The sequence below is a fragment of the Xyrauchen texanus genome, chromosome 6 (genome assembly GCF_025860055.1).
Source record: "Xyrauchen texanus isolate HMW12.3.18 chromosome 6, RBS_HiC_50CHRs, whole genome shotgun sequence".
Classification (NCBI taxonomy): domain Eukaryota; kingdom Metazoa; phylum Chordata; class Actinopteri; order Cypriniformes; family Catostomidae; genus Xyrauchen; species Xyrauchen texanus.
The window spans coordinates 8,348,763-8,420,851 of record NC_068281.1 but is presented as its reverse complement, the minus strand read 5'-3'; the positions used below and the strand labels follow the sequence as shown (position 1 = coordinate 8,420,851).

The window sequence follows — 72,089 nt, the reverse complement described above, 5'->3', positions numbered from 1 at the left end:
ATGTCTTGAGGCTATACTTGTAGAAACAGTGAGTATTTAAACATTTACAGATTTTGCCCTATTCACTTCCATACATCCATTACAATTGCCTCACTGTAACACACATTTTTGCTTTTTTTAAAAACCAGGAAGGAAAAGTTGGAATAAATTTTTTTGTGGTAATCAACATTATGCAACAAATGCTGTCAGATTGAGCTTAACTTGTATTGAACACAGAATATTCCTTTAATTCTGTTGTTTTCAGGTTGCTCTTCTATCAACAGTTTTTCATTAATCATTATCTTTGATCTTCATTACTAATATTTCTGGATTTATTCAATTTTTGTCTGGAATTTTTGTAAAAAGTGACTTCTGAATCTTAAAAATATATCATGAATATGAATTATTTAAAGTATTGACTAAAGTAAGTTCTTGATCAGCTGATCAATGTAATTTAGTAAAAAGAATTGAAAAGTAAAGAAAACATTACTCCGCAATCTGCTTCACTAATGCAATGAAGAACTGCGTCAATGGCATATTTTAAGTTGTTTTTCCTCTTGCCATTTATGGCAAGGCCAGCCAAATCAAAGGTCATCACAGGCCAACTTTGGATTCAGAGGGCTCTCATTTATATTAAGCAACAAATGTGTGTTAGTGTTTGTTTAGGAAACATAGTGTGGAATTTTCTTTTTTGTGCCAGCCCCACAATGCTGCTTACAGTTTAGGTTATGCTTCATGAGGAAATAACGAAATATAATATTCTACACTAAGAGAACAAAATACGTCAATGACCAGAAGCTCGACAGACACACACACATACTTGCACAAGAAATGTTGACAGAAACCTGATCCGTAGTGGTTTTGTCTGGGATTGCCAGTGAATGATTGGGAATGCTGTTAAAGTGTCAAATAATACATTCCACTGAGAACAAAAAAGACTGAAAGAAACTGAGGGGGTTTTGGGAACTTAACACTAAAATCGGCCATACTTTTAATAAAAAAGCTGCCTTCTCCTTAAATATAGTATGATGATATTTGCTAAATGGACCATAGCAGCCAAATCCAGGAAGGAAAAATATATTTAACGAAATGCTACACTGCAGATAATTCAGATAATAAAGCAATTCTTCCTTTCCTTGTAATTGACCCTTCGCTATGCTCCGTCCCCTTGGCTATGGTTGCTTGCTCTGACAAGCTCTGCAGAACTCCCCATTGGAATGAATGGGAGATTGTCGTGAACGACACAGTTTTTGGCAAAATATTCTCATAAACAGAATGCATAACTTTTTTTTTACGTGGGCCGTGATAAAGAGGGACATTGTAATGCATATTTATCTGAAGTATTTTGTCAAAGAAATGGTTAAATTACACAGTAATTCGATTTAAAACTGTGGAGACTATGAATAAGAATCAAGGCAAATGATTATTACAGTCACTAGAAAAGAGAAAAACGTAACTTAATAGCAATTACACGTCTAAGAACATTAGCATAAGTGAACAGAGCTATTTATAACATCTCATAACACACTAATTTGACTTGAATCAATACTTAAATTAATTAAAGGGGTAGTCCACCCAAACATATCAAAGATGATATAGATGCCTCCTGTGAGTCCTTCATTGGTACAATAAATAGACTTAAAGAAAAATATACAAAACCTTTTAAAAATGGACAGAGTAAGAGCAACCTACCATGGTTTAATGACCATTTGTGGGACCTGATGAAAAAACGTGACTTTGCCTTGAAAGTAGCACTGAAGTCTAAATTAATTACTGACAGACACATTTTTACAAATCTTCGTAATAAAGTAGTCAGTGAACTAAGGAAAGCAAAGGCAAAGTTATTTATGGATATTATTAAAGACGGAAAAGGAAATAGTAAATTGATATGGAGCAGCAACAAAGAAAGACAACAAGCGAAATCAGGGAAATGGATATGAGCTGAAAATTTATGGAATTTTAAAGAATGATTCTAGTGAAATAGCTTCTGTATTTAATACTTATTTTACCACATCAGTGCAGAATTTATCTGACACTTTTGGTGCAAGAATTAAAAATATAGCAACACCAGATTATAATAAGACCATTTTTAAGATAACTGAAGTTTCTGAAAATAAAATCTGTAAGACATTAAGTACGTTAAAGTTATCAAAGGCAAAAGACACATTTAAGTGGGATTCAACATTTCTAAAGAACAATATTCACTCCCTCAGCACCCCCATTACACACCTAATTAATTTATCGATAAAGCAATACATTTTTCCATCTGCTTGGAAAAATGCAGTGTTAGTTCCGATTTTCAAGGCAGGGGAACCTACTGATGTAGCTAACTATAGACTCATCAGCATTTTGCCGGTGACATCAAAGATTGCAGAAAAATTGGTAACTGAGCAGTTAACCGACTTTCTAAATTCTGGACAAACACTTCATCCAATGCAATTTGGTTTTAGAAAAAATTATTCGACCGAAATGGCTACCTGCTATTTTGTTGAAAAAATCAAATCAAAACTAGACAGTGGGAGTGCTGTAGGAGTAGTTTTTCTGGATTTAAAAAAAGCCTTTGATACAGTAAATCATAATGTTCTTCTCTCTAAGTTGTCAAATTTACATTTTTCTGATGCTGCTATGAACTGGATGGAGTCCTATCTTACCATGAGAAGACAAAGTACTAGAGTTGGGAATAAAATGTCATCATTCAGTAACTGTTCTGTTGGTGTTCCGCAAGGCTCAGTCTTAGGCCCTTTTTTATTCAGTTTATATGTTAACGACTTACCGCTAGCATGTCCTCAAGTTCACACCCAAATGTATGCAGATGACACGGTCATTCTGGCACATGGAAGAGACAGATACGAAGTGGCAACCAAATTAACAGCAGCAATGGCAAAAATTGCCACATGGCTCTCTGAGTGTTGCATGACACTAAACGTCAGTAAAACTGTGTGTATGTATTTTTATATAAGGAAAAATGAAAATCAGCCAGATGTCGTTGTAAATGGGGAAAAAATCCAGATTGTGTCACACTTTAAATACCTGGAAGTTATTCTTGATTCAAAGTTGTCTTTTAAGAAACATATAAAGCAGGTTTGTAATACTGTTAAATTTAATTTAAGAAATTTTAGACACATTCGTAATCAGTTACCTTTAGATGCTGCCAAATTGTATATGCATTCAATGATTGTCTCACATTTTACATACTGCATCACAAGTTGGTCACAAAACGGAAAAACAATACTTGCTCCACTACAAACGCTATATAAACAAACTCTCAAAGTACTAGATAAAAAGCCATCAGGATATCACTATTGCAATATCATTCAAAAGCATAAACTCTTGACTTTTGAAAATTGTATGTGCTTTGCCAATGTTTGTTTAGTGTACAAAGTAATTAATAATCTGGCTGCGTCCCCATTACAGGAGTTCATAATATTGCTCTCAGATAGTCGGAGAACAACCAGGGCGACCAATAGAGGTCACTGTGCCGTACAGCGCAGACGTACTGAGTTTGGCAGATCAGCCTTCTCTATCAGAGCCTCTAAGTACTGGAATTTAGTCCCAAATGAGATTAGAGACATTTGTACATTTACTAGTTTTAAATATAAAGTAAAATTATGGCTAAAATCTATACAATCATGTACCCATTAATCATAAATTCAAAAAACTCATTTTTTTGTCGTATCCTAATAGTTTTTATTAATATTGCACTTTATTTTGTTCTGTTTTTCTGTTTTATTGTGCTTTTTTAAGAATGTGAAATTTTGTTGTCTGAGAGGCTACTTGCGTGATGACGTTTTATGGTATATTTATATGGTTTGTTGGATTGTTAATTGTATATTACGTTTTCCTGCCCAGGGACTACAGATGAAATTTAGCTTGTAGCTAATTCTGGTATGGCTGAGTGCCATACACTGTCCCTGTTAAATAAATAAAAATAAAAAAAAATAAATAAAAAAAACATGAAAATTCTCTCATTATTTACTCAGTAGGTCCTTAAAATGCAAGTGAATGGAGATTTCTCTTTTGAAGCTCCACAAATCACTGTCAGTCAGTACAAAATTCATCCATACAACACCAGCTGTTAAATTAATGTTTTCTAAAGCAACATGATCGCTTTTGGTGTGAAAAAGACCAAAAAAAACTCGAAATCAGTGGCACTCAACCTTTTTTGATGAACGCCCCTCTACTTCATTCCCTTACCCAAGCCACTTAAGTAGTGATATGATCAAATGTACTACCATTCTATTTCTGCCTAATGTACAGTTAGTGTTACTATAGTAAATTCAAGGGTGGTGATGTAGAATTGTGCCCCGACTTCAAATGGTTTCTGCATCTCACTGATTCTCACATAGTTTAAGAGCTCAATCTTTAAGAGCTTTGCACTCGCGCTGCTCTGTCCATTGAGACGTATCCATCTACAGATCCATACAGGTGTATTAGCCAAGATTGTGCCTCCAGCTGTGTATATGACACTGCTAAACCAGATACATCAGATGCGTTGCTAGATTTCAAAATCAGATGAACCGCGTTACATATGCATATTAACCCGTATAATTGAGAACCAACTGATATACTCTAAGCCTAGATAAACATTTTAATGCAAAGAGGAACCTGACAATAGATTTTATTATTATGACTGATTAATGACATGCCCCCCATTTGTAATCTAACACCCCCCTCTCTAATAATTTGCTCTCAGAACCCCCAAGCATCCTTTGCCCACCTCCTGGGAGGGGGGTGTAACTGGATGAATTTTATGCTGACTATCTGTGATTTTTGGAGCTTTAAAAGAGACATCTCCATTCACTTGCATTTTATTGAGATTATTTTTTTTTCATATATGTGTTCAGGTGAAGAAAGAAAGTCATACACTATGAGAAGTATGAGTAAATAATGTGAGTAAATAATGAGAGAACTTTCATTTTTGGGGAAACTATCCTTTTAATGTTCAGTTATTAGCTTTAAATTACTTTGGAGCAAATCAAATCCCTTTATTGTCACTCAACCATATACAAGTCTTGGGTGAAGTTCCAAGCAACATAACAGTAATGATAATCTACAATAAAAATCTAATTTACTCATAACACAATTTACACATCTTGTTTACACAATACAATATATAATATGCACCTAATAATATACATTATACAGTATCCAATATACACAAAATAAGATACAATGTAAACAATAAGTATACAAATTGAATCATGTAATCGGTTGGGAATAAATATGCAAGTGCTGTGTTGACATTCGGGATGTCGGTTGAAAGTCAGTTGCCAGTGTGTTATTAAGAGAAAATATAAAATGTGAGAGTCCAGTCTGAGACTTATAAAGTGCAGTACTAATATGTATTTATTGTGATCGATCAAGAGTTCAAAAGTCTGATCGCTTGGGGGAAGAAGCTGTCATGTAGTCGGCTGGTGCGGGTCCTGATGCTGCGATACCGCCTGTCTGATGGTAGCAGTGAGAGCAGCCCATGACTCGGGTGGCTGGAGTCTCTTATGATTATTCGAGCTTTTCTCACACACTAGACTTTTCTAGATGTCCTGGAGGGAGGGAAGTTCACCTCCGATGATGTGTCTGGCTGTTCGCACCACCCTTCGCATGGCTTTGCGGTTGAGGGCAGTGCTGTTGCCATACCAGGCAGTGATGCAGCCAGTCAGGATGTTCTCTACAGTGCTGGTGTAGAACCATGTGAGGATGTTGTGGTTCATTCCAAACTTCCTCAGCCGTCTCAGGAAGAAGAGGCGCTGGTGAGCCTTCTTCACAACCGCCTCAGTGTGGACGGACCATGTGAGTTCCTCAGTGATGTGGACACAGAGGAACTTGAAGCTCCACTGCTGCTCCACTGATGGTGACAGGGCTGTGTCCTCTGTCTTTTCTCCTGAAGTCCACCACCAGCTCCTTGGTCTTGCTGACGTTGAGGGAGAGGTTATGCTCTCCCTCCTCTCTGTAGGCTGTTTCATCATTGTCATTGTAGGTGTAGGTGTCGTAGCAGATGTTATATGTTCATTTGGGAATGAGGGCTGACAAAGTTGAATCAATAACATACTCTTCTCCAGATTTATTTAAGGATTATTTAAAAAAAAGAAAGAAAGAAAAACACTGCAGATATCCTCTCTGGATAGCTCATGTCACTCACACTCATGTCAAAACGTGTATTTTGATAAAATCCCACTTAAAAGTACTCAAACACACATTACTTCCATAGGCTGTCATTGGAAAATAGCAAAACCTTGTCAGAGTAATGGCGGCAGGGCAACAACTGCTAAGATTCGATTGATCAGAAGTGCTTTTAAGGCGGGGCTTAGCGAAGGGTCAATTATAGTTGCATCACACTACCTTGAAATGTTGTATATAGAGTTCTTTATTTATGCGCTAATAAAACATAAACAAAATTTAATTATATACAAAGGTGTATGCGCAGTTGATACTTTAAAGAATATTTGTACTTTAAAAAAAATGTGGGGGGGGGACTGTTTCTTAAGACAGCGTCATGACGTTTGGTCACGAGACGCGCAAGAACAGAAGAGGTTTAATGCTATCAACATAGCAGCTATAGATTACATTTCACCACTTTTTATATATTTTATCAATGATTTGAGAGTGAATAATTACTTACATTACAATCTGTTCATCATTCAAATGTGCCATTCAAAGACTTTGTATATGATACATGAGTCGCATGGACTACTTCTATGACAATTTTGGGTGATTTATTAAGCATTAAAGTAAGTCACTGTGTACTGCCACTGTACAGATTTCAGCCAACGAGACATTCATTAAGTGATTTTCTCATATGTTCTGCAGAAGAAAGAAAACATTGAAACAACCTGAGGTTGAGTGCTATAAATGATGACAGAATTTTCATTTTTGGGTGAACTATTCCTCTAAGAATTGCAGGCGCCTGGAGAAAGTCAGAATGGTTAGTTGCCCGTCCTGCTGCTCAGAGGATGTAGGCCATGCAACTTCCTCTGCAGCTCAGTTTTGGCCAGGTCAGCAGAAAGAGCATCTGCCATCCTGTCTGTGGTCTGCTTCATTAAAAGAGCTGCCTGCAAGGCCTTGTCCAATGTCTTATGTATCGATTCCTCCTAATAATCATGGAACACAAGAGGATATCAAACTATATTCAAAAGATTTATAATATTAGAACTGTTATGTATTTGGTCATATCCTTCTTTCTCACAATTTGTTCCTCTTTTGGAAAGTCATTAAAACTTAATAGTGGATTTTTTCTTTTGCTGTTGGAACATATGGGACCGCAAAGGAAATATTTGCTGTCATCTACCAATCACAGCTATTTACTGTAAGTTTAACCCACAATACTTTACTTTCACATTCCAAACACAGAAATTCTTAAAGGTTTCACCTGGATGTTAGTTGTACGATAGTCAATACTGACCCTGCTACTGCGTTGTTTCCTTCGACTTGTCCGCGGTGATGCACGTTGAAAGAAGACGTTACTGGGAAGCAGTGCCGAGTCAGACTGGGTAGATCGTCTTCTACTAGACACAGAGGGTTCTGACTCCAGATCCCGCACTTTGAACCTGAGAAAATATCCATCAAAAGAGAAACCTCAATGCCATAAATAATGCCAAACAATCTGAGTGTGCGTGAATGGAAATCAGTGGTCAGTTTATTGATGTGTTACAATATCTTCCTCTTGACAGATCAAAGGGGTATTTGAGGTATACTTGAAATAATAAGTGACCTGTTCCATCATTTTCAGTCACTCTGACACATTTTGAGTTTTATGCTAAAGATTATTTTCTATATAATTACATTTCTACTCCATACCCCAAACTATTGTCAAGATATAATCATTTAAATTCTTAAATCTAAATTATCTAAATTAAAAAGCATGCTTCACATGTAATGATTAAATAATGGGTGTGTATTTAGCGGCGTATTCCTTGCTTACCCAGCAGGTAGACTAGAAGAAGATCCATAGTTGACCTGGAGGAGAGGTTTATGGTAAGGTTGAGCAGCAAGTGAAAGGGGTTGCTTTGTGCTTTTGAAGAAGACATTCCCCAAGACTCCCACTGGAGCAACAAAAGACATCATTTCTCAAGTGGGCTTTTCCTCACCACAAGCATAAAATGCTTTTTTAACCACATTAGCATGACAAAAAAAAATATTGACCAACATAACAACACATTATTGGGCCATTTCTGGGTATCAGAGCTGATTCCTTACTTTCTGGGCTTGAGCTGGCACTTTTGTAGCTTGCTCCTGTGTTGGTGTTGCCACTGTGGATGGCTGGCCCAACACTGGCTCTCCGATGGCTGTCGGATTGACTGATCTGAGATGTTTCCAGAGGGAAGTTACCTACCAAGCCTGTGATCAAAAAGGGAAGAACTTTTGAAGACTTTATCTAGCTACATGATGGACTAGGGCAAATGTACTGTTTAGCTTAAAAGTGTTGATCATCCTACCCTTGGATGAGGATCTGGAGTCACGTGACCTTTTGCCAGAGAGACTTCTGAAGTGGATGTGTGTTTGTTGGCGAGGTGGACTGAAAGCCCTCTGGAAACTCATTGTTCGATCTGAATCTTCACCACCTGTGTCTGATGGTACACAAATATATTTAAATTTAATTCAGTTCCCATTAATTCACTTCTTTTTTCATAACTTTATTTAACTTCACTTCACTGCCCTTTACTTTAGTGTTCTGCACTTTAGTTCACTTCATTACAATTGACTTCCCTTTACTTAACCTAATGCTGTTATACTTCATTTGCAAAACTTCACTTTACTTCATTGTTCACTGAGCTTTACATCAATTCACTTCACTCTGCTGCAAAAACTTTAAATCACTTTATTTTACTTTTCCGCATTTCACATTAATTCACTTTACCTTATTTTACTCCTTTAGTTCATTTCGCTGCACTTCACGTCACTATAATTCACTTCAGTTTGCTTCACTTCAATTCACTTGACTTTAAAGGAATATTCCAGGTTCAATACAAGTTAAGCTTAATCGACAGTATTTATGAATAGTCCCTCATTTTCTTAAAAAAAAAGCAAAAATCGATATTACAGTGAGACACTTTCAATGGAAGCAATTTTTAAAAAGGGGTTAAAGACAGAAATGTGAAGCTTATAATCTTGTAAAAGCATTTACTTTAATTATTTTGTTAAAACTCTATTATTTGTATTATTATATTGTATTAATATGTATTATTTGAGCTGTAAATTTATTTAAATTGTAATTTTTTACAGTCGTTTCATATGGAGGCCCAAACCTGCAAAAATAATAAATAAATAAATAAATGTAATAATAAAAAAAAAAAAAAATAAAGGAATAAATGTCTTGATAAAACAAATATAATTAGTTTTTAATTAAATGTATTCCTGAATGAATTATTGTATGACTTTATTCCTTTATTATTTTCTATATTTATTTTTAACTTTATTTTTATTCATTAATTTATTTTGCATTGTTTTTCATTTTTTATTTATGTTTTCATTTATTTTTTATATTTATTTATTCCCACATATATTTATTTATATATTCCCATATATATTTATTTATTTATACATGTATTTATTTTTACTTTTCTGTGAGCAACATGGAAATGAGGGAGGCAGTCCTTAGTAGCTCCAGTGCATCATTGGTTGAGAGCTCAATAATACTTATCGGAAGCAAATAAATGGACGTCCCACCTTAGCACTCTCTGACTCAAACAGATTTAGAATATGCAGGGAAACGTTTTGCAGAGAGTTTAACAATCCAGGATGTGCTTCGACATTCATACCGGCCTACAGCTCTCCTAAAACATCAATAAGCACCTCTACTCTAAATGAAACATAGTCATTTGATGCGTGTTTATCGACTTCATTCGCAAGTTGCGCAACTCTCTAGATACATGTGAAGCACCAGCTATAGATTTTTTTTTATTGCAGAACTATATACATACTTATAAATGAAGCATGGTTGTATCTTTTATAATGATCAATCACAACAATAGAAAACATTATTATGGATTTGCGGACATCAAAATATGAAGTTATATACACAGAAAAAAAAAAAGAAAAGCATAAGGTTAAATCATATAATTTATGAAACTTGCTCATTTTGTGGTTTTGTTGAAGAAACAGCTCCCCATTTATTTTGTGATTGTAATATAACCAATAAATGTTGGATTGACTTAAGCTCTTATGTTTTTAGCCCCACAAATAGCTATAGTTTACACGATATGGCCATGACCTAACATCACATCAAAACAAGTCAAGAGTAATCGAGCACACGCTTCAATCTACGATAAACCAATGGTAAGCAGGACCCGCCCACATCATTATCATACAAGAGACAGAAATGTAAGAATAAATATAAAAATAAATATATAAGTGGAAATATATAAATATGGAAATAAATTAATATAGTAAGGAATAAATAAAGGTGGGAATAAATAAATATAAAACAAAAATGTATGCATAAATAAATAAATAATAATAATAATAATAAAAAAATGAAAGAATAAAAAAAGTTTCCTTAACTTTCATTAAAAACTAATTATATTTGTTTTATCAAGACATTTATTCCTTTATTTATTTTCTTATTATAACATTTATTTATTTATTATTTTTGCAGGTTTTGTCCTCCATAGTTTCAGGGCTATATCTTTACCAAAAAGGTTATCAAGTGATTTTATCACACTAAAATCATGTTAACGCACATATACTTTGCATCTTGTGTCTATACTTTTGATTATTTTATTGTTAAATATTAATTTCTGTCTTTTTTTCTAACTTTCCTGCACTTCACTTTAATTCACTTCCCTTTATTTTACTACTTTATTTCACAGCGTTTGACATTAGTTTATGTTTTATTGACTTCAATTAACTTCACTTCACTGTGCTTCGCTTAACCTTAATTCACTTTATTCTCATTCTAATCACTTTATTTTACTTCACTTTGCATTTTACATGAATGCTCTTCGCTTTATTTTACTTTACTTCATTTTGTTGCACATCACTTCACTTTAACTTCAAATGAGTTTTCTGCACTTCGGTGCACTTCACTTTAAATCACTTTATTTACTTCACTTTATTTTTCTTCTTTACTAAGAGTTTTTGCACTTCGTTTTAACTGACTTAACTTTTTTTTATTTTACTTCACTACACTCTTTCCTTCATTATACTTCATTTTACACTCCTTTACTTCAGTTAACTTCACTAAAATTGTACATTGTAAATCAAATTTTAACAACACCAGTACCAGTAATTTAAACAATAGTTATCACAGCCATCGCTGAAGTGTGAACCAGGTTGTGAAGCTGTCACCTTTGCTCTTACTTTGCTCCATATCAGAAGAGATCCAGTCCTCAATCCTCTGAAGGCGTGCATCTGTTTTCACACATCTGATGGTAAAGTGAGATTATACATTAGCTTTGCATGTGCATTCTCAGAAAATATAGTTTCTATAGTACATAGCAAAGATTCTATAGAAGTTTCTATAGACGTTATAGGATAGGGCCAATTTTTTGACCTCTTAAGACCCTGATGTACCTGCTGGAGCCAGTTTTGTTTTGCCCACGGGCCTGCGTTCTGTGCTTCCTCTCTGAAGGATACCTGCCATTCAGGTAATCAGTCCTCTTGCGCATATGAGGGAGGTGACCAAGGCTCTCTTCCAGCGCCCTCTTGAGGCGAGATACCTCATATTGCAATGCCAGGATAACCTCACTACTGAGAACAGAACAGAAGCAAAATGTGATGAGCAGGCCTACCTAAAAAAATAACCATGTAGTTTCTAACATTTCACAATTTACAATTACCAATCAACTGATTTTGCATACTTGTGACATGAACAATGTGAAGGCGAGTGTGTGTCTCTAACAGGTTTCTCATTTGCAGAAAGGCTCTTCCCAAGCTGAACAGTCCCTCCTCTTTGGTCATGAATGGGAATGGCGCTACCTACAGGGAATCTGTGTATCTCTGTGTTGCATTGTGAGGTAGGAGCACATTACAGTCTATTGCACATTACAAACAAGTTGTAAAAGTGTATATAACAAGTGAACAAATGGAAGAATTAATAAATTAGGGTTATGATGGCATCTACAGTACTATGTATATATAATATATAAAATATGTGCATAAATTCTAAAATTTTTGTTTATCTTTACCTCTGACCAATGCTGTTGCGTCTTCCTGCTTTGGTGCATTCTGGGTAATGTAGTTGATTTTTGTGTCTACAGCTGTTGTGTCCAGCGGTACGTATTCCATATTCACTGTGGGCTGCACAGGTAGTATCGCCATAGTAATGGTTGTTCGTGCATTGGAGTGAGAGCCTTTGCTGTCTGAACCGCTCATACTGGCCACACTGTTGACATCATTGGACAGTGTGGAACTGAAGAGAGGGGGTCAGATAAAAAAAAATGGTAAATGTTTTGCTGAAATGTCAGTTTATTGTGTATTTTTCATTTAAAAGAAAAAGCTTATGACAAACAAGCTGCATGAATGAGAATAAGTTTCCTTACTTCCCTTATTTACTTATCTTTTAGCAATCCCAGATGTGTATGACATTCCTGCTTCAGCAAAAGATTTTTACAAGCAGATTTCTGCTCAGTTTGTCTATACAGTGCATGTAAATGGATTCCATCAGTCTGTTGGCTGTTAAAAGCACATTTAGGCAGCATAAATGTAATCCACATGACTCCAGTCAATCAATTAATGTCTTCTGTATCAAACCGATAGGTTGGTATAAGAAACAAATTGATAATGAAAACATTTCTAAATTTAAATCATTGCTTCCGCCCAGCTCTTTATTTCTGTTTGAAATGACCTAACTCTCACGTGATGTTCATTCCTCTGTTGTATACAAAGCACGTGCTTCCGACTTCTTCGTGAACGCACCATTGTACTTACATCACTGATGCTTCGACTGCTGACAGGAAGCAAAATTTTAAAGTTAATACCTTTTAATTATCAATTAGTTTTTTACACAAACCTAGCAATTTGCTTCAGAAGACATTAATTGATCGACTGGAGTCCTGTGGATTACTTTTATGCTGCCTAAATATGCCTCTTGGTCCCTCAAACAGCCAGAAGCCTGATGGCACCCATTTACATGCATTTATGTACAATCTGAGTTGAAATCTGCTTATTAAAATCTTCACTTTGGTTCTGATGAAGAAGGAAAGTCATAAACATCTTGGTTCATATTAGACGTAATAACTGTTGCATTGTTTCTGTACCATTTAACTATTATTAATTTTAAGCATGTTTCAGTTCCTTGGCATTTATGTTCAGTTTCAGATGGTTTACTGAGGCTAAAGCTCCAGCCAAAGAGCGAGCGAATTTCTCTTTTTCTTGTTAATATAATTGTTTGATTCTCATTGATGCGTGCCTGATTCGCTGTGTATTCAGAGGCGCTCTGCTCATAGACCATGTGCTTGCAGAGTGCTCACTGTTTCTGCTATTTCAGTGATCTTAAAATAGTTTGCAACTGCAAGAACAGTGTCATCGGTGACAACACTGCAAATGATCTCAATCCATCTCAAGAGGTGCTTTAAGTTTAGTTCGCTTGATTTCCACAGAGCAGTTCACATTTACACACATTGTGAATGCAATATTGCTTAATTCCAAACATTTGCGGTTGAATCCATAACCATACAAACTTAGTAAATGGCATGCAACGATATTAATGAATTATCATGTGTGTCATCATAATTCACTACAACTTCAGAAGTGGTGTTTTATATACCTTTATTAATAACCAAACAAGCTGGTAAAAAAAAATCAAAAGTGGCTTGTGAAATTGGGCATTTACAGCCACTGTGTTAGTTATGAAAACAGTTATTTAGACTAGTCGACTCCAAAAGTTTCATTTAAACATCAGTGAAATTAGTTGTTCCGCACAACCTTAATATATATATATATATATGTATATACACACAGTATATATCATTTGCAATGTCACTTGGTCCACTCAGGCCCACAACCCCCCTGATTTATCGCTTAAGTTAATAGACCACTCAAACAAACAAAGACAAAACCTACATTTTACGCAGTTTTCATTCTGTGCTATATTAACTCATATAGTCTGTCAATGCTATGCTGAATAATTGCCATCACAAACTTGTATGGAATGTGTTCCATGTAATAAAGCTCCATCACAATGAAGCCACTGTGTGTTAGGGGCCATTTGAGAAACCAGCCACGTGTTCCATTCTCTCTGAGAGAGTGTGTGTGTGGGGGGGTATTTGAGCTTCTCTGAATTGGTTTATGTGTGAAAGTGCGTGTACTTCTCAGCTTTGAAGGATCGTGCATGTATGAGTGTTTTTACCTCAAAGGATTAAGTGGTATCTCGGTGAGTCCGGTGTTTGGCCGGCTCAGGTCAGAGCTGCCAAACCCACTGTCAGTCTCGGGACTCAAAAATCTCTGAAGTAACAAACAAAACTTTTTTAAAACAAATCTTTTCTGTCATTCTGGAACAGCCCACAGATGTGCCAGAAAAAGCCCTCTAACAAAAACAGTGTTATCATGTTAAAGATCAGTAATTATTCAATGATGAATCTTTGATCTTTTCTATCTGGAATGTTACATTTTGTTACAGTTTTTAATCTGCACCAGTGTGTTTGTTACCTGTTTCGTGTCTGTGATTGGCTGAGGAGAGTTCTCAACAGGTGGTCTTATGTAATTAACTCTTATAGAAGAAAAGGAGGCTTCACTAGGTCTGATATTGTCCTCATACCTGACAGAGAGATGACAGCAAAAAAAAAGAAGAAAAAAAAGCAGTGACAAAAACAAAAGTTTATATTTGTAAAAATTGTATTTGTAAATTTCATATAGACAGGAATCCTCTATTGTTGTTTTGCATTAGTGCCAAAAAGTCTTAACATTACCCCTTCAAAAAAGTACTGTGGTGGTACCATGGTGCAGTAATGGTATCAGATGGTAATACCATTGCACTTTAGTATGATTACCATATTTATATACTTTGGTATTTACGTGGTACTCAGGTACTTTAGAGAATACAATGATATTGTCCAAAAACCATTACATGACCATGTGAGCATGTCAACAAAAACATGGTCATAAATTAGTGTTGGATGTAATCTGATTAGTTTTTAGTAAAAAAAGTAGTGTTGCACATTATATAATAAATTCTTGTAAACAGATTACAATTATTGACTTTCAATTAAGTAAATTACTTTTGACTGACTTTCAATAAAGCACATTACTTGGGTTACACAAATTTGTAAAATAATATTATTTATGTAGAGTACATTTACAGCTTGAATTATATTAATATATAAATCTTTGTGCGTTTCTGTGACAGCTAAATTAAGGGCGTGTAACCCTTAACGAGTCACTGAACCTGTTTCCATGCACACCAATACGCTGTTAAATCCCAAAAATCATCTTATTAAAAACATCAGAAAAGCAAGAAAACCATGTTTACATGAGATTTGAAGTAATCAAGTTATTCTCTGCTTTTGCCAACAAACCGTGAAGAGGTATGTGCTTGTATGCATTGGATAAGCCAGTAAGAACACGGTAAAGGTGTTTACATGCAATGTGAAATCAGAGTAATGGGCAAAAATCAACCAGAAGATCGATCATTTATTCTTAAGTGGTTTATGACGTTCACTGATAAAGCAAAGACGTTTCATGCATTTACCTGACAGATCTCTTTGTCAGCTTATTAGGCAACAGCTTAAAAGTAACTTAAATGTAATGTAGTAATGTGATTACGTCATGTGATTTAAGAAGTGCAAGTAATTCATAATTTGTAGTGAATTACTATTTTTAAGTAACTTGCCCAACACTGGTTGTAAATTGATACTTTTTGGTACTGTTAGTATAGCACTAACAGCCTGAGCATGCAACAGAAATCACTGAATATACTGTATCTTCATCACAAAATAATGCTAGGCCAGAGAGCAATAACTCTCAAAAGTTGTTAAAAGTATAAAAAAGATTATAATATCTGAAAGCTGTTTCTAATCATCAACCTTTGATCTGTCATCATTGCTTGTAAAATACAGTACCACACTTATGTCATAATGTTTTTGTTTTTTTTTACATTTGAACATGCTGCTCTAATTATGAATATACTGTATCACTACCACACTACAGTGCATGCTATGGAAAGAACTTAAATCCATCAGTAAATACTGACCTATCATGTGTCAACTGCTGCTTTAATGAAGTTGAGTTGGACTGTTGTGCCAGGATGCCCTCATAGTGCTGTTCCTCTCCTGTTAGCATCAGTCGGCCCTGCTCGTCCTCATTGGCAGTGCCAGGTGTTTCAGTGGAAAGGGTGGAATACCTCAGGAGGGCAGAGGAAGGGACAGAAAAACAAACGGAGGGGAATAAGTGTTTCCGTAATGAAAGTGATATTCCCATGTCCCTCCTATCTGCCTGTAACCTGATCAACCATGTGTACTAACTATCATGATACACCCTCTCCTCTTACGAACCACATCAGTGATCATTCTGAGATGAAGTAAACCAGGACCTGGGGCACAACATTTTGAGTTCGGTGGATGTTTGTCCCAAACATTAAAGGGATAGTTCACCCAAAAATTAAAATTCTCTCATCATTTACTCACCCTCATGCCATCCCAGACAGGCCAAATTGATACCCTATGCAGAGTTCCGGGGATTCAAATTCTTCATGCATATTGCCCTCTACTGGGCAGGGAAAATAATTTCAAACAAAAATTGTTTAAATATTGATTTGTTTCTCACCCACACCTATTATATCTTACTATACCTTCTGAAAATGTGGATTAAAACACTGGAGACATATGGATTACTTTTAGGATGCCTTTATGCGCTTTTTGGAGCATCAAAATTTTGCCACCCATTCACATGCATTGTATGGACCTACAGAGCCGAAATATTCTTCTAAAAATCATAATTTATGTTCTACAGAAGAAAGACATACACATCTGGGATGGAATGAGGGTGAGTAAATGATGAGAACGTTTTATTTTTGGGTGAACTATACCTTTAAAACTATTTTATCAAGTAGCATTAACCTCAAAATGTTTTTTCCTGTTTAACAACAAAGAATTTATCTAGCGGAGTTATGTGGCCATTTTTGTCCTTTTTGGACTTTCATTGTGTGAAAAAGAGCACCTTGGACATTCTCCCAAATATCTCTGTTTGTGTTCCCCGGAAGAAAATCGTGTCTCGTTAGAGTAGATGATAAAAGAATGACAATTTTTGGTTGAATTATCCCTTACAGTCCAGTCACTATATGGATTGCTTTCAAGCTAAAAACATACAGTATATAGTGAAAACGACCTTAACAAACCTGAGCAAAAATGACCATAATAAGGACTACAAATCCTGCTCATGTTAGAAAAGAAGAGCTTGGTACTTTCTTAGCACATCCAAATAAAATGGAATTTAATTTTTATTATACTCCAGAATGGAATGTGTTTCACCATGAAATGAGACCATGTGGTTTGGATGACTATGGGTGTTGGATTGGCAAAAACATAAAATGTGGCTGTACTGTAGATGGAAGCTTCTTTCTGCTTGGTGCTCCTCATAAGCCACTTCAAAATCCTCCTCAATATTGTTCTCTTCCATGTTTTGTCCAACTGCAGAGATGCAGATGACTGACTCCTGCAACATGACATACGTTTCATTCAATTCCAGTACACTCAAAACCTACCACACACTAATTGGCATGGCCATTCACCTCTCATGTTACATAGCAAAACAAGGCATGCAATCGGATATGTGACAAACAACAATAACAGCTTCACTGGGTGTCCATGTGGGGGACATAACATGAATAATTTCAGACTCTGAAAAGAAGAAAAAAAGTGAAAAAATTTGTTTAAAGGTACAGTACAGAATTATGGCCTCTTTATTGACATATGTGGTTGAAACATACATTTGCAAGTTACTTGCAGAAGAATGTTGCATTAGTTTTTTTGCTAGTGGCTTAGGGCAAGGCAAAAACACTTTAGATCATGGATTTTTACTTCCACATAAATGGTATTTTGTTCATTTCCAATGGAAAATTAAACGAGAAATCCTCCATAGTGTATCTTTAAGCAGAATTGTATAAACTCACCCTGTCACTCTGCTTGTATATTGTAATGGAGATTGGATGTTATATGTGTCTCAAACACTAAAAATAGATATAACTCACTTGAGAATGAGACACATGATAGCATTTCATCCTGTATTTAATGAAATGTCCAAAAAATGAGCACTACCTCCTCCACATACAGTACATGAAGATGAGTGGGGAATATTATAAAGGCATTTCAACAAATAAGGTTACAGGAACATATTTATTTAATCATGTTAATTCAAATGAGGTCTTTTATACCTGGAGAGAACTATATGTAACCTTACATATGCGTTAGCATCCCCATTATAATTTTTCAATTAAATACACAAATTTATTCACACGAGAAGTCTTGTTACATAATATGTTAAAACGCCCTTAAATGGTTCACTTTATTGTCACCCAAAGGCCCGTGATTACATAAAACTTGTGTTCATGGATTATTGTGTGTGTGTTACCTCATGCAGCAATGGATGGGAAGATGAAAGAAGGATATCCTTACAAGGTGAAGGAGAGGGAGTGGAGGTTAATGGAGGAGGATAGAAAAGATAGCAGATGTTTTTGTCGATCTGTTCTTTTATGTCCTCCAGGTGCATGCCAATCCTGAAAATCTGCCCCTCCACCTCCCTTAAACACAAAGGTGAAGACATGTCACATCCTTTGAAATCTGAAATGACACCTGCAGGACCCTGCAACAGTGGCGGACTGGGAAGAGAAATCGGCCCTGGATTTTACATAGACACATAAACAGCCCAAAAGTTGTTGAGCCGGGGGCGGAGTGTCTCACTGTCCTTTTCTGCTTATCGCAGCCCCCTTCGTCATATCACAGTGCGGTTTTGCAACCCTCTTCAGTCAGTCACGGCCAGCTAATTGCCGTCTGTTCTGACCCGTTTGGTGGTAGGTCCACCGGGAAAAGTCCCGGTTCTCCCTATGCCCAGTCCGCCCCTGCCCATTGCCCATTGATTATATAAATAAAATGATACATTTATTGTGTAAGTACATGATGTTCTGCAAAATTCTCACAAGATTCACATTTGAATATGGGTAGGGTTAGAGAAAAGGGGTAGGGGTTAGGGTAAGAATGGGGTCAGGTTTATAGTTAGTCGTAATGTTAACAGTGTAACTACAGATGCAATTAAATGCAAGTACTTTAAATATAAGTTCTATGCAACAACACATATGTACATAATAAGTACATTGTAGTAAATGCTTAAGTACATATTAGAGAAAGACAAATCTAATATAAAATGGTCCCGCTCACTGATTTCCCCATTTGGATGTTATATCTGGAGATCAGGATGTGTCAGGCAGTAGTAATATATTCAAGCCCAGTGAGATGCTTACCTGTCTGGGTCAAACTCTCCTGTATTTCTGGCTAGACCCATGTAGTTCTGCATCTCCAAAGCCCGATGCTCCTCCCTCTTTGTGAGGTAATTTCTCTCCAGCTGATCTTGAGCTTCCATCATGCTTTTCAGCACCTGCAGAAAAATTCAACATGCATGATGAAAATACCCTGACAAAAAGTTATAAAGAGAAATTCATGATAAATCCATGACACAAATAGCTACCATTTGTTGCTCTTCCACATTCATTGACATTGTGCTCACATGTGTTTTGAAATCATCCACCTGCTCAAAAGAGGAAGAACAGATGCATCTAAATAGTTCTGCAACAACTAAATCAGCTGAAACATAAAGTGGATGTTAAAGAAAGCTAAAAACATAACAGGTAAAACACTGATGTAAGCAAAAAGTTGTGACTGTTCTTGATTCTGCCAACTTGCAGTGTACCAACTTTGTCTGTACCTTCTGCATAAATGAGCTGATGATGTCTCTGAGCTCAGAGGTCAGTCTCTCACCATCTGTTGGGCTCTGTGGTTCAGTCTGCACAGGTAAAGAGTCCTGCATCTGACTGAACTGCTCCTCACTTGGACCTACTGTACAGAAAGCACAGGCATGAAGACACAGGGAAAAGTACAGTTGTCTAAACACAATTTATGCATAATCACTTCTTTCTAAGGCTTGGGTTAAGTGCTTGTGACAAAAGCCACGTTTCCACTGTTGGGCCAAATGAGGGCATGCTAGTGCCAGTTGTGTTCCCAATGTCACTTCCGGGGCTTCATCATGCCTCCTCGGGGCCAATGGCCAAGCGCCTTTATCCTGCCAATTACCTATGAGCCAAGGAAGGTCAACTATGTATTGAGGCAGGGTCAATGTCAAAGATGGAGTTTGGCTGAGTCAGGTCTTACTTTCCACTAAGCAAAGACCAAAATAATAATAATAAAAAATGGTAGCTTCAGTCTCCACCATACTCTTTTCGAGGGCTAGCTAGTCTCCATAGTTTTATACAGCCCAGCTTCCCTCTTGCTCATGAAATGGCCAGGGTGTGTGCCGTTGGCACCAGGGTGTATTAAGGGTAGCTTTTAGGGCAACGCTGTGGGGCTATTGGCTCAATGGTGGGAATGCAGATGTTTAGATGACATTTGAAATCATGGGATTATCCTCTTCTTATTTCAGTTGCACAATTTGGATAAGACAGTTAGATTATTAGTGAAGGTGTCTGCATGCAATGCAAAATCAGAGCAATTGAAAAAAATCAACCTGTGTTGATTAGTTTATGCTAACTTTAACCCTGATAAAGAAATGCAGTTTAAGGTGTTTCCATTACCTTAATGTGTAATAAAATAACACATTATAAATATGTTGTATCCAGAGGATCAATACTCACATGTAAATATAGATTCTAACATTTTTACTAAACTAGTGATTTTATTATTTATTTACCATAAAAACTATTATGTTTCATGAGTTTTAAACTGTCAAAAAATTAAATAAAGTATATCAGAAATATTTTCGTATGACTGGATCTATTTCTCTATTTTTGTCTGTCTCTAGGTGTAACTTTGTCACACTTGCCGGAAATGTAGCCGATTGCTTCCGCGTTGCATTGCACATTGCTGCTAAATTTCACAATTCTCCAAATTAGCAGAATGTATCAATGAAATCAAAGATTGTATGACCTGAAATTTCCTTCTACTCAATTCCAACAAAACAGAGATACTAATTATTAGACCAAAAACCTAAAAAAATAAGCAGATCAAACATCAAATGACTCTCGGTGGATGTACTGTTACGTCGCCTTCTACAGCAAAGAACTTAGCCAATAAATAATCTTCAGTTGGATCAAAATGCAGCAGCCAGAGTACTGACTAGAACCAAGAAATATGATCATATTATCCCCATTTTATCGTCATTACATTTGCTACCTGTTAAATTTCATATTCATTTAAAAATTCTGTTAACTACCTACTAAGCTTTGAATGGCCGCACTATTTAAGTGACCTTCTATTACGCTATATTCCATCACGTTCATTATGATCAGGATCACCGAAATGACCTGCCAGTTGAACAATATTTCAATAAAACCTTGGTCTAAGGATGGATTACTTTGTGTAATTGTCAATTGATTACTCATTGTCAACCAAAGCCTTCATCAGCCAGCTAACAAACGACTACATAACATTACCATTAATCTTACAGTTTGAACAAAATCTTTGTTTAAACACTGGCCCTTAACAATTAGTTTACTAATTTTAAACCTTGACTTGCACACCAAAGCTAATATTGGCATTTATTCATGCTGTTTAGCCAGACTGGCCCCCAACTGGCCTGGTTTCTCCCAAGGTTATTTTTCCCCATTAACCAACATCTTATGGAGATTTGCGTTCCTTGCCACAGTTGCAAGCCGCTCACTGGGGTTCTAAATACAATTATTATTTACTTATTTACTTAATTATTTATTTTTATACACAATTTACAATCATATTTTTATCAACCTGCACAATGATGACTCCAAGACTCTATAGATATTACTGTTTTATTTTCTATAAAGCTGCCTTGAAACGCTGTGTTGTTATACAAATGAAAATTATTTGACTTGACTTAGGATAGGTGTGGGTCTTTTTTTACTATAAAGTCTCCTCCCTGCCCAGTAGGTGGCGATATGCACAAACAAGAAGAATGTGAAAGTGGAGATTGATCGTAAAATAAAAAGACTTAATTATCAATCTGTTTCTCATCCACACTTATCATATCGCTTCTGGAGATATGAATTTAACCACTGGAGTCATACAGATTACATTGATTGTGACTGGAACTCATTATGAAATAATTACATTTATTGAGTGTTTTTGGAACTTTTAAGTTTTGTTACCTATTCACTTGCATTACATGAACCAAGAGCTTAGAAATTCTTCTAATTATGTGTGTTCTGCAGAACAAAGAAAGTCATACACATCTGGGATGTCATAAGGGTGAGAAAATTATGAGTAAATTTTCCTTTTGGGTGAACTATTCCTTTAACCATGTGTAAAACCACCTGACATTGAAAATCCAGAAACTAGCTCAAGTTTCCTTTCCAGTGTTTTCCTGATGCCAGGGTTACTTTGTAGTACAGTACTTGAGCCAGAAAGAGAAACACAATGGCTTCTTGCCTGCGGCTGGTGCTTGTGAGCTCTTTCCTGTCAGATTGGTTTCATTGTTGTTGTTGGTTGTCTCATTCCAGTTGATGGACACAGAAGGCTCACTTGTAGCATGAATCTGCTGTTGGATACATTTTATTATTATTATTATTATTATTTTACAATTAATTACAATTGTATTTGCATTACAGTACCTTTCTTTGCATTACAGTAGGCTACTGACAATAGGGGGAGGGGCTTAATTTTAATGGGAAAATGCAAAATCTTAATGTTCTTTAAATTTTCTTTTTGCAAAATTTTAATGCTTATAAGGCTTGTTAACTTCTACAAATAAAAGAAAAGATTCAGGCATTCATAAAATATGGCATAATATAATCTTACCTGACCGATAAGGTTTTCAGCTTCTGTGTATTTAGCGAGTAATCTGTCATACTCAGCCTGTAAATGAACCAAAGTATCACAAGTTTGCATACCTCTCTTTTTTGTATTGCACCTTTACTTATGTGTCTAACAAATGTAGTGTTACCTGTAATTGATGAGCTAGTCCAGCTTGTTCTTCTTTATCTATGAACACATTGTGCCTCTCAGGTGGCATGATGGAGTCTTCTAAAACCCTGCTGATGACATCAACTGTGGCTTTACAAGAGGTGGTGGATTTACCCAGTATTCCAGGGGATGACTGTGTTTGGGCCATTGCTGGTGACTGGCTTATAGGCTTAACAGTTCCATTAGCTTTAGGTATTTTGACTTTAGATGCCACTTTAGAAAAGTCAGGTAGGGGGTAATGCACCTGTCCCTGCCCGTATTTCAGCTCACCGAAGGATCTGGTCCTGCTGAAGGAGATATTATGCTTCTGTGTAACTGCTGTAGACAGATCTAGAGAGCTAGCACTAACGTTCTTCCTCAGGCACTCCTCCTCTTCATCATCTCCTGAATTTGAGGTTGTATCATCAATGCAGGTCTTTCCAGAATCTTTAGATGAGCTTGACTCATTTGAGACATTTATATTGCTACAGTGGCTTGCTGCATCTTGCGTACCCCTTTCTGGAAGTGTAAGTTCAAGCAGTTCATGACTTTCAACAGTATTGACATCAGATTCCTCCTTAATTTCCTGAATCTTCTCCCTTTCTCCTGAGCTGATCTGTGGAGCACAAGCTCTACTCAGCACGGTTTCATCAATGCTGTCCATCAGAGAGACTTCAGGCAGGGTCTCCGCTTCAATGATCCTGCATGAGTTAAGGAGCTCTTCCTGGGAGAAGTGTCTGAGCAGGAAGTCAGAGATGTGGGATGTAGCTTGGATGGATGTGGCCCAGGGATGAGCCACATTCTTTATTGCTTTATGATTGGTAGAATGGCATTTGTCCTTTTCTTCAGAAGGAGAATGGGCGAGATTAGATGGGAAAACCTCTGTCTCTTCAACACTGGCATTTGACAACTTATCAATCAAACTAAAGGCCTGGCCCGGTGTCATACGAACCATTTCACATGATGGAGATGATTTTACATTTGTTTCATGGCCGTCATGGCATGTTTTGTTGGTGTGTGCACAATCAAATGGGAGCTCCTCGTGTTCTTCATCACTGGTGTTTACAGCATCATCCTCATATTTTCTATTGACTGGCTTCATTAAGTTTCCCTTCCTGTTTTTGGTGTTTGAATGCTCTACACAGTCTATGCTGACTGACTCAGCAGTCTCTGATGAACCATCTTCAGTTTCATTTGAATCTGATGGCCTTGCATTATCTGTAGATAAGACAAAATGACCGTTCCTCTTTTGCATACTGTAAGTTTACCGTCTTTAAGTTTTAAAGAAATTTAATTTGACTGATATTCACCTCTCAGAGCAATTTACATTTACATTTACATTTATGCATTTGGCAGACACTTTTATCCAAAGCGACTTACAGTGCACTTATTACAGGGACAATCCCCCCAGAGCAACCTAGAGTTAAGTGCCTTGCTCAAGGACACAATGGTGGTGGCTGTGGGGATCGAACCAGCGACCTTCTGACCAGCTTTAGCCCACTACGCCACCACCACTCCAATTGAGTATAATTCATTGTCCTTTTTTGTATGTTTAATGCATACATTTCTGAGGCATGGACAAAACTGAATTTGCATATGGTTTAAATGGGAGTATCATGTTAAATGGTTGGAGCTGATTGAGCAGGGTCTAAATTCCTCTGCATTGCCCCTGGAATTAGTTATTTATGAATGTGACACTGCACAGCCGGTAGAGGGGGCAGAGTGTAGATGAGTATTTTTTTATGATTTTATTTAAATTTTTGATTTCTTGTTATAAAAAATCTGTATATAATATAGTAAACATGTAAACAATTGGGTTATGTCTGTTGTACTGTTTTTGTTTTATTTATTTAGTTTTTATTGCTGTAAAAAACAAATGAAGAAATAATATCAGCATTGTGTGTGGGTGGGTTTGGATGGTTTAAGAGGACTTTTTTGAAGGTTACAAACTGGTAATTACAAGGTTATTATGATATAATTATGGTTTATGAGGACATTTCTAGTGTCCTAATAATTCAAATCGCTTAAAAAAACATACTAAAAGATTTTTTTTTGAAAATGTAAAAATGCAGAAAGTTTTTTGAGGGGGTTAAGTTTAGGGTTAGGGGATAGAATCTATAGTTTGTACAGTATAAAAATCATTATGTCTATGGAGAGTCCTCAAAGGGATAGCCACACCAACATGGGTCTGTATGTGTGTGTGTGTGTGTGTGTGTGTGTGTGTGTGTGTGTGTGTGTGTGTGTGTGTGTGTGTGTGTGTGTGTGTGTGACAAGCGCTAATGTAAACAGACTTGGCTGTGTGCATGGATAATCATGCTCAATCAGCATCAGTGTGAATCTACCACATTTGCACCTTCTCAGCGGTCGTGGCTGCGTGCATGGGAAGATCGGGTTTAGATATGATGCCTGTGCATATACAAGCTGTGATACTTTGGTGACAATCTGGCTGTTTATTACATTAAATAAACATATGTTGTGCTTGAAAAGATAAATGACAACCACTACTAATGTAAACAAATGGCAGCACACATCGGAGGAAGATTGTATTTGATGTATTGACTGTGCGTATAAGTGCTGTAAACTTTTTATCGTGGTATTTTGGTGATTAGTTGGATTTATGTATATAAAATAAACTCGTTATCTGGTTTAAAAGACTGTATGAGTAACTGTTTGAGTGAATATAAATTACAGACGCTTCACCAGTGCAGCCAGTGTAGATGCGAAAGCCGATTTGTCCAAAAACAAAAAACATGGTACTGCTGCACCATATGGTAGTATAATGACACTTTTTGTTACTGAAAGAAGCCAAGAAGGTGAAAGTGTAGGAAGAGGGAGAAGAGGATGAGGAGAAGACTAAAACTTTAATACAGATTTTGGAGGCTCTTACCTGTAAGTTGTAGGCTCTCAGGAGTCTCAGAGCCTTGTGACAGGTGGACAGTGAAGGCGCCCTGCAGGTCACTGAAATGCAGGCTGTCGTCATCACTAATATCCACAAATATACTCTGCTCTATGTGTTTTTCCCACAATACTGATGGAGGTCTACTGTGAGCGTCATCTTCACCGTCCACATCCTCTGCGTCTCCAGCAGACGCTCCATCAAACCCGTTCTGTGCGCTCGTGCGCTCGGCCCGCGCTTCTCTACTCATGTCTTAGCAACAAGCACAAACAAAATTCGTTTGTGGAAACTTTTACAAATAAAAGGACATTTGTTTACTGTTTTGCAACAATAAACTGTTCATTTGCAGTTTTATTTTAACTTCAACATATGAGACACCCGCGTTCTGTATGACGTTGCTGCTACTAGCTTTTTTTTTTTTTATTCATTATCTTTTTTTATTTTGCATTTAATTTTGAATTCACCTGACGATTAAAATTAAATAAATAAGAACAAAAAAACTCAAACAATAAAAATGTCACATTGCTCTTACTTTTTTATGCTTGTTTCCTCAGTTTCTATGGGTCCAAAATGTGCTCCAGTCCACATAAATTAACAGCACTTTGAAAAGGTGCAGTGAAGGCTCTTTTTTGTTTCTCAAGCCAGTGGCGTAAGATCATCTTCAGCATTTAAATAATACATGCCGTATCTGATGCTGAAGCTCTGGGCAGGTGATTCATGCGTGCGCACAGTTGAGGGGGTGGGTTGAAACCATGGAGCTCTAAAATAAAAACAGGTGGCTGCTATGAGAATGTGAAACCTTCATATCAACTGGCAATCAACCTTTCTCTTACTGTTTAACTGTTCATTCATTTGAAGAGTTAAAATTACTAGAGGCTTTCCACAGTGATACTCACAACTTTACTTGATAGATTCAGTCAAATTAAAAACAAAAAACAAATTATAAGGCGTTCTTTATTAAAACAAAGAAGTACGTGAACGTTTTATCCTCACACTTCAGCGATTAAATATTCAAATTCCATTGGCCATTCCTAAAGGGGTGTGGTCATATTTGAATTATATGCTCTGATTGGCTGGTCGAGTCACAGCTACGCCTCAGACACGCCCCTTCTATCCGGATCGTATTGTTGAAGTTTTCTCACTAACCGCAACGATGTGTCAGAACATATCGATTTAAACGTAAAAATATATACATTTTCAGATCTTTATAAATTGCTTGGATTTAATTATCATCATTGTGCCTGTTGGTTGTAAAACACGGAGCCGAGAGAAGGGTCGGTGGGAATTCGGAGGCGTTTGAGTGAGTACAGAATCTCTAGAGAGTGAGGAAAGTTAGTTTGGCCCATAACGGCTGTTAAGAGACCAGTAGCTTCACGCGCTAATCGGCTAACACAACAAAATAAACAATAAACTGCCAAAAATATTACATAACACTTCAGTGAGCGCGGAATACTTGGTAATTAAGATAATACGGTTATGTGAAATTATAAAAGGCTTACGGCGTTGGTCCTGACATGAGAAGTGCTTTCAGCGACAGACAGGGGTGTACTGTTTCTGTAGTTTGATAAATGTTAAAAATAATTTATTTTCTGTACCTTAGAAGTGATGATGAAATACAGTATGTGGTATTTGGTTTATTTGATCAGATATGTTGAATTGTTATGTTTATGCTTTTCATCTGATTTTGTTTAGGTTTGCTCAGAAGTCAGTATTACACATTTCAGGTTGGTGTATTTTTTATTCATGTATTTTTATAAACCATGGATACTTTTATACCCTAAGTAGTATAAATATTTCTTGCTTAAAACTGGGCTTTATTTTTTCTGTTTGCTTTGGGTGTGTGACACTGGTGTCATTATACTGCTTTTTTATTAGGACTGACATGTTTGAGTGACATTACGTAGTCATACAATATTATTTCTGTCTACCTCATTTTGCTTTTAATTATCTATCTGTTATGATATATTTTGAAAACACTTTCACATTGCAGAAATGTATGCGCAACCTACATGCCCTTTTGACACAGAAAACTGGAAAACCCTTGGCCGAATCTGGCAAATGTTCAGTAATAGCTAACTATAGCCACTTTGTCTTTGCTTTGTATTCCAAGCCTAAGGAAGTCTATAAAAATGAAGTTCTTCAATTTCAGCTGTCAAGTGACAGTCATTTGTTATGATGAATGTGAAGTCATCATCTTATCCTGTGTGTCATGGAGGACGTGTTGATGACTTGACTTTGTGTCTGCCTCTTCTCTTACCTCTATTCATGTCTCATCTTGTCAAGCAAACCTGCTTCTGAGCAGCTTTGAGAAGCACACAGCTGTTTTTCTGTTGAGATGACACACAAACCAGTTTTGGAGCTGGCTCTCTGTTTTTGAGTCCTCTTTGTTCTCTGTAATGGAATAGACAGCGCAATATATTTAAAGTTTTTGGCACAAATATTGGTACATGCTTTAGCACACATTTTGTGTATAAGCCCTGACAATTGAATGTGTTCCTCTTTTTCATCAGTAAAAAAGGAAAGCTGTGCTGTTGTCTTACTAGTTCACACTTGTAGTTTGGTTCTCTTGGTCCAGACCAAAAACGAAAATGATACATTTAGTCATGGTTACGCTTAGTGTTCACACTGGCATTTTTAAACACCGAACCTAAAGATACAAAACAAAAGTTATAATGATAAGGTCACAAACTGATTGGACCGCTTTTATGACAAATATTTTGCGACAGAACTTGCCAAACATCCAAAACAATACTGGCTGCTGGGCAAAAGAACAAAATCAGCCCTATTGTTGGCAAAAGAAGTTCCTCTCTGTTTTCAAATCGCCAGATTGTTTACACCCGCTGTCATATTGGTCACTCCAGGTGTACACACATGTTTTTAATATTAGGAGAAGATTCACCAACATGTACCTTCTGCCAGAATCTATTATCCCTGAAACATGTTTTATTAGACTCTACTGCTCTTAACCCCGTGAGAAACCTTTTTTATTCAGTCAGCACTCTGGAAGAAATGTTTAACAAAATCAAACCGAATGCAATTTTTGAGTTTTTAGAAAAAAAATATTTTAAAAACCTCTTATAGAATTGCTTACACATTTCTCGCCATGGAAATAGCCATAGAAGCTGGCATGGCATTAAAAACAAACAAACAAACAACAACCAGCTGAGAACAAACAAATACAATAGCTAATACAATGTGTAAAGGAGTGAAAACAGCAGCAGAAATTCCTGTTGCACACACAAACGAAGATAAGTTGCAAGGACAGCTGACGGCGGTTCCGACGCCTATACTGAACTGTAATGGGCAACATAGCTTCTATGATGAGAAGAACCAAGTATGCTTGAGGTCAGTATTAGGCAAATTACTTAATATTATTGGTCCATTTAGACGTCTTTGGTCCATGCTGCGTTCATATATCAATCAAACCAGAGTTCGTTTGGAAGCGGACCGAGAGTAAGCCACATTCTCACATCAACGCACTTTTTTGGTGTCTGTCTGAATGTACTGACAGAACCGTTTGCTCAACAAATGTGATCAACTTGTGTCCATACTCATCAACGCCACCCAGTGCATTCTGTTATAACTGCCAGTTTTATTTTGTGTGTTCTGGATTTACATTTACATTTATGCATTTGGCAGATGCTTTTATCTAAAGCGACATACAGTGCACTTATTACAGGGACAATCCCCCCAGAGCAACCTGGAGTTAAGTGTCTTGCTCAAGGAAACAATGGTGGTGGCTGTGGGAATCAAACCAGCAACCTTCTGATTACCAGTTGTGTGCTTAAGTCCACTACGCCACCACCACTCCAGATTTAACATGCATCTCACTATATATATTGCCAGCAAAGCAAAACTTATATAATAAGTTAAATAATTATTGCCGAACGATTATTTTAATATTCAACTACTCCTGCACTTCCGGTCGCTCTACAATATGCACTCATGAGAGGACCGAGTAGACGCAGCCTCTCATGTGACATTAGCACGCTGGCATGTTCAAATGAAAGCAAAACCAATTAGGCTTGTGAACTGTGTTCTGTTATAAATAAACCAAGCATGTTCTCATGTGTACATTGAGTCTACATCTCATGAATTTCATCAAAATGAATCCATCTACTTTATATATTTTTCTGGTCTTATTGTGAATGATTCATTGGTGCATTAAAAAAATTGTCTTCTGAAGAATTTGGTTCACCTCTGAAAAGACTAATCCACTTCCGTCCTACAAATGTATTCATTGAATATCCAGTTCAAAGGAAATATGGCACGTATGGAAGTAAAATGGATTATGAATGCGCAAACCATTTGAGTTGAGTTAGCTTGAATTAAATATAGATAAATATATACACAACTTACATTTGAAAATATGTTTTTGTTAAATTTCTTACCAAAGTGATATACAAAAAAGGCATTACTTGTATGAGTGATAGTTACCATATGTTTCTGAAATAAAATTGTCAATGTTTCATTAAACATGGCTTTGTAGGTCCTCAATCTGATTATCTTATGGATTAGTTCAGCTATGACAAATCTGCTTTCCACGTGCCACCGAGCTGTAATATGTTTGAAAGTGACCTACACTCATCATTAGAGTTGTTATAGGATGTTTTTGAACCTTGTTTTGGAATATGCCTTTCATAGATTAAGAGACGTAAGTCAAATCAGTAGTCGAGTGCTACTCTTGCCTTACTGCTAAAGAGCCGTAAAGGAAAATGGCAAGAACATATATTAAACGCATTATTGGCGATGGGCTGCATTTGTCCAAGTTATTCCCTGACCAGTCTTACAGATACAAGAAAATCACTGACAGTGTACTTGTTCTTTTATATTTTGTGTCTGTATGTTTGTTTAAGAGAGGGGTGAACAGTCAGGGAGTGAAGGCAGGGGGAAAATACTTGACTAAGATTTCTTTCTGCACTTAGACACATGCTTTCTGCCCTGCATGCATTGCAGACAATCAGCTGTGTTTATGGGCTGATCGCTCTTGCTCTCTCTCATATTTGGGCCCCCTTTCAAAGCTGACACTGACACACACTCTGAATTTTGCCTCCCTTGCATGTATCTTCTGCTTAGTGGGTGTTGCCATGGCATTACGTTCAGAATGAGGCTTCACACTCAACATCTTTTGTTCTCTTCACAGAGAGCTCCGGAAGAGTGTCCTGGACAAAACACACAATGCACACACACAAACACACACTTCCCAAATCCACTGCTGAGGAAAGCCAGTGCCTGTGACTATAATAATATTGTGGAGAAGCCCTACTGTTGTGCTCACACTGGACTCCACCAGAGGAAAACAATAGAGAGACTTCAGAAGTGCTTGTGAAATCTTGCATAGTGAAAGTTCCACTTTTTTGAACTCCTTCCTGGGATTCATTACATTTTTCTTGCTTGATGGACTACTTTCTGGACTTGGCTTGGATCAGCTCTTGATAATGCTCTTCAGTGGCTGCGAGCAGTTCAGTGGTTAGCATGCAGAATAAGGACCAATTCTTTAATGTCCACTACAGGTAGGTATTCAACCTTAATCATCCTTCAAGGCATGCAACTAATATTGTACTTTTTTTAGTGCTTTGGAGAAATTGCAAGATTAATTCCAAAATGTATGCTGATGCATTATTAAAGATGGTCCAAAACCCATTTTATTTTTCACTTCATCTTCTGCTTTTTTGTTTATTGATGTATATTAAGCCTATTCTGGCAGGCTGCAAAACTTGTTTATTGTCTAATTTACTTGAATAACTGGCAATGGCTTTCAAGTTTAAACGTAGACTTCTAGTCAGAGCATACAATTTAAGAGGCTTCTTAAGTAGAAAAACGTTCACTAAACCAACTGAAACTTTATTATTATTATTATTTTCTAAACCAATGTTAATATACTAAATTACTCTTTTGTGCTTGAATGAGAAAGCAGGTGTTCCGTAGAGGAACAGACAGCAGTGCATATGTCATTTTACTCAATATTTAATAACACTGTGAATCATTTATGTTAGTTGACTTTTGTCTGTTGGTCAGCCTGTGTGCTGGGGCTTCTTTCATCTTTTTCTATCTTTTTCCTTGGCGATCATCTGTCACTCATACCGAATATGTTATACAATGATGATCAGGTCTGTTTTAATTCAGGTAAGCTCCAAAGCATAGTCTACACTACAGGATATCATGACCTTTATTTTAAACTATCTGCATTAGTGTGATTAGGCCACCAAATAACTTTTCCCAATTTAAATCATACAGGCCTTTTATTTTAGATGTGTTTGTTTTTTTTAGAGCTATACCTTGCCCAAAATGGGAATATGAGATTAAGAAGAACTCATATTAATTTGGATTATTTCCAAAGTAGGGTTGGAAATTGAGAACCCGTTCTTGTTCAGAACTGGTGCCTATTTTATTTTTTAACCACCGGAAATGTTTGATGTTCATAACGTTTTGTTTCCAGAATGTGCAATTTTCCACAGATGTGGAAGGTGCACCTTACTAAAATACACCTTCTTTAACTAATACCTCTTATGAGCTAGTTCTTTTGAATCTAGAGTATGAAAAATACAGTGATCTGAGTGTAGTCCAATTGCTGAACAAATTACACTTATGAGCTGGTTATTGAATCAAAAACACCTGAATTAATCTTACTGATGTGCAAGGAATGACCTGTTGTTGTTCATGGCAGTGTGTAGTTGAAGAATGATTAACACATATTAACAAATTTTTTGGTTTGTTTAGAATTTTATTAAATATAATTAGGATAAATTATTTGATTGCATTTATGCCTCTATAAAGCCTGTGTTGTTGCTTTTAACAAGAATTGTATTCAATTTATTTCTGATTTGTTATCTGCTTTGTTGAAATCTGAAATGATCTCATCATTTGGCAACGGCCTGCTGAGGGCAGTAAATGCAATACAAATTGTTCAAAAGTGCAAAAATAATGGTTTATGGAATTGTTAAGCGGAATAATTCATCATTCTCATCCCTTTCAAACGTATTGTTTGGGGTCAAAAAAGTGAACTTTTGATTTTTCTTTTATGCAATTTAATTCCGCTTCTAATCTAAATAAAGATGCTTAACTCTGAACCATGTAGTCTACCAATCAGTCACATGATGAAATGAGTGCTGCTGGAATTGAAGAGCTTTATGACATCAGGGGGTGTTTTACAGAAAATGTCCTATTTTAAGTCTTAACTTAAGAACTGATCAGTTAGGATTTTTTACAAATTCATATTACAGAAGCAAATACCAACTGTAGTTAAGATAATACACTTAGAAAATGTTGTTCCGTTATAGGTTTTTTCCTAAAAGAGATCCTAACTGAAATTTCCATGGAGTTAAAGCAATTAATATAGGATTCCAAAGTTAGGATGTTTTTGGTATGTGCCCGCAGAAACAAACAAAGCGAGGCCTAATTACTATAGTGTCCCCCTCAGTGGGACAGTGAAAAGCAGAAACACAATCAGATTAGCCATGCAAGTGCTGAGCATGACAGGTTTTGCCAAAGCCATAATCAACCTCTGCCCTTAAAGACGTCCAATGTGACATTGTCAGATAGGAAACTGCCTTGTAGAATATTCTTTGTAAAGTCATTGTATTTGTTCACATTGATTTGTGGTATAATTGCTGATGAAGAATTTGGTTGATTGGCAGAGAGTTCCCTCATCATGATGTATGTGTGTTTGGAACAGTTGGTTTGGGATATTACAGTCCCATCACAGGACTTTTTAAGGAGACAACGGAAGCCCTTTAGATGCCTTTAAAATGTCCTGTTTGCTTTGCTTGTGTGAGGCAGAGAGGCACCAGGTAGGTTCTTTACAAAATGTAATCGGCTAGTTATTTCATAGAGCTAGTTATTTAGAAAATTCTTTAGTCTGTTTCTTACACCCGCAGAAGTCATGAAGTGCCATATTGATTGTTCTTTGATTTTTGTAATGTTTTTTTTTTTTGTTGCTGTATTGGGTTTTAAAGGGGTTTGTTTACTAGCATGACTAATATCCATCCAGCTGCTGTATGACGTGCACTCTCACACTCAAATGACAATCATGAAGTAAACCTTAAAACATATTCACATGAAATAGTGTCAAAAAGTATGTTAACATTTATTAATGTTTAATTTACTCACTTTTTGAGGATTGCAAATTATTGAGCTCAAGTGTTATTTGCTTAATTATGAATTGCCCAGCACAAATGATGACACCAGATTGTCATAAGAGATGTGCTGGGAATGGGTTAGAATAATTTTAACAATTTATTGGTGCTTTGTAAACTGGCTAATTCTACTGCAATAGAAAAGGCTAAATGATTCAACTTGATTGATTGATGTAAAAGTGAAAGATGGAAAAAAAAAACAAAAAACCTTGTCAACTAAAACAGTATGTTTATTCTGCCCCCTGCAGGATGGAGGTGTCCTGTTTGGACCTGGCTCTGGAGGGGGAGCGGCTGTGTAAGGTGGGGGATTACAGCGCTGGTGTTTCTTTCTTCGAGGCTGCCATGCAGGTTGGTACAGAAGACCTGCAGGTTCTGAGTGCCATCTACAGTCAACTGGGAAATGCCTACTTCCACCTACATGACTACAGCAAAGCTCTGGAGTTCCACCACCATGATCTCACTTTAAATAGGTATGCAAACTTGCACACGGATTATAAATTGTTCTTGACAAATGTAGCCTCCACCGAACTCCAAACTAAACACTTTAAATCCCAATGCAGTGTTTTTCTGTTTTCTTTTTGACAATAAGTATTAATAAGAATTTGATTATATTTATATTGAATATTTTTATCAGTATTGGGTGCTGAATTGTTTTCTCAGGAACACGGGTGATCAGCTTGGTGAGGCCAAAGCCAGCGGTAACCTGGGGAACACATTAAAGGTTTTGGGACGCTTTGATGAAGCTGTGGTCTACTGTCAGAGGCATTTAGATATTGCAAGGGAACTGGGCGACAAGGTTAGTGGATGTATACAGAAGATAAGGGGTTGGCAACCTGTGGCACGAGGAGGGCTAATCACTTGCACGCCAGCAACAGCGAGACTTTACTTTCAGTTAATTGTGCAGATGATAGCCTACAAATTACATTAAATTATTAAAAGAGAAAACATAAACCCACATCGGGGGGATTTTTCAAGTCTATTCAAAATATTAATTAAACCTGGAAATAAAGTTTTAGGATTTTGCAGGTGCGATTCACCAAAAAGGGCTAAATTGTTGATAAATTGTGGTGCGCAAATGGCTTTCACCCGCAGCGTGAGTCTCATCAGACATTAATAGTGTTTAGCCTCCCATTCAGCTGATGCAAACACACTCCATGATTATGAAGAAGGATTGCATCAAGATGTAGATTTGAATGCAGGTGCGAAAAACTTCTTATAAATAAAATAGTGTGCATCGGCACAGCCAGATACCAGAAAAATAAAAAATGGCACTTCATGTCAAAAACATTGCCGACACCTGCAGTAGATATTTACATAATGTAATCAAACGTCAGGTGCGCAGGTAGCTGTCTAAACCAGCTGGGCATTATTGCCTTTCGTACCTCCATCAGTGCCTTCATTCGTCCAGCTACGGGGTCATTAGCCGGGAGCCACCAATCACAGATGTTTCAGCCTATTAATCCCTGAACATCTTCTGGTGGTTGGGCAGCGGTCAGAGAAGTCAGGACCCAGAGTTGGACAACAGATCCATTCAATTGCTTTTAGTTATTGCATCCCCATCAAGACCTTCCTCCTTAAGAACAAGCATTTGGTTGATCTTGAAGATTGCAAGGGACTATATTTGAAAGTTCTGGATATCAGCTTGCGATTTAAAATGTATGTACCACTTAGTTTTCTGTTCTGTGTTCTGCGGCGGTGCACAGCTACAACTTTGAGAGCTACAAATGCAAATGAAGTCTTGCTGATTATTTCAATCATAAAGTTGTATTAGATGGGGAAACATTCAGGGTTGATATCCAAAGTGATATTCTCTGTTTCTTCTTTTTTTAAAAGTTGTTTAACTGTTCTTTTACCTAAAGGTGGGGCAGGCCCGAGCACTTTATAATTTTGGAAATGTATACCACGCCAAAGGGAAGAGCATCTGCTGGAGTGGAGCAGAGCCTGGTGACTTCCCTGAGGAAGTTATGACAGCACTTAGAAAAGCTGCTGAATACTACGAGTGAGTGTGTGAGTGTGGGCTTGTGTGTAGGTGTTTTTTGCCTACAGAGTCATAATATCTGAGATCCCAAATAAATAATGGAGGTTACAATGCATGATTGCAATTTCAATTGCTCAGGGCAAACCTGTATATTGTGAAAGAGCTTGGAGACAGAGCAGCACAGGGAAGAACCTATGGGAACCTGGGCAACACATACTACCTGCTAGGAAACTTCCGGGATGCAATGACCTCCCACGAACAGGTGAGTGTTCTCTATCATGAAACAAATGTGGTAGTTAACAGTGTAGACAATGGTGTAAAGCTGTAAAACACCGCTTAACCCGATAGAGCACTGATGGTGAACAATTTGACTTCCAGCGTCTGCTTATTGCTAAAGAGTTCGGTGACCGCTCCGCAGAAAGGAGAGCCTACTGCAATCTTGGAAACACCTGCATATTCCTTGGGGAGTTCGAGAAGGCTGCGGAACATTACAGGTGACCACCTGTTTATGTGCTTTGCAACTCATTCTTAGTAATGTTAGTAATTAGATAATAATCTACAGAATTATTAGCAACACCAAGGTTCAACTGTATTAGTAATATTTAGCAACCATTAATCTTCTGACCGCACTTATATTCAGAAGCCCATTTATTCCAAAGAAATCTGCTTTATAGGCTCATAAGTGTTGGTGAGGGGTGCAGGGGGTTAAAGCCTCATCAGCCTATCAGGCACAAAACAGGGCACCTACCAGTAATGGGCACTTAAATGCTAGATATTTAAATTTTTACTGAAACCTAAATGTATTTTCTTCATCAATCAGTTATCTGATCCATCCTTGGAGAGCTCTGACAGTGACTATGTTCTGGTTCAGGGAGAGCTCTTACAATGGTTGTGTTGTATTACGAGTGCAGGAAAGCTCTGCAATTGGCACGGCAGCTTAAGAATCTGGCGGTGGAGGCTCAGGCCTGCTACAGTCTGGGTAACACATACACACTGCTGCAGGACTATGAGAGAGCCATCGACTACCATCTCAAACATCTCATTATCGCTCAGGATCTCAATGACAGGTGTGCTGTCACGAATCATGTAGTAGAAGTAGTTAGTGGTTGACCGATATGGTTTTATTAATGTCTGATACAGAAATGTAGAGATCAGGGTGGCTGATGGCCAATATATTGCAGCTGTATGTCAAATTCAATTTAATAAAATCAAATAAGATCAAATGAAATGTCCAATCAGGCACAGTTGTCGATTTTGATAATCTCAAAATGGCCAGATATTGTCTAATTAATCAGCCAGGCCTATATATCAGTCTATCACTACTACTACTAGTAGTACATTTATGTGTGACACAAAAACAAATTAGGCATAGTAATTGCAAATCAATTTGTGAAGTTTATGTTTACTGTAGGATTGGTGAAAGCAGGGCCTGTTGGAGTTTAGGAAACGCACATACAGCATTAGGGAATCATGACCAGGCAATGCACTTTGCTGAGAAACACTTGGAAATCTCAAAAGAGGTATGGCCACCGGCAGATTAATAAATTCATTAGACACTTGAAAGTACCTTTTTGTTGGGTTGTATGTTTTAAGACTGCTCTAAATTCTTTGTAAAAAATAACTTTTGTCCTAATATTTGCCCTGAAACATCTTGTATACAGACTGGAGATCGGAGCGGTGAGCTAACTGCTCGTATGAACGTCTCAGATCTTCAGATGGTGCTCGGCCTCAGTTACAGCACAAACAGTTCGGTCCTATCTGAGGACAAAGAGATTGACTACAACCTGCATGGTACAACACACACTGTTATACATCACTGAAACCTTTCAGCCATCATGCCTTGATATCTCAGGCTCTTCTAGAGAGCTAATAACAATAATAAAGTGTTGGGGACTGTGTGTGTTTTCTATTTGTTTGTTAAACTTTTCAATGGATTGGTTGTATAAGTATCAAATTAGAGTTTGTTGATTATCAGGTGCCAGACCCAGGATGAGTCGACGGCACAGTATGGAGAATCTGGAGTTGCTAAAACTTACACCAGACAAGATTACCGTGAGTGTGAGCACAGACATTGAGCTCCTGCCTGTGTTTTATTTACTTTTTTATCAAAAGTGTGCAAGCATTTATCTGATTGACAAGCTACATTTCTTGAATAGTTCACCCAAAAATGAAAATTCTATCATTTACTCTCATGCCATCCCAGATGTGTATGACTTTATTTCTTCTGCAGAAAACAAAGATATTTAGAAGAATATGTCAGCTCTGTTTGTCCATACAATGCAACCAAATGTTGTCCAAACTTTGAAGCTCCAAAAAAGCTTTAACCAGTGGTTAAATCCATGTCTTCTGAAGCAATCCAGTCAATTTTGAATGGTTATAGACCAAAATATAACTCCTTTATCGCTATAAATCTTGACATCAGCAATCTCCTTGAAAATCATGATTTCAAACTAGATATACTTCCTAGCACCATCTAGCACATGAGTCAAGCTCTAGGATGTGTAATCGAGCTTGAGATGATGATTGTTGCTAGAGACTGCACTGGCAAGGTGTAGAATGAAAAGGAGTGTAGATTGAAAAGGTCTGTTATCACCCAAAATCAATTAGATCACTTCAGAAGACATGGATTAAACTGCTGGAGTCTTCTGGATTACTTTTATGCTGCTCTTATGCGCTTTCTGGAGATTAAAATTTTTGGTCAACATTCACTTACATTGTATGGACCTACAGAGTGGATATTCTCCTAAAAAATGTCTTGGCATGTTATGAGGGTGTGTAAATGGTGAGATCATTTTCATTATTTTGGAGGACTTTCTTTAATGGTGCTCTAAGCAAATTTTAGTGTTCTGGAATTTTCAGGAAACTGAGCCATTGAATTAGCCACGCTCCCTCTTTCCAAAATCCCGCTTTCCAGAGACAGTGTTGAGACCTAAACCAGGCAGTAGAGCTGCATTGTGTGGTACCATGGCTGTCAAATACAACAGTAGCACAATAGTGCCAACAACAGAAAAATATTATAAATCTTAAAATGGCATTAATCCTCATTGATCTGCTTCAACTACAACACTGAGAACATGCAAAATGATTGACAGGCAGAAAGCGTCAGAGACCCACAGGCACATTTTTGTTTGTTGTTCACAGAGTGTAGTGCTGTCACAGAGACCGGTGAGATATCGCAGGACACTTATTTCATTAATATCTACAGTATTGGCAGTGACATACATTTTGTGTTTCGCAAATTTTTCTGCTTCAGTTGTTGTGGTGGTGTTGATTCACATTGTTTCTAGATTCATGCAGATGCATTTTAAATAATTGCAAAAAGCCTCAACATTATCACAAAAACCCAATTTTCACTGTTTTTTGGTCCTGGCACAAAATAACCAGCTAACATCATTTCACTAATCATATCAGCAGCACCTGGGAAAGGTGAAATCACTCTATAATTCTGATTGGATTATAAGAGCAGACTGTTTGCTATAAAAGAAGGGAAGAAGTGCTTCCAATCATTGTGTTCTTGTTAGCAATGGTTACATCTAAATAAAGATGTGCAGCCATCATCGCATTGCATCAAAATGGCCTCACATGCAAGGGAATTGCTGCAAAGAATATTGCACCTGAAAGAACCATTTACCGGATCATCAAAAACTTCAAGTAGAGAGGTTCAACTGCAGTGAAGAAGGCTTCAGGACGTTCCAGAGTGTCCAGCAAGCGCCAGGACCGTCTCCTCCTGAGGAGTCAGCTACGGAATCGTGTCACCACCAGTGCAGCGCTTGCTCAATATTGGCAGCAGGTTGGTGTGAGTTCATCTGCACGCACAGTGAGGCGAATACTTTTGGACAATGGCCTGGTGTAAAGAAGGGCAGCAAAGAAGCCACTTCTCTCCAAGAAAAACATCAAGGACAGACTGAAATTCTGCAGGAAGTACAAGGATTGGACAGCAGAAGACTGGTGCAAAGATATTTTCTCTGAAGCCCCCTTCCGACTGTTTGGGACATCTAGAAAATCAATAGTTCGGAGAAGAAAAGGTGAAACGCTACCATTAGTCCTGTGTCGTTTCAACAGTGAAGCATCCTGAGACCATCCATGTGTGGGGTTGCTTTTCATCCAAGGGAGTGGGCTCTATCACAATTCTGCCCAAAAACACTGCCACGTAGGGCTGCACAATTAATCGAAAAACGAATCGCGATTACGACTACGGCTGCCACGATTATGTAATCGTGAAAATTGACTATTTCAGCGTTCCATTTAAGTCTGCTCCTGTTGCGTCAATAATTTCTATTTACAATGTGTTTTTGCAGTGGTTGAGAATTCGAACAAATCACTAACATGTCCGTTGAGCAATGAAACGCAATGGCCAATCAGAGCCACTTAGATTAGTCCTCCGTCCTATCTGTAATGACAACTGATCCTAATGCGCTTGTTTTAAATATTTGTATAGCGCCTTTCACAACATAAGGAATGCCCAGATGCTTGCTTTATATTCTAGCTCTGTTCGCGCAGCACACGAAAATTAATACTGAAGAAACATCACCTGACACTTGAAAAGAAGCTGTAGAACAAGAGCGAAAAGCACTTTGTAATTATTTTGGATTCATTGCATATTGCACCGCTCGCTTTGAACGTAGATGTTAAAAACACTGCAAATGAGCAAAACGACAAAACTAAAACGATCCCGTTCTAATCAAGGCACAGACGCGGTGTAAATAATTTATTGATTTTATTTTATTTTATTTTTTTCAGGCATTGAAAAGTCATGGAAATTCATTTAAATTCTTAAGTCATAGAACTATCTCTCTTTAATTTTCTTGATTTACCCTGCACTAAAAATATCTCATCAGCTAAGATATTGCGCTTGAGTAGAGTAAAACTTGCTCGCAAGCTATAGTGATTTCTGATATGTAAGCGAATAACCATTTGGGTCAAAAAGATTCATATGTATCAAATGGTTCCTGAATGGAATTTATTTGTAAAAATCTGTTTTCAATAACAAAAAAGGCCTGGAAAGTTTTAGGGATAATGTACTGGAATTTCTAAAAGATCATCATCACCTTTTGAGACATTGAAGCAAAAGTGCATGTTCTTAAATCTGAGCAATGGGATTCATAAGGAGTCATTTAATTCCTATCCTGCAGGGTCAGAAGTGGAACAGTGACATCCTCTTCAAGCAGTCCAAATCCACACTGGCTAAATCATCCTCCAAACTCTCCTTTGTCAACCGTTTCCGAGGAAAGAAACACAAACTGCAGAGCAGCTCCAGTAATATCTTGCAGGATACTAGCAACACACAAGAAACTCCTCAGAACAAAGTAATCCATACATAGAAACAACAACTCAAACACAAAACAACAGCATGTTTAATTTGCAACAATTTTCAGATTTATATTTTCAAATGTTATATATTTATATAATTTTTTCACCCTCTATAAAGAACCGATATTATATGACCTGTGTGTGTGATATATATTTTATTATGAATTTTTTTAAATATTTTTTAAGTCAAAGTGTTCAGCATTATAATGGGTGTAATGTGTTTTTAATAATTAACCTTTAACCTTTTGACCTTTGTGTTTACAGCATGGGAGTACAGACATGTTAGGAGATGAAGGCTTTTTTGATCTGTTAAATCGTTTCCAGAACAACAGGATGGATGACCAGCGATGTGCCATACAGCATGGGAAGAGCCACAAGTCTAGCTCCTCCTCCCCACCATCCACCCCGCCCAGATCTATCATGAAATGTTAGCCACTATTCTTCGGTTACGTTATTATTTGTTCATTAAATATGTACAAACCCATATGACTTTCTTTCATGGAACAAAAAAGAGAAGGCAAGGCAGTACCATTCACTTTCATTGCCTCTCTTTTCCATTCAATGAAAGTGAATGGTGACTGAAGACGTCGTTCTGCCTAACATCTCCTTAAGTGTTAAATTTGAAGAAAGGCATATGGGTTTATAACAACATGAGGTTGTTTAAATTATGACATAATTTACATTTCTGAGTGAACGATCCCTTTAACATTTCACTCTTTCCAGCGTTCTCAGAGTCCGCTGCGACTCCAGGTCAGGAGCCGTTTCTCAGATTGTTGGCAGGTGCTCAGGGCAGGAGGCTGGATGAACAGAGGGCAGGATCAGGAAACAGTCTGCCCGGCCTGCACACCCTGACTGAACACAGTAACACTAACAGCAGACAGATGATTTTAAGTCAGATTATGACCAGCACGGACACCACTGAGCCTGATGACAAGTTCTTCGACATTCTCGTCAAGTGTCAGGTAAAAGACAAGTTGTAATTAACCAGAGACAGGACAAGGAGACTGACCTCCTGTACAAAAATTAATGGAAGACCTTGTTTTAAACTGAGCTTGAAGAGATTATACCATTGTTGTCTATTTTTAAATATACACAGAAAATAGCTGGCACCGAGTGAACTGACTTCTTTTAAAGCATTTGAATGTTCCATTTCAGTTTTCTCGCTAATGTTTATTATTTTACATAAAAACAGCATTATGGTAGGATAGGTTGTTTTTATTTGAAGTTGCAGGGCCAGAATGAAACATGTTTTGTTCCATTGTTTTGTCCTGTCAGGGGTCTCGGCTGGATGATCAGAGGTGTGCCGCCCCTCTTCCCTCCTCCCGTGGTCCCACTGTCCCGGATGAAGACTTCTTCAGTCTCATCATGCGTTCACAGGCCAAGAGGATGGACGAGCAGAGAGTCACACTGCCCTCCTGCCGCTGAACTCCTGTACATACACTTCAAAACTCCATGAAGTGCACAAGTATTATAAATCTCATGCTGATACAAACACAAAGATGGTAAAGTCACTTACCATCAACCATAACTGTGTTTTGTGTGCTCGATGATAATGGACATTTACCCTTTAATGGCATTTCATGTACAGCAATAATGAATGATTCTATGGGGTAAAAAAACATTTTCTGTAAATAACATTTTAACTTTTTAATCAGATTTAAGCTCTTGTTCATTTGAAGTTTTAAGGTTATTGTAGTTGAGGATGTTTTTCTTTTTGTATGATTATTGCAATGAATCACACTAGTGTATCTTTTGATACAAGACTGCAGGTTTGTTTGTTTGTATTTATTTTAACATTTTTAATATCACTTTTTACCCTTTATTTAGTATGAGATGTGTAGTTAAAGAGGCAGCACTGTATTTTTGTAAAATAACAGAATTAAAGTTACAAGGAAGTGGTTAAACTATTAATGTACCTACACTGTCAAACTAGACAATACAACATGAATGAATTTAGGACATGACTATAGAAATAAAACCTGTATAGGAAAAAAGCTATGAGACAATGCTTACCTTATTCAATGTTTTTATTAGACAGAAAATATTTTGCATGCATTTTGAGAATCAGATATTTACAATTTTACAGACTATTTAACTGTAGTAATGAACGTCATTTACGAAAATCTCCTTTACAAAAATATTTTTCTCCGAAGCTGCTGTATTGGGTGACATCATCAGGAATTCTCCAGCTCCACAATACTGCTTAAACATACTATATGTAGGCTTTGTAGGCAGTCCAGATCTTCAGCTATGCCAAAGAGTGGAGAACCCATTGTTTTTTCTTGGATTCAAACTGCAGGTGCTAGGTCAACAGTACATATTAACACACTGACTTTACACCCCATGCCACTACAGCAACTGTTTGGTTTGTTATGTGGCAGATGCTATTTATGGGTGCAAATAGACACTCCGTAAATGGAAATAATTGATATTTCACTATATCCTCTTATAAAGCATACATTTTCTTATACCTCTTTATATTTTCAGTCCCATGCTGAAAACTGTGAGAACAGTTTAAAATCAGAGTACCACCAGCACAAATATAGTTATAAAAACTGTTTAAGAACATGTATTCCTATATCGCAACATTTCATTTACACAAAAAGCTATATCTATAAACCAATTGGAGACAGGTAAGCAAACTGCACACACTGTAACATTTTGGTAGCTCAAGGAACACAAGGACTTTTTAGTAGATGTTTTATATATTATTATTAATCCAATTTCTTTTGATCCATTTCCCATTCTAAGAGGCAATTCTAACAGATCCTCTAAAATGTAGGGCTGCTCTTCTTTTAAGATTATCATGAATACAGATTTCACAATGATGGCAACTCAACACACTATAATCACATGTTATCCTGACTAGTCAAATAATGTGTAATTTTTGAATATTCCTTCTAATAAATAATGTGTTGCTTAAGAAGTTTCTCAGCAATGCTGTTTACAAGTTTAACCATTTTAATAAAAGCTGACCAATGATCATAAAAAGAGCTTTATCTGTGTTGCTAGTCAATTGTTGGCTAATTTTACTTTGCAATAATATGTGCAGTTTATTATTTAAAGAAGAACTAAGTGCTGGTTATATAGCAAGTGTTTGGCTTGTATTGGCAGCTCTGTGTCATTGGGTGTGTGTGTGTGTGTGTGTGTGTGTGTGTGTGTGAGAATGAGTCACAGTGTAAAGCGCTTTGAAAACCACTAAGGTTAAAAAAGTGCTATATAAGTGCAGACCATTTACCTGAGAGGAGTCTGTTTATAGAGACTCCAGTGTACTTGTCGTCTTGTTGTAAAGGGCATCCACTTCCCTCCCTACCCTGGTTAGATCCAGAATACAATGATGAAATTCAGGAGACTTTTGTTTCTTTTTGGCCATTTTTAACACCAAAATTTGACTTGCAAGTGTTAAACAACTTGTGCACAACACCTCAGCAACTTTCAACTGTTCTGATAATAAGAAAAAAATATTAAGCAGCAAATGATCACAATGATTTCTTAAGGATTGGGTGACAGTACATTCTTTGTTGGCTGGAGTAATGACTTTTGAAAATGGGGCTTAGCCATAATGGGTAAATAAATATCATCTGGTCAAAAGGGCAACCTATCCATATACTAAGAATCCAAAAGTATATACTTCACTGCACGCAATGTTCTTCTGCAGAACATGAATGAAGACGTTTAGAAGAATATCTCAGCTCTGTTGATCCATTCAATGTAAGTAAATGAGAAGCGGTGAGAAACAAATCAATAATTACGTTTTTTTTTTAACTTTAAATCTCCACTTTCACTTTCATAAGTGCTCTTCTCTCTTTAGAATTCTTCTTCAGTTTTTGGTGATTTATATATGCATATCGCCCCCTACTGGGCAGGGAGGAGAATTTATAGTAAAAAAGGACTTAAATATTGATCTGTTTCTCACCCACGCCATCATATCGCTTCTGAAGATATAGATTAAACCACTGGAGTTGTATGGATTACTTTTATGCTGCATTTATGTGATTTTTGGACCAACAGAACTGAGACATGTTTTTAAAGCATAATTTGTGTTCAGCAGAAGAAAGAAAGTCATTCACATCTGGGGTGGCATGAAGGTGAGTATATTATGAGATAAATTTCATTTTTGGGTAAACTAATTTATTTTAAAGACTATCTAGGCATATAACAATGTAGAACTGTAACTGATTATAATTATTTCAAGATGTACAGGCTTACACTTTAAATGGTCAGTAGTTTGTATTTTAGATAATTAAAATAGCAACAGATCCAGTGAAACAATGAAAGTTGAGTGATTGTTTTAAAATGTTTACATGCCATTCAAATACTTGACATTTTACAATGATAAAAGTGAAATAAAGGTCTAAAAATAACACATTTGTACTTCTCTTTTACTGGGAATGTAAATGTTCAGGACAGAGGCAAAATGGTTACTGTCTCTTTAAGAGGGTTTTAGGGCATGATACAAAATTGAAGGCTCTCTGTGCAGATTGTTTCGTTGAGTATAATCTTTTGAGAGCTGATTCTGTTATTCTGTTATATTGTGACAAAACAAACAAAAAATATTTTGCTATTATCATTCTCTACTGCTGGAAGAGGATTTCAGAGATTAATTGATTGAGATTGTGAGACTGCAGTCAGCATTAAACTTGTGATGATCTTGTACCTGAAGCACGTTCATCCATTCAGTTATTAGTAGCTCATCTGTTCTCGATCGATCTTCCGTGATCCTTCCCGCGCTAAGTGAAGCGGCGCAACATCAGTTTCGTCTCTCACATACTCTCTCATTTGTTTGGGTGTGAGATGATAAAATACAGACTGCCTGCTATAATAAGGAAAGCAATTCAGATCCTTGAAATTAAAACACCTACCAGATGTTACGGACTGTTGGCAATTGATGACATATGATGATAGATGTTAGTGTGTCAATCAACATGCAGACCTAACCGGGCCAATTTTGACCGGCCCATCGGGAATTCTCCCTATCTTCCCGATTGCCAATCCAGCCCTGGTGCACATAGTAATTTTGCCCTCATTACAAAGTTTTCCTCAAACTGAATTTCATTGTAATTTTGAAACGTATGTACAGTATAAAATCAATCACTAACGTAAGATTAAGACTCTTAATCTTAAAAAAGTTTTTTTTATTCTGCATGGACATTCTGTCTTTCTGTTTGTCTGTTTGTCTGTCTGCCTGTCTGTCGGTCTGTCTGTCTGTCTGTCTTTTTTCCTTTTTTTTTTGGAGAGGGTGTGGCACAGTGATTAACAAGGAAAATTAAAAATAGCACTTCATGTGAAAAAGGTTGCAGACCTCTGCTATAATTAATTTAATGTTTATTTTAATGGCTTTGCAATGTAAATATCATCAAATATGAACATACCATAATGAGGTACCATACACGTTTTTATAGGCATAAAATGCAACACTCAATTTTCAGACAATATACAACAGGGGTCCCTATCTCTCTACATATCAAGGACTCCATGGCCTGAAAATGGTTGAAGACCCCTGATGTAGTGCATTTATAACAATATAGTGTCTGAGTCTATAAAAAAAATGTATATGTACAATAGTTTTTTTTTTATTATATTCAATATTAATTAAATATTAACAAAATATTTTAATGAAACAAATTACTTTTCAGAAGCTGAGAAATGTTGAACTTAAATCTATGCAAACAGAATACATTTCTTTTTGGATTTCTTTTTAAAGTTGTTTATGGCTTAACAAAATTCTTAGTAATCTCTTATTTCCTAGTTGCTGGCTTCTTTGCATTCTGTGATGCATTGATTGCATTGATGCATTTGGAGAAAGAGACTTCTGTTTCTTGGGGCAGAATTTGAAAGCTTTTTTGCTTTTGTGGTTGGATCAGGAATTTTCACTTTTTTGGGTAGAACTGGCTGTTTCACATTTTTGGGTGCAGCAGGATTTGTATCTTTCTTGGGTGCAGGAGGCTTCTTCTCTTACATTAGTGCAGGGGTCTTTTTCACTTTGTGGGTAGAGCCGGCTGTTTCACTTTTTTGGGTAGAGCCGGCTGTTTCACTTTTTTGGGTAGAGCCGGCAGTTTCGCTTTTTTGGGTAGAGCTGGCTGTTTCACTTTTTTGGGTAGAGCTGGCTGTTTCACTTTTTTGGGTAGAGCCGGCTGTTTCACTTTTTTGGGTAGAGCTGGCTGTTTCACTTTTTTGGGTAGAGCTGGCTGTTTCACTTTTTTGGGTAGAGCTGGCTGTTTCACTTTTTTGGGTAGAGCTGGCTGTTTCACTGCAGCGGGTTTCTTCTCTTTCTTTGTTGCAGGGGGACTTTTCACTTTCTTTGTTGCAGGGGTCTCTTTCACTTTTTTGGGTGCAGTGAGTTTATTCTCTTTCTCGGGTGCAGCGGGTTTGTAGTCTATTAGGAGGGTTGATTTTCCACAGCAGGTTCCAGCATTTTAAAGCAAAAAACAGGTTCTTAATTGGTGTCCACACATTTGCGTATACTCAATCACCATACACAAATTGCTGTAATAATTAGTTTATGCTTTTTTCTTTGTGTCCATTAAAATAGCAAGATGGCATAGTACAACTTAATTAAAGTACTAAACCAAATAAGCAAAAATGAATAAATTCCTCCTTACCAGAAACATGAGTTATATTTGTCACATTGATTGATGTATTGCATGCTGGTGGAAATCTTGGTGCTGAGATACTGGCTATGTTATAGTTATCTGGGCAATTACTCTCAGTATTCGGTTCTATGGAAGAAGAAACAAAAACACAAAACAGCGCTTATTATATCCTCATTGTGCTTGTTAATTTTATATTTATTAATGTATTATCAATATATTTATGAATAGAGTTAGTTTAATGTTAAATGTTAGGCTCTTGTCCTACAGCCTTGCACAATATATGATGAATGCGAAGTTTTAACAAAACAAAAAACTAATTTATTCATATACATTTATATACACTGATCAGCCACAACATTAAAACCACCTGCCTAATATTATGTAGCCTTGTGCTGACAAAACAACGCCAACCTGCATCTCAAAATAGCAATTCTTCTCACCACAATTGTACAGAGCAGATCTGAGTTACTGTAGACTTTGTCAGTTCGAACCAGTCTGACCTCGCACATCAACAAGGCGTTTCCTTCCACAGAACTGCCACTCACTGGATGTGTTTTGTTTTTGGCACCATTCAGAGTATTCTGGAGACTATTGTGTGTGAAAAACGAATGGGCTCATTTGAGTATTTATGTAACTGCTGATCTCCTGGGCTTTTCACTCACAACAGTCTCTAGAATTTACTTGGAATGGTGCCAAAAACATCCAGTGAGCAGCAGTTCTTTGGACGCAAATGAAAGAGGTCAACAGATAATGGCCAGACTGGTTAGAACTGACAAAGTCTACGGTAACTCAGATAAACGCTCTGCACAATTATGGTGAGAAGAATATAATCTCAGAATGCTATTCAGAGACCCGGGTTTGCACTGTTTTGGCGGCACGAGGGGGACCTACACAATATTAGGCAGGTGGTTTTAATGTTGTGGCTGATCAATGTATATATATATAAACTATGACTGGTTTTTATCTCAATGTATGTTTTTTATTAAAATGTAAGGCAACCTGGCTAGAGAAATCCCATTTATTTTCATTATAATGGACCCAATGCACCAATGGGGGAAGTTGTCAACAAAGTGTAAATGTAAACTAAATTAAAATCTAATAAGCCCAGATGTTCAGAAATATTAGAATAAGAAATCTGCTAAATAATTCTTAGTCAGTGTAGGTATTAATTTTATCTAAACCAAGTCTATCTATAAATGTATCTAAGAAATCTGCTAAATAAGTCTTAGTCAGTGTAGGTATTAATTTTATCTAAACCAAGTCTATCTATAAATGTATCTAGAAACCAATATCTATAAATGATCAATTTGAAAACATAAATTGGCATATCAACATACTGTATCACCCACAGTCGGCAGGCATGGCTGAATGGACAAATCAAACATTAAAAGAATGCTTAAACAAAGCCTGCACCGAAACCGGAAGAACATGGGTTGATGTTCTACTGGCTGTGTTGACTGAACTCAGAATGTTACCATCCTCTGTTGTTAAATACTCTCCATTTGAAATACTAAGGGGTAGGCCTTTCCTGACCCCTTGCTTCAAAGGCCACGGTGGCTTTCTCTCCACAGGTGACATGGAGGTGGTGATTGAGGAATATGTGGATTCCCTGATTAAAACATTGAATGGCATAAATGGTGATGTTTCTCTTTCTTTACCTATTCCAATAGAAAAGCCCACTCATCCATTTGTTCCGAACCAGCAGGTCCCGGTGAAATGTCTGAAACCAACCAAGTTAGGTGAGCCTAATTACCTGGGTCCAACAACTGTACTGGTGGTGACCAGAACAGGAGAGCTGACTGACCATCAACCGCAGAGGATCCATGCAAGCCACATGAAACCTGCACCGGAGGAGGGCCTTACTGATTCAAGGGTGAACGGTGAAAGCACTGGAGGAGCTGAACACTGGAGGAGCTGTGCCAGTGCCAAACCGGGAATCTGTGAATTAGGAGGACCTGAGGAGGTACCCGGAACAGTCAACATGAAAACATTCCTACTGACGCTCTGCATATGGCAGTCGGTCGTGCTTGCCTATGCCCATTCAGCGTCAACACATCAGCAAGGAGTCACAAGTGTAATTACAATTCCTAGAAATAATGTATGGTGGTTGTGGATGAACTACACCGCTGGTGGTAAACGATGTATAGTGTGCATTGATTTCTTATGTTATCCCTATGCCAATAAATACAACAGCATGCTTAACTCATCAGGAGGAGCTGATTAAGAGGAGGCCTCTATGTTTGACCTATACAATCAATCCACCACTATCTGGTACCGACAAAATAACTCTGACCTGTACCGACCATAATGTAACAACAGTGCTTCAGAATGGGTCAATGTGCTCTTTTAACTGTTTAATTTACAGGGCCAGTGGACGTATTAAAGAAACTATGCTGGATAATTCCCAATGTACCAACTGGCCAGAGCCAGGTGCCAGTCCACCCAAGAGGGTGGACTTCCTGAGTCAAGTTTAAGAAGGCTGAATGTTACAAATTCACTGATACGGGTAACAAAACTTCATCCAATAAAAAATAGTTTCAGATCAAATACTGTTCTCAGGTGTAGGGAACCAAGGCCAACCACACATCCCCAAATCAAAGTGTCGGTGTATCCACACAAACATTTAACAATATGAGAGGGGTGGCAGATCTGTGGTGGGTATGTTCTGGTAATGATTCAGAACTCCTTATCGCACCCCCAACACAATAGATATGGGTAAACACCCGGAAACAAAGGTGATGCCTCAAGGGACCCTGAAGTATATCTAGACAGTGTTGGACAGCCTAGAGGTATTCCAAACCAGTTCAAAGCCCGAAACGAAATTGCTAGTGGTTTGAATCCATCTTTTTATGGATAACCCCAAATAAAAACACTGAGTGGACTGGTTACTTATATTATAATCAGCAACATTTCTTTAATAAAACTAAACGGGCCTTCGATTTGGTAAAAGAACAATTACATGCCACAATTGAAATGACTAATCAGAATCGTATAGCTCTGGGTTACCTCTTTGCTAAAGACAGAGGAGTATGTAAAATGTTTGGTGACAAATGTTGTACATACATCCCAGTTCACACTGATGATGATTGTGAATTCACGACGGTATTAAAGGAAATGGATACGTTGAATAAAGAATTAGCTGATATCACCGGACATCAGGGATTATGGGGAAATTTTTTCAATATGTTTGGGTGGTTTGCACCCTGGATGTCCTCTATTATATCGATTGCTGTATGTATTCTGCTTATGTTACTATTTGGCCCATGTTTGCTAAAATTACTAATGCAAAGGTTGAATGTGATGATAAACAGGCATAATATTGCCATGCTCCACTATGTATGTATACCTGATACTGAAGTTGGTTGAGAGGGCTACGTGATCCTTTCAGGATCAAATTGGGCAATGTAAAAATAATAAAGGCCTCTCAACAACTTCTCTTGTTAGTACAGCTTACTTTGTTAAAAGACACAGTTGCAAGCTGTTTCATGTTCTGCAAGAGGATGTGTCTATAGGAATGTATTTCCTGTTTCTGCACTGACAACACTACACATTCACACACCATTTTCACACCTCACGCCACTGCAGCAACATTTATTGGTTAGTTTGTCATATATTTCTGTTATTCTGTGCACATGTTAGACATGAGTCCAGGATTAGTTTTACTGCATTTCGTACTCCAGTTATGCAAAAACATTTTCTTTTGAAACGTGCGAAATACCATGATATGTCGACAGAGTATTACTATTGCAGTCTTTGGTAGAGCCCTTGTTTATCCCTTATGTCTGGCAGATGCTATTTACACTGGGGTGCAAATAGACACTCTTTAAAATTAAATATTCCTACCAAAGGTGGTTGATTTCAGTGTTTAAGCATTTGACATATATGTGATTGATACTAATGACAACATGGTGCACTCACTTTTACGTTTTGCAGGTATTGGACTTTCTGGAACTGACGGCTTGCGTTTCCTGATTTCACCACCTGTTAATACAAAAAAAAGGACAGATTATTCATGCACCAGTAGTACGGAGATCATAAACTTTTAGGACTACCTATATATAGATTATCTTACCCAGTTCTTCAAAAAGGTGTTGTTCATTGTCTTCCAGTAAATAATAAAAGCATGTTTTCACTTTGTCTCCTCCAGATTTTAATGACTCAAAGAGCAACCTCATTTTTTCCTGGCTGATTTTCTCTGCTTTGATTTGGGAAAATTGTTGTATAGTAACAACTTCACCGATGTTACAAAACCTGTCTGCAACCAGAAGATGGCAGAGGAGGATCAAGTAATAGCGAGTTAGCTTCCCAGTTCACATCAATAAATCAGGTTCAAGTTTAAATGATGAGTGGACTGCAATCATAAAAGCAAGAGTCTAACACTTCTCTATTCATTCTCAATATTTTTACAGTAGGCCTATGTATGAAAACATTGTGCATATTTGTTTTTCATTCTTTTTACAAAATGTTTACATATTAAACTATTTCAGTGTAGATAAAAGTTCCCAACTCAAATGTATCCTGAATGAAGCATGTTTTGGAGCGTATCAAAGTTTATAACCATGTTAATGTCAAGTCAGTATTTTATTAAAACGATTTAATTGGGGGAAAAAAATACATAACAAAAGAATTATGCTGAGTGTCCTATTAACAAAAGTAGTGTATTAAATAGTACATAATACACATTACACAATTCTACATTGGATTGAATGATACATGCAAATTCAGATCCATCAAACCCAAAAACAAAACAAAGCAATGATAAAATTAAATATTTTTTTCCCCTTAAGAAGCAAAACTATCATACACTAGCTGTACCTGCTCTAAAAAAATTACTAAATCAAACCAAAGAAAATAAATTGAACAAAAGTTATGGCACAGCAGTTATGGATTAATAATTATAAAAATGTCAATACACCCTGATTGTCCAGACACTCATCAAGGAAAATCTCCATATCCTCCTTAAAGGGGTCATGACATGGTTTTTTTTATTGTATTATTATGTTCCCTTAGGTGCAATTATAGTATTAATATATATTTTTTTTAAGAAAAACTTTTAAAATCTAGTGATTTATGACCTTTTCCCACCCTGTTTCTCATCCTCTGATTCAAACAGTCTGTTTTGGGGGCGTTTTCCATTTAAGACTTCAGTGTTAACGCCCACTGTTATGATTGGCTAACGTCAGTGCCTATGTATCAATTATTGACGCCCCCAGCCAGAACAATATGCAAGTAAACTAAGTAAAAACACTGTGATTATTCATAATGAATGAAATTGCGCTTTAAAAAGTAGTTTAAAGTTTAAAATAGATTACTTACAGTTTGCGTCGTCGTTGTTCCCAGAATAGTCGGCACGGACTTATCTTTGAGCTAACAGTTTTCTGGCAAAGCCAGCATCATATTGAGATTTGTTCTCAAAACAGTCATCCTTAAAATGTACAGAACAAACGCTTAAGTTAACACTGCCGTGACTGGGGCGTCCGCAAAAAATAAACTGCATCCATTTTTCCCTGACGTCTGGATCTTTCGGCAGTTATTCAGAGGTTTTGTTTGACCACAGCCAGGAACAGCACATCTGTGTGGCATCGTAATTTTCCTGTGCACAAGTAGTCTCTGTCAGAGCTCGCTGTCCATCGACTGAACACTTGTGAGGCGCACGGCGATACGAAATGAGCGTAGTTGTCTTGCGCTTAAACCGTAGTTATCTTGTGCTGGAGGCGGTCATATGCAAACGCTGTTACGTCACTTCTAACCGACATGTCACTTCTAACCATGAATCCAGAACGAGCTGTATTTTGAGCTTGATTAAATAAATGATTCGTTTAGAATGGGGAGGACGTCTTAAAATATTAAACTTGCAGGACGTTTTAATGATACAAAGACCTCTTATATACCAAAAGATCAAGGCAAATTTGGTTTCTCATGTCATGACCCCTTTAAATTGGAAGTGAAATATTAATGTCTCTTTGGCCAGTTGTCAGTTCTGCCCGTGAAAGTTGAAGAAGGGCATTTTTCTGGTCTTCCTCTTTTAATTTCAGAAACTACGGCTCTTCCACCAAACCTCTGAAGACATGGTGATTTTTCTGGAGCCATCCAATAGCAGTGCAGAGGTCTTCTGTTATCCGTGGCTTCTTCGTGAGAGAAATTAACAAATGGGATGAAATGTTGGAAGTGTCCTCAACATTACCTTGTGTTTTAGTCAGGATGTAGCAAGTATGATAAAGTTTTGAAATTCAGTTTCTCTCATGAGGCCCTATTTGAGATATAAAAACATACCCTGGCGCTGATTTTAATGTCCTGTTCTTCAAGTGGCACCTGCACATCAACAAGGGCATGTTTCCTGTAACAAAATAATTTAAAGCTAATTTATAGTCAGATGGACAGAGAAAAACGTAAGAGAGAGAGATACCTTTCAACGGCAAAATTCTCCAACAGAATAAGGCACCACCATTATCGTATGAGGGGAAAATCAGACTTGCATATGGAGAAAAAGCAATGTGAATAGATCATCAAATGGAATCAAGTCCAAATTGTCTTTTTAAACAAAGACTTTCAGCAGTGAAATCAAAGGGTGCCTCAAAGACAATGTACAGAGCATACTGAACTGATATGCTCTGGTCTTCTGGCCATCCGCCTGATCTGCTCTGGTCTGGTCTTCTGGGTCTCCTGACCGTCTGCTTGGTCTGCTCTGGTATCCCTGGTCTCCTAGCTGTCCGCCTGATCTGCCCTGGTTTCCTTGGTCCCCTGGTTGTCTACCTGATCTGCTCAGGTTTCCTTGGTCCCCTGGTCGCCTGCCTGATCTGCCCTGGTTTCCTTGTTCCTCTGGTTGTCTACCTGATCTGCTCAGGTTTCCTTGGTCCCCTGGTCACCTGCCTGATCTGCCCTGGTTTCCTTGTTCCTCTGGTTGTCTACCTGATCTGCTCAGGTTTCCTTGGTCCCCTGGTCGCCTGCCTGATCTGCCCTGGTTTCCTTGGTCCTCTGGTTGTCTACCTGATCTGCTCAGGTTTCCTTGGTGCCCTGGTCACCTGCCTGATCTGCCCTGGTTTCCTTGGTCCCCTGGTCGTCTACCCATTGTTCATGTTTTCTCTGTTCCTGTGTTTTTCCCATCGTGGATGTTTCTTTTGTTCCTGTGTTAACCCTGTGAATCTGTGCTTCGTTTATTTTATGAAACACTTTTTAGCTGCATTTAGATCCTGCTCCTGTGACCTTCCTCCTTGTAAAAAGTGCAACCTGAAGACAGTCACATATCGTAAGGATGATTTGAATCAAGAAAGTACATTGTGTTGTTTTTATGCTTCAGAACCTGTGAAATACAGTTGTACAATCCTAATATTACTTTAAATTAAATTACATTTAATCCTAATAATCAGTTTAATTAGAAATTAATTTGTAGAAAATTATGCAACATTAAATTGAGAAATTTAAGGAAAAAACATACACATAGCATCCAGTGTCCTGGCTTCCAAGCTGGGAGCAGAATGTAGTCTTTGAATGCAATATTATTCTGGGGGTAACACAAGATTCAGTAGTTTGTTGTAATTGCATTTATAACTGTTCCAGTTTTAAATAAAATACAACTTTATTGACTTACTGGAAATGATAAAAATGGGTCCAAATCAAGTGGTGGTAGCCAGTTAACTACATAGGAAACCGCTGCCAACATATCCATTCCCTATGCATAGCATTCAATTGCAAAACCATTACAAAAGACAATTACAGTACGTCTCCAGGTGTTCATGAGTAGTAGTTGTAGGAAAACCTAAAAAACCTTTTCCATAGCCACCATGACAATTACTTCAAGACAGCTGTTTGCAATCTGTTTTTTATTATTTTTTTTTGGTTCAAAAGATTGTCATTTGTACAGTCCATTTTTTATTTTTGAAATAATTGTGTGTCCACTTACTGTCGCCCAAGGTCCAGAAATCATTTCGATGCAGTGTAATTTTTCCAACACATATTAAATGAAAACCAGTAATGTGATGACAGGAACGCTTACTCATTGTAACGAAGTAAAAGTAATTATTTAGTAATTTTACTTGAGTAAGTAATTTACTTGAGTAAGAGTGAAAAGTACCGACCATAAAACATACTCATAAAAGTATTTTGTTTTTCTCCAAAAAGTGTAAATATAAAGGAATACATTTAGCACGTTACTAAGTTAAATGATCATCATCGATTGATTGAACAAAATTGGAGATCGGTGTCGGATGTTAAAATCCTAATTGGAGCATCCAAAATATTCAAGTTGACTATGTTTCAAAAACGAATGATGGTGATTATTGGGCTGAGATCCTGTCACAAAATGGACAAAAACAGGTACACGGTTGATGGTAACATTTGAATATGAAGAAGACTTTGTTTCACTGTTTATATATTTATTTGTTTGTGGGTGAACTGAAAAAAGGTCTCAGTTTGGTTCTTTTTAAGAGGGCTCAAATGTGAAATCCCCAGTAGCCTTTTTGCAGTTGAACATGTGAAAAAATTACCATCATAATCGCAGTTCAAATCGCAATCACAATATTTTTCAAAATAATCGCAATATGACTTTTTGTCCAAATCGTGCAGCCCTACTTCCGGAACCCAGACGCTGAATAAGTGGGCGGGTCACTTTTGCGCTCAAACTTTAAATATATATATATATATATATATATATATATATATATATATATATATATATATATATATATATATATATATATATATATATAAACATTAAAGTTTCTGAGCATGCAATTTGTACATATTTCTTATTATTATTCAACAAATTATTAATGTTATCACACAGTGCTTGATGTATGTTTTTTTAAAGGATGACATGCAAAATGTAAATTTAATGTCTAAAGTTTAATGTCTATCCCAAATTATGGGCCTAATTTTGTGGCTTTTTTTTTTTTAAAATAGCAGCGAGCCTACAATTAATATATAAGTAGGTTGAAAAAAGGACAAAGGGAATCACGTCTATAACAAAATAATATTGGTCCCATATATTCAGAAGTGCAAACCTCTGGTGAAATTAATTCCAGCTGTTCCCTATTATGGTAAGATTAACTTTTGTTGGCGGGATCTCCGGGTTCTTTAAATGAAGCTCGCTTGATCGGAATAAGCAGTTGATGTGTTTTACCGGTGAGTAAAGATAGCCGAGCTGTTTCTAGAACCACAAATCGAGTTCTGCTTGAGAAGAATAACAACTATATAAATATGTTGCAGGTCCTCTTCAGTGATTGTGGCTTTAAAAGTGTTTCGTAAAGCTACGGTGGATGGTTTGCTTTCATCATGTGTATCAAGGAAATGTGTGTTTGGACATGGCTCATTTTAGAGTTGTTCCTCTTCTCTGTTAATGGGGAAACATCAGGACCGTAAGTAATCAGAGGTTTTAATGGGTAGTCGTGATTTATTGCAGTGAATTTGGGATTAATTCGGACGGGTCGTTTACGTTAATCGAACGAGTCACTGAGGCCTTTTGTTCTTTAATGTGCATTTGATCTCTTGATTCGGTTTTATTTATTGGAGTACTTCGTTTGCAGCCTTTTTTTCTTCAGTGTTTCATCATTAAGCTTTCTGAAGGAACGTCTTTCAGACTTTGTTCACACTGCTGGAGATATAGAGATATATATATATATATATATTAGGGCTGTCAATCGATTACAATTTTTAATTGGATTAATTATATGGTGTCCCGATTAATTATTTGCTGAGAACCTCAAATAACAATTCGATATGATACATATTTATATCAATATATAATTATAATTAAAATTCGTACTTTCTTGTAGCAGGAGCGTTAATCTTTGATAAGACTATACAAAAAGCGGCTTTAGAATACAATGTATTGTTTACTACCATATTATTGATCATAATCCAATCATTGGCATACAGTTCACAGCAATCCATTTCACAAGTGAATTTCAGTTTGAGATTTATGAGTGCTTGTATAAGGACCGTAATTTGCATCGGTGTCAGACATGCTTGTGTAGCATTTCTGGTGCGTTGCATCATAAACATAACATTTTATGTCACTGTGTCGTTAAATAGTTTAATACTCTATCTTTAAACTCCTATTGAGATCCCTTAGTTCGCATTTGCGCTTCAAGTGTTTTGAACGCAAGAATGTAACGCATGTTTGTGGTGTTCTGCCTACTGAAGTGTTTTCTTCACTGTATAAACTGCGTGTTGCTCATACAGCTGAAATTTCAATTACTGCCCTCTGGAATAAACTGGTGGTACTACAAGCTTGTGTTTCTCAGGAATCTTCGTTATTATGGTCTGGGGGTATGGTGATAGTTTAATTTAATGTGTTTAAAAAAAAAAATGAATCTCACTGAATTAATGTTAAAATGATAGCCCATAAATGTATATAAACTTGCATATGTTTACCATGCTTGAATGATTAGCCATATGGGATGCCTGTTTGTCCCGTGTTTTAGCGGGTAGCGAAAAGGAGTAGTTCACCAAAAAGATGGCAATTCTCTCATTTACTCACCCGTGTGCCATCCCAACTGTATATGACTTTACTCAAATGAAGGTGTTTAGAAGAATTTCTCCGCTCTTTTGATCTAATCCAAGAGACTGGGTGCCAAAATTGGGAAGCTCAAAATCACAATCCAATGGTTCAATCCAGTGGTGTGAATGTTTTCTTTTTTTCATTCATTTTGCCCCCTATTGAGCATGGTGGAGAATTTCAAGCAAATAAACAGACCTAAATATGTATCTGTTTCTCACCCACACCTATCGTATCACTTGTGCTAACTTGATGTGCTTTTTGTAAAGTAACCGTTTTGGCACCTATTCACTTCTGTTGTATGGACCTACAGAGCTAGAATATTCTTCTAAAAATGATTTGTTCTGCAAAGGAAAGTCCCATCTGGGATGGCACTGGGGTGAGTAAACTATAATTTTTGGGTCAACCATGCCTTGAAGCATTCTGTATTCGCGTGAGTCATCACAACCGGTGTTGCTGCTTATGACTCCTATATTCTGAGTGAATTCATAATACAGTAATTGGTGGTATCAATTAAATGCATTTACTACACCGTTGTACAAGCTTGTGTATTACCCAATCTGGGCTTATCAATGGCATACATTTTATAGCCCACTTGATGGCACTATTAATAATTTTATTTTTTTCTAATTGCATGCCCACTGTAGATATGCAACGTGCAATTTACCTTTAAGCAAATGTAGGGGTCCCACCTGATGTAAGTTTATTTGGGAATGAGTGCAGATCCAAATCCTCATTCCACATGCTCGATCAACATTGTTAATTTTGTAGTATTCTGTTTAAAATAAACCAAACAGGCAAGACCAATATTAAGATCAATTCTTTCAGACAAAATTGTGGATTGGCAACAGTTTCCGAGGTAGACCATTTGAATTAAGGTGGTGGACCGCAAAGCGGTGTAAAAGAGCGTTCTTGACTCACAATTCCAATTTAAGATTCTTCCCCGTCAGAATGCTGGTTGTAGATGTCTCCAATAAAAAGCGTTCTGGTATGTATAATTATAATGCACTTGTGGATATCCATTTGATTGGAGTTCTTTGAGATTTGATTCCTAATATTTAATAGGAGACCACTTTAATTTGAAATATTTACTAGTCTGAAATGAGTTCACATATCTTGACTTGTAATGGCTTTGATTCAGATAGTAAATTGTTGTATTCAGTGATCTGGAATTAATGATCTGAAATTTGAATTGATTAGAGCTAAATTACAAGGTTTCTAAGATGGTCCGGTTACTCTATTTATACCCGTTGGTAGATCTGGTTTGCAGTGGATGAGTGTTAAAAAAAAAATTGGCCAAACAGTGTACTACAAAAAAAAAAAAAAAAATCTAAAACGAAGTTACTTATTATTTTTATTTTTTTTAAAACCCTGTGTACGAGTAAAAGACATGTATAAATGGTTAAACAAACAGACATTGCATCTATATCATATTAGCAATGTTGCTAGGACTTGTTCAACTGTGTTTATAGCTGCCGGAACAAAGCTGGTTTTGTTTTTCACTTTGCACCATGAATTTCAGCTTCTAGTTCCAAAGGGTTCATCAAGAAGAATACAATTGTAGATATTATTGTACCTTGTACAAAATCAATTGTAGATATTTACAATTTCTTCTAGTAAGAACTTTGTAGATATCCGACAATATTTTGCAATTGAAATCTGACTAGTCATAATCACCGATATCTGGAAATGACTAGTAAATATTGAATTATGACTAGTCCTGCATGGGGCATTAAATGTAAAAGATTGTTAGAAATATAATTGCGCGCACACACACTGTGCTGTAGCCAAAACGTTTGGGAACCACTGGATTAATGTTACTAGTGAAGTTTGTTCACACATTGACTTGAGTCTATTGCCAAACTCATGTAAATGTGTTTTTATATAGTTGCCTATTGTCTCCAAACAGATTTTTCATAGTAACGTTTCCTGCAGTGATTGAGTCGGGCTCTCAGGCCAGACTGTGCGTCAGTCTTTACAAACCAAATGAGACCCTTTCGATGAGCATTCATCTGGTAAATGATCGCCTTAACACGTTGTTGTACGAGACCAGGTCTAAGAGAGGATTTCATCGCCGCATTTACTTCCAGGTCTGTCAATAATTGCCTGTCCCCCATGTTTCTCAAAGGTTGTAGTTACAGTCCCCCCAATAAATCGTATTTATTTTTCATAAAGGCTCCACAGGTAGTGGGAGAATCTGTGCAGAAAATAAAGACCGTAATAAAGGGGGAGTCTTTTATTGTGACTGAGGAGAGCAAAGTCCTCTTTAAAAGTTACAACAATTTGACATTTATCCAAACGGATAAACCCATCTATAATCCAGGACAAACCGGTGAGCTGTGAATGACTAAAAGCTTAATGTGGAGTTTCAAATCTGTTGCTTGTGAATTTGTCAAGCCTAATATTGGGTAATTTGTTCTTTTTTGCAGTGTTGTTCAGAGTTGTAACCATGGATGGCAATTTTGTGCCTCTTGATCAAATGGTTGGTTTATTCATTTTTCAACTTGTTTAACATCTGCGTGAGATTACTGGCATGTTTTACTTAGTCTTTAACCATTAACAAATGTGACTAATCTAATGGTGGTTCTCCTTTTACAGTACAGTATGGTTGTGGTGGAGGTAAGACTCTCATACATGGTTTAGACATACGCAAGTGTTAAATTTTTGGGTGCTTTTATCATTAATTTCATGGGAACGTTTTCACTAATAGGACAATCAGAATAACCGGATTGGCCAGTGGACAAATGTTTCCTCCTCAAGGTGGATCTTGCAGCTTTCTCATGAATTAAACCCAGAAGCTCCACCAGGCATGTACACTCTGATGGCTTTTATTGGTGACTGGATGGTAAAATGGCCTTTTGAGGTGAAAAAGTATGGTAAGTCATTGTACAATATACAGCATTTTAAAGACTGGGTTTCAGCAGGAGTTGCGTTTCAGAGTTGCATTTTCTAACCCAGTTTTACCCAAGTTTGATGTCACTTTGAAAGTGCCACAGACCCAGAGTGTTGGTGAAGTTGGACTGAAAATTGAGGTTTGTGGAAGGTGAGACATTCTCAAATTTCTAATTCTAAAGTCTTTTCGATGAATGCAAGAATTTAAACCCTATTGCTTGTATCTTTTGCCAGGTACACATTTGGGCAACCTGTTCCTGGGAAAACACTGGTTCAAGTGTGTCGTAATCCTTTTGACTATGGCACTGTTCCTGGGGTGGTTTCTCTTTGTTTGAATAAAACTGCTGAGGTGTGCGTCTATTGCTTTTTGTATGTCTCTTTCCTCAACATGAAATGATTGTCCACTTGCTTTCTCTTAGATGAATGCGACTGGTTGTGCCTCAGTTATGTTCCGTATATCTGACTTCTTGAGCTCCAGTTTTGAGAACTATCTGCAAGATGTTCTCCTAGTTAATGCAAGTGTAACCGAGGAAGGAACGGGTGAGTTTCAGTTGTGGTGCTTTTAATGTTTTTGTTCAATTGTGGTGTTAACCAGCAGATCATCCCAACTCTCCAGATATAGTCATGACAAAATCTGAAACCATATCCCTGACTTATGAAATTGGAAGGGTCTTGTTTACGGAGATTCCGGAGTTCTTTACACCTGGATCCGTTCTAAAGGGAAAGGCAAGGAAAAATGTCATCCTAGTTTAATGTGCTGAATGAGAAACTTGTAACCACTATCTTTCTCTAACCCACATGCATGTAGGTCAGTGTTTCTAGTTTCAACGGGACCCCAATTCCAGGCAAAGCTGTCTATATCTTGGGACGTTGGAGCTGGCCCCCAATACAGCTCCAGAGTCTTAACACTGATCGCAATGGACTGGCATCCTTCTCCATCAATACTCCTAGTTTTCCAAACGATGATGTTCTTCTGATGGTAGGATTTTAGTTCCTGTTTGGTGAATTGAAGTTGTTCTTGGTGCAAGGTTCTTTCATTTCCTTTCTGCAGGCTAGTGTTACTCCAGATGTTTTTAATGGCTACAAAAAGGTGTACTTCACATCAGCTGAGAGGACTGTTCAGATTTTTCAAAAATCTGCTCCCACTACCCCAACAATGAGTACACTCACTATCGTACAGCTTGAGCAACCCCTGAAGTGTGGTAGTTCATTTCCAGTAACCATCAAATATTATTTTGTTGGAGAGACATTTGACCTTGTCTACAGCACAGACATAGTCTATATGGTGTGTATATAAAAAAGCTACATGTGTCCTGCAAATTGTTTGCCAATAAAGTGAATTTGAGGAGCCAATCATCCGTGTGATCTCTCGCAGGTCTTGTCCAAAGGAGTGATTGTTGAACATGGATACCAAAAGGTTGAAGTGACTGCTTCTAATGCAGTGTTGAGTGGCACGGTGTCTTTCCAGCTCTCTGTTGAACCTAATCTGGCTCCAGTAGTGCAGATTCTGGCATACTGTTTTCTACCAAGTGCAAGTGTAGTTGCTGATGGCATAGATTTTGTCACTGAATACTGTTTAAGAACCAAGGTATGGTGGGTAAGGCTTGTTTTGGGGGTATCTTTGCATTAGTTTTAAATCCTATGACTGAATTTGGACTCTGCAAAATCTGTCTTGTACTGTTTGTTCCAGGTGTCCTTGCAGTTCTCTCCAGCTAATGCAGTTCCAGGTGAGAACAACACTATAAATCTCTCTGCTCAACCTGGTTCAGTTTGTGGCCTCAGTGCTGTGGATCAGAGTGTGCTGATTTTGGAGCCAGGAAGACGTTTGAATGCTGAAGCGGTGTGTATGATTTGACTGTCTTCATTTTGTCACTTGCACTTATGGTTGCCTGTCATTTTTATATCCCGTTCATGGTACAATGCACCTTTTTGTTATTTGCCCTTCTGTTTGGGTGTGGTCTGATTTGTAATTTAGTTGCTATACTTGAGCTGTAAACAGTCTACCTTGTGTAGTTGATGCTGCTTCCCAAATGCTCCACAACTGGTCTTGCTGAATCACCACTTTGTATCCCCATCACAGATCTTCAATTTGCTGCAAGTGCGGGCACACTCAGGTTATCCTTATGATGTAGAAGATGAACCAGGATGCCTGCCTGTTGGACCCCGGCTGCCTTTGAAACCTGTTCTTGCTTCTGCACGCCGAAGCATTTTGCCTTGGCCATTACCTCAGGGCAATACCCAGGCCTATTACAGGTTTAAGGTAATGCATTTCTTGTGTTTGGCAGTATAGTGAAAGCGTTTCATCTACTTTGAATTCTGTGTCATGAATTGTACTGTACTTTGTGTTTGACAGAATATGGGGCTGAAGATTGCAACAAATTTGGCTGCCCTGAAACCACAGTGCAACAACTTTGATTGTACGTGTATACTTTATTTTTATTTTTTTATTTCTCCCAAATCCAGAACTCATCCTTTCTGTTGCTGTTAACAGTGACTTTGAAATCTGGTCTTGGGAGTATGTCAGTATTGCATTTTTGGATGTCCATTTAACAACTCTGCTACTGAATCGAGTCTCTAATCCTGAATTGGTCTTAATGTGGGAGACACTCAAAGTGCAGTCCTGGGGTTCTCAGGACTACAACTGAATCACTCTTGCTCCATATCAGATGTGTCCTGTTTGTCAACTTGAACCTGAATATATGCTGTATAAGAAGTTTCAATGGCTTGTCTGTTCCTTTTCTTGAAGTGATGGTCTTGCGTCGTCCTGAAGCCATGGCTGCTGGACCGGGTGCAGGCTCTGCTAGTTCACATTTTGAAGTGACCGTTCGGACATTCTTTCCAGAGACGTGGATTTGGCTACTTGCTGATGTGGGGTTAGTCAAAGAATACAGCGTCTAACTTCAGTATCAGTCTACTGTGGATACTGTTTTGCTGCAGTTTCACTTATTGGCCCTTTGTTCTACAAAGGGCTTCTGGAAAAGCACAGGTTACGGTCAAGGTTCCTGACACAATCACCACTTGGGAGACGGAGGCCTTCTGTCTGTCGCCCAAAGGTCTGGGTCTGGCTTCTCCAGCAAAGCTAACTGTTTTTCAGCTTTTCTTCCTTGAGCTGTCTCTGCCTTACTCTGTAATCCGCGGGGAAAGCTTTGAGCTGAAGGCCACTGTCTTCAACTATCTGACCAAGTGCATCATGGTAAGATTTACAAGAACATGTCGTGACTAATTTGACTCCATTTACAGTTCAAATATGGTATTAAATTACTCCATGACAGGTCACTGCAACGCCAGCGGCTTCCTCTAGCTACACTCTTCAAGCCAACTCTCCTCCTTATTCCTCCTGTCTCTGTGCCAATCGGCGGAATACCTTTAAATGGACCCTTATTCCCCTTGTTCTTGGTATGTTTTAGAAGCTCTACTTGAGTGAGATCCGATTTGTGCTTTGTATTGAAGTGGCATTTTTCACTTGCAGGAGTTTTGAATGTGACCGTTAGTGCACAGGCTGTGCAGTCTCGGACTCGGTGTGGCAATGAGGGCGTGATTGTGCCACAGAGAGGACGCATTGACATAGTCACTCGAAGTCTACTTGTACAGGTCTATGCATTTTAGGTTATTTTAAGATTTCACATTAGATTGAGTAACTGATATAATTTTTCTTTTTTTTTTTCCCTTGTAGGCTGAAGGTGTTGAGAGGACACATACCTACAATTGGTTGCTGTGTCCAAAGGGTTTGTCTGCTTGCTCCTTCCTATTTGATCATGACTTAATTCCATAGTGCTGAGCTATCTCTTTTCTCTGATAGAAAGCGGTGTCTTTGAGGAGGTGATGCTGACTGTACCTGCAAATGTGATTAAGGGATCCATCAGATGTTCGGTTTCAGTTGTTGGTGAGTTTTGCCAAAAGGGAACAGGACTGCATGAGGTCTGTGGAATAACAAGGGATTGCACTGAAAGCAGATGGGTGACTTCTGTTATAGGAGACATATTGGGCCGTGCATTAAAGAATCTAAATGGATTGGTGAAGAAGCCATCTGGCTGTGGAGAACAGAACGCTGCAATATTTTGTCCCATTATTTACGTTCTTGACTACCTGGTGTACACACAGCAGCTTGAGACTGAAATCCGTGAGAAGGCCTTTAACTTCCTGAGGATTGGTAAGTGAAGTGTGATGGACCACATCAAATTCAGACCATGTGTTTTTATGTAGTTCCAGGAAGCATCTGAAGGAATATTCTGGGTTCAATACAAGTCCAGGTCAATCGACCGCATTTGTGGCATTTTTACTTCTCCCTATTTAACTTCAAAACACAAGCCACACTGTAACCTACCTTCATTTGTTTTGTAGGGCTTACAGGCAGAAATGTAAAGCTTTGCATAATTCATTTTTATGAAATGGTTAACTAGTCTGCCCAAAAATGTAGACTCAAGTGTTCTAGGCATATAAACTTCTAGTAATTTGTTATGGCAATGAAGTTGCAAAATTTGCATACACTGAAAAGGTCAGTCAGTAAGTCGCACATGGCTAAACATTGTTTTTTTTTGGGGGGGGGGGATTTGAATGTCTTTGAACAAAATGCCTATGTTTAACTATCAAACAAAACAGGATACCAGAGAGAACTGAACTACAGACATTCAGATGGTTCTTACAGTGCATTTGGTACTGGTCAAGGGAATACATGGTGAGTGTTGTCGGATTTCTGCAGTCTAAAGCAATGTCAGTCTGCAGATGGCACCAATGAATTGAACTAATTCTCTCCTTCCAGGTTGACTTCATTTGTCCTCCGGTGTTTCGGCAAAGCACAGAGATACATATTTATTGATCCAAATGTTATCTTGAGTGCAAGGAACTGGTTGGTAAGTAGGCAGGGTCCAGATGGCTGTTTTGCACAAGAGGGAATTCTTTACCACCAAGAAATGAAGGTATGTAATGCACCTTAACTCTAGATCTAAATGTTATTGGTGTGGGGTTTTCCCCTGTGGTCAAGGAAGTGGAGTTTCTTTAATTGCTTGCAGGGTGGTGTAGATGATAATGTGACCATGACTGCCTACATTATGATAACTTTGCTTGAACTTCAAACTCCAGTCTCTGTAAGTAAATCTACAAGTTTAAACTTGATAAATTGCAGGCAAATAAGCAGTTTTGTATTCGTGTGTGTATATATATATATATATATATATTTTTAAATAAACAGGATCCAGTAGTTGTCAGGGGCTTGTCCTGCTTGAGGCCTGTCACTGGGAATATAATGAACGCTTACACCACTGCTCTGCTTGCCTACGCTTTCAGCCTCTCTGGAGAAACGACCACTCGTCAGACTCTTTTAACAAAGTTGGATAATATTGCCATCACAACTGGTGAGAAACGCATTTAGCCTTTGCTGTTCAGAGGACCTCAAACTGTTTCTTTAGTGTGCCAGGTTTTTAATTTTTCCCCTGGTCATGCAGGAGGTCTTCACTGGGCTCAGATTGTATCTGGTGCTCAATCATCTGGTTCTTTGGAAGTGGAGATCAGCTCATATGTGCTTCTAGCTGTTCTCACTGTAGATCAACTCTCTGCAGCTGACCTCGGCTATTCTAACAGGATTGTCCGCTGGCTTGTGCAGCAGCAGAATCCCAGTGGAGGATTCTCCACCACTCAGGTTTATCAAACTACTAATATTGAATGTGTTCTTGCATAAGTATATTTGAGACTTTGGTTCTAGGAACTGTTGCCTGAAGATTCTACATGCAATGTATTGCATGTTCTGATTCTGTTGTGACTTAGGACACAGTGGTGGCACTTCAGGCTCTATCCTTGTATGCCAGAGGTTTCCGCTCAAGTGGATCCAGCACCGTAACCATATCGTCAGTGGGAGAAACATACCAATTTGTTGTGACTAGGACAAACCAGCTGCTGTACCAGGAGAAGCCACTGAAGAACGTTCCAGGCAAATACAGTATTGTTGTGACTGGCTCTGCTTGTGTGTCTGTGCAGGTCAGTACAGCTTCTATCACTTCCTCTTTCCATTTCGAGGCCTTTGGTCTTTAATTTTATTACCCTCAGATCGCCTTGTTTTACAACATCCCAACACCTGCTCTGACAACCAAATCGTTGAGTGTTGCAGCTAAGGTCAGCGGAGACTGCCTTGCATCGCTTGGACTAAACCTAATGCTGAACTTCACTGTCAAGTAAGAACATGTTTTTAGAAGTGCATTTTAATGCCATATGACTTAATTATTAGAATTGTAATTCTAATAAATTGGAATTGCACTCTGTTTAATGTTAAATGGAGGAAACTTATTGCATGGGTGTTATCGTGACCTCCAGAGGTTGAGGAATTTCCCAAATCTGGAGCAATGCTACAATCTACTGTCCGTGCATTAGACATGTTAATTTAATAGCTGAAATATGTGAACGGGGAAACGTTTCAGTAAACTGCACATTATGCAATGTAGAGCATGTAATTATTAAAACATGCCATTTAATTGTTTGAAGTATTTGACACAGGATGACCAACCTCTTTTATAAGGTTGGGGGAGAAATTCCTTTTTGTAAATGCCCCAAATATGAGCACACGTGTGTACACGTGTTTTCAGAAGTGAATTTAAGGCCCTTGGTTTGTAATGCAATGTTTACTTGGCCCTCAATCAAGTTTGATTTGGTGCTCCACAGGGAACTTTATTTAAATTGAGCCCAGAAAATATTAATGTGGATTGTTCTCGCAGATACAGCGGGACACAAGCAAATACCAATATGGCAATCGTGGACATTAAAATCCTATCGGGGTTCACGGCAGACACCTCAATGGTTGGTTTTGAGTGTTTGAATTGACTTGTCAATTTTGTCTCAGTCAACCCATCTACTTTTCTTGCAAAAATAACTAATCTGGGAATTCTCCACAGCTTGGAACTCCACCCAATTCATACGCACCACTTGTGGAGCGTGTCGAGTATAATGGGGATCATGTCATAGTGTATTTGACAGGGGTAAGAGACTGGTGCTTTTGACGGTTGTGAATACACGCGAGTTTGCGTGCATGTTCATATGTCCGTCTATCTTGCAGGTTCCAAAAGATATTCCTGTGAGTTACAGCCTACAACTGACAAGAGCTGTTCAAGTGAAGAATATCAAGCCAGCTGTGATCCAAGTCTATGACTACTATGAACCAAGTAGGGCATTATTAACGTGATTGCTGTCAATGATTCCCTGTGTCCCTGGAGTTCATTTGCTGTTCTCTTTCTCTAAGGTGACCAGTCGGAGACTACATACTCCTCCCCCTTGTGTGACGCACTTCCTCTTTGAATTCAATAAAAATATTTGTGTACAAGTTGGGTGTCTCTTGGCATACATGTCACTACAATAGATTAAAAATCTACATGCAAATTCAACCAATTATTATTGGAGGGGTGGAACTCTATTCCTGTTGACAAACATTTATTACACTGGTTTAAAATGTGGCTTTTATCTGATGTCAATAAATGCTGTATCCCTTCATATAAAAGGAATTTTAGGTGTCTGAAAGTATTGTGGCAATAAATTTCATCTTCAATGAAGGTAAACCCAGCAAAAAAGAACATCCCTCTTCCTGGACACTATTTTAAAAGCACTTTGTAAAAATCCAAATAACTTTACAGATCTTTATTGTGAAGGGTTTAAACAATGTTTTCCATGCTTGTTCAATGAACCATAAACTAATGAATAACAACCATTCCACAGGTGCATGAGACACTAACTGCTTCCAGACTGTAGGCAATTAAGGTCATAGTTCTGGGACACATTCCATTTTCTGTTGTCATACGTCTGTGACGCGTTCAGTTTATCTTTGAATTTTTGTTCATGAATATTTACAGATGTTAATTTAGCTGAAAATAAAAGCAGTTGAAAGTGTCTTGTTTTATAAAAGGTTTTACCTACCATGGCCTGACCTTTTCTTAACAGTATCATGGCTAATGTTTATAGCTCATAAACTGAGGTTGTGCTATATATCTATCTGGAGGACTGAGGTGTAAAATTTCTGTTCTATTTTTATCGGTCATAGAACATTTGATGTCTACTCCAATGACAATGTGCCGTAATCGTAGTCAACCTTGAGGTACACATCTGCTTTTCTGTCTTTCAATGAAGAGTGAGGTCCACCTGTTACTGAGAGCTTTCAAAATGGGGAAATTTAGGGAGGCCAAATATGAATACAAACTTGAATTGAGACTCCCTTTTCACTCCAGTGACCCACAGCAACTGTGCCAGGGCATTCAAGCACTTATGGATTACGAAATTGAAAGTTGATCCGACTCTTTCCTTTCAGATGAGCTGTCAACTGTTTTGCATGATTAATGACCATCAGTTTGCCTGTCACACAAATAGGTCAACCGATGACTCTCCACTGCCATTCACACTGACTCACCTGGAAAGCTGAGGTGCGTATCGGGATGCTCTGCCTTCAATGTTATCCTCAACTCTCCAACTATGACCTGGGAATTAGCAACAAGCTGTGCAAATGGACCTTAAATTTCCCTTCCAACAGACCACAGACTTTTAGGTAGCCCGTGTTCCTCTAATCCTGAACACTAGTGCACCATAAGAATGTGTTCTGAACCTCTCCTGTAGTCACTTTTTACCTGTGGTGGTGGTGGTGTAGTGGTCTAAGCACATAACTGGTAATCAGAAGGATGCTGGTTCAAGCCCCACAGCCACCACCATTGTGTCCTTGAGCAAGGCACTTAACTCCAGGTTGCTCCAGGGGGATTGTCCCTGTAATAAGGGCTTTAAGTTTTTTTGGGATAAAATGTAAAAGCCAAATGCATAAATGTAAAAGATGACAAGTCTGATCACCAACAATAACGAGTCAGCCTACCAGGAAGAAGTGTGAAACATTGTGGTGTGCACCTGACCCTCAACACAAAGAGCCACAGAACACTCATATACATCAGTGGAGAGGGTCAGTCTTTCTAAGTTGCTTGGCATTCACGTGTGGATATCTCATGGTCCCTCAACACCTCTGTGCTGGTTAAAAAGGCATGTCAGCACCTTTATATCCTGAGAAGGCTGAAAAAAAGTCCATCTTCCCAGTAGTTTGCGTTGTTTTTTCGTGTTTATATGTCTTGAGTGTTTTCTGTCAGGCCAATAACATCTATGGTCGGCACGATCTCCTTAAGATAGGAGTCTGTTAGGAACAGAATATTACAGCCAAGTTTCTCCACACACACACTATACCGGAGGAGATAGCACGGCACCCCGGCTCCTCGTGGATTATCATCCCCGCCGGAAAGAGGCGAAGGCGGCGTAGAGAGAGGAGGCAGAAGCGGGGCTGTAGGGCTGGCCCACTCGCCAGGCTATGGAGGCAGCCACTTAAACCTCTGCTTCCCAGCCTGTTTCTCGCTAATGCGCGATCACTTGTCAACAAAATGGATGAGTTGAGGCTACAGATTGCAACCAACAACACCGTAAAATATTGCTGTATTCTGCTTTTTATGGAGACTTGGCTTCACCCACTCATCCCGGACTCGGCGATGGAGCTAACAGGCTATACCGGGCAGCGACAGGACAGGACACAGAGCTCCGGTAAGAGCAGAGGAGGGGGGCTGTGTGTGTACGTGAATAACAACTGGTGTACTAACACAGTAACTGTGGACAGTCACTGCTCCCCGAACTTGGAGTATGTGTCTGTGAAATGCAGACCCACTTATCTCCCGAGAGAGTTTTCGGTTGTCATGATAACAGCTGTTTACATACCACTGGATGCTAATGCTAAAATGCATAGTAGCATTACCAGCCAACAGAGTAAATATCCTGACGCTGTACACATTATAGTGGGGGATTTCAATCACGCAGACTTGAAATTAGTACTCCCTCATCTCTATCAACATGTTAAATGCACAACTAGAGGAAATAAAACTCTGGATAAGGTTTACTCTAACATCAAACTTGGTTATAGGGCTAAACCACTACCCCACCTGGGCCAGTCTGACCATTTGTCTTTGCTGTTAATTCCTGCATATGCCCCCCTCAGGACAAGTACACCCAACATCACAAAAACTATAACAATCTGGCCTGATGGAGCCATGCACCGGCTGCAGGACTGTTTTGATAGGACCAACTGGGATGTGTTTTTACATCAAGACCTGGAAATGTTCACGGACAGTGTACTGTGTTACATACGTCACTGCATAGGCACTGTTACCGTGGAAAAACAGATCCGGGTCTATCCCAATCAGAAGCCCTGGATGACTAGGGAGGTACATCGGCTGCTGAGGGAGAGGAACACCGCCTTCAGGTCTGGTGACCAGACCCTTTACATTGTGGCCCGGGCTGACCTGAAAAGAGGCATCAAAAGGGCCAAGTTGGATTATCGGCGGAGGATTGAGACATATCTGGGAAGTAATGACAGCAGGCGGGTGTGGCAGGGAGTCCAACAGCTCACCAATTACAGGTCCACCGTAGGAGCAGCTGAGGGTGAGGCCTCGCTGGCAGAGGAACTGAACACTTTCTTTGCCCGCTTTGAGGTGGAACCAAGTATGGCAGCGACACCACACCCCACGGTCCATAGTAACCTCACCTTTACTGAGCATGAGGTGAGGCGTACACTACAGGCCGTGGACCCGAAGAAGGCTGCTGGGCCAGATGGCATCTCTGGGCGTGTTCTAAAAGAATGTGCGGATCAGCTGGCTGGAATCTTTATGAGGATTTTCAACCAGTCCCTGGCTGAATCCACAGTCCCACCATGCCTGAAGTCCTCCACCATCATCCCCCTGCCTAAAAAACCTTATATTTCCAGCCTCAACGACTACCGGCCAGTC

General features: G+C 37.9%; 3 protein-coding genes across 5 annotated transcripts; 2 read left to right on the top strand and 1 right to left on the bottom strand.

Annotated features, from left to right (window-relative positions):
• Positions 1-27,051: 27,051 nt before the first annotated feature.
• On the top strand, positions 27,052-44,308 carry LOC127644685 (G-protein-signaling modulator 2-like). 3 transcript variants are annotated; one of them, XM_052127996.1, is made up of 16 exons: positions 27,052-27,217; positions 27,610-27,641; positions 31,061-31,430; positions 34,301-34,522; positions 34,713-34,848; positions 35,912-36,051; positions 36,169-36,292; positions 36,409-36,524; positions 36,942-37,097; positions 37,442-37,550; positions 37,692-37,821; positions 38,006-38,082; positions 41,163-41,336; positions 41,605-41,767; positions 42,064-42,302; positions 42,616-44,308. In XM_052127996.1, exons 3-16 carry the CDS (start codon positions 31,393-31,395, stop codon positions 42,763-42,765), a joined length of 1,974 nt encoding a protein of 657 aa, XP_051983956.1. In that variant the 5' UTR covers positions 27,052-27,217; positions 27,610-27,641; positions 31,061-31,392; the 3' UTR covers positions 42,766-44,308. The 3 variants fall into 3 exon arrangements, with proteins under 3 accessions (XP_051983956.1, XP_051983957.1, XP_051983958.1); XM_052127997.1 differs by having other exon boundaries at positions 34,278-34,522; XM_052127998.1 differs by lacking the exon at positions 31,061-31,430.
• A 3,010-nt stretch (positions 44,309-47,318) lies between these two features.
• On the bottom strand, positions 47,319-52,108 carry LOC127645072 (neurofilament medium polypeptide-like). The gene is made up of 4 exons (XM_052128592.1): positions 52,006-52,108; positions 51,852-51,914; positions 47,943-48,059; positions 47,319-47,716 (listed from the first exon to the last, which is right to left on the bottom strand). Exons 1-4 carry the CDS (start codon positions 52,106-52,108, stop codon positions 47,319-47,321), a joined length of 681 nt encoding a protein of 226 aa, XP_051984552.1.
• Positions 52,109-57,203: 5,095 nt separating this feature from the next.
• On the top strand, positions 57,204-68,621 carry LOC127645070 (alpha-2-macroglobulin-like protein 1). The gene is made up of 34 exons (XM_052128591.1): positions 57,204-57,286; positions 60,338-60,518; positions 60,604-60,760; positions 60,858-60,910; positions 61,027-61,047; positions 61,139-61,304; positions 61,387-61,471; positions 61,555-61,669; positions 61,740-61,860; positions 61,937-62,046; positions 62,129-62,299; positions 62,372-62,605; positions 62,696-62,908; positions 63,011-63,160; positions 63,401-63,580; positions 63,674-63,737; positions 64,067-64,193; positions 64,288-64,513; positions 64,593-64,716; positions 64,790-64,911; positions 64,994-65,045; positions 65,120-65,203; positions 65,294-65,470; positions 65,920-65,995; positions 66,080-66,236; positions 66,330-66,404; positions 66,509-66,671; positions 66,762-66,955; positions 67,081-67,290; positions 67,360-67,484; positions 68,022-68,103; positions 68,199-68,282; positions 68,360-68,465; positions 68,543-68,621. Exons 1-34 carry the CDS (start codon positions 57,204-57,206, stop codon positions 68,596-68,598), a joined length of 4,344 nt encoding a protein of 1,447 aa, XP_051984551.1. The 3' UTR covers positions 68,599-68,621.
• The last annotated feature ends 3,468 nt before the right edge of the window (positions 68,622-72,089 follow it).

Bases quoted from the DNA above. Each gene is read 5' to 3' on its own strand.
- LOC127645070 (XM_052128591.1), top strand. From the start codon at position 57,204: ATGTGTATCAAGGAAATGTGTGTTTGGACATGGCTCATTTTAGAGTTG. The intron at 61,861-61,936 runs GTGAGTTTCAGT...CCAACTCTCCAG, and splicing joins TGTAACCGAGGAAGGAACGG to ATATAGTCATGACAAAATCT. The intron at 64,912-64,993 runs GTCTATGCATTT...TTTCCCTTGTAG, and splicing joins CTCGAAGTCTACTTGTACAG to GCTGAAGGTGTTGAGAGGAC.
- LOC127645072 (XM_052128592.1), bottom strand. From the start codon at position 52,108: ATGAGGTTGCTCTTTGAGTCATTAAAATCTGGAGGAGACAAAGTGAAA. The intron at 48,060-51,851 runs GTGAGTGCACCA...CTTCTTCCATAG, and splicing joins AATACCTGCAAAACGTAAAA to AACCGAATACTGAGAGTAAT. The intron at 47,717-47,942 runs GTAAGGAGGAAT...CCCTCCTAATAG, and splicing joins AAATATAACTCATGTTTCTG to ACTACAAACCCGCTGCACCC.
- LOC127644685 (XM_052127996.1), top strand. From the start codon at position 31,393: ATGCAGAATAAGGACCAATTCTTTAATGTCCACTACAG. The intron at 34,523-34,712 runs GTATGCAAACTT...TTGTTTTCTCAG, and splicing joins CATGATCTCACTTTAAATAG to GAACACGGGTGATCAGCTTG. The intron at 37,551-37,691 runs GTATGGCCACCG...TCTTGTATACAG, and splicing joins ACTTGGAAATCTCAAAAGAG to ACTGGAGATCGGAGCGGTGA.